Source organism: Centroberyx affinis, unplaced genomic scaffold (genome assembly GCF_046629955.1).
Source record: "Centroberyx affinis isolate AG114_WGS23_722 - 3 ecotype Tasmania unplaced genomic scaffold, CSIRO-AGI_Caff_v1 ptg001024l_1, whole genome shotgun sequence".
In the NCBI taxonomy this organism is placed as follows: Eukaryota; Metazoa; Chordata; class Actinopteri; order Beryciformes; family Berycidae; genus Centroberyx; species Centroberyx affinis.
Window position 1 is genome coordinate 1,941 of NW_027279584.1, and position 72,089 is coordinate 74,029.

At 41.8% G+C, this 72,089-nt stretch overlaps 1 protein-coding gene across 1 annotated transcript; it reads right to left on the bottom strand.

The window, feature by feature from the left end:
- Positions 1-2,857: 2,857 nt before the first annotated feature.
- Positions 2,858-49,098, bottom strand: gsg1l (gsg1-like). Its single transcript, XM_071522726.1, has 5 exons — positions 48,810-49,098; positions 33,657-33,704; positions 17,473-17,625; positions 8,760-8,871; positions 2,858-3,251 (listed from the first exon to the last, which is right to left on the bottom strand). Exons 1-5 carry the CDS (start codon positions 49,096-49,098, stop codon positions 2,858-2,860), a joined length of 996 nt encoding a protein of 331 aa, XP_071378827.1.
- Between the last annotated feature and the right edge of the window lie 22,991 nt (positions 49,099-72,089).

The following is a 72,089-nucleotide window of genomic DNA, read 5'->3' on the forward strand; positions in this document are numbered from 1 at the left end:
GAACCTGTGACCTTTGGATAACGGAGCGGTTTCTCATATGGCAGCATGCACTGGTGGCCTATTAAGGGTAATTTATACTTCTGCGTAGTGTTGCCGTAGCTTCGCCGTAGGTGCTGCTGTAGCTTAGGTGCAACTCAAAGATTTAGCTGTGCTTAGGGCGATGCAAGACCGCAAGAATTGTGATTGGTCCGCTTTGTATTTCCTCCGACCTGAATCCGGTTGATTTCCGTTGATAGTGAAGACAACATGGAGCAGATCGAAGAGAGACGAGCTGAGGAGGTTCAGATGTGTTCATCAGCTCATCTCCCAATTATAAAGAATACCAGATGTCTCTGAATTCATAGTGAGAAATATCCAGAACATGAGTTTCAGAGAACGGAAACACTACTACTTCTGTTGTTATTACTTCTTTGTTAACAAAGCACCACACTGCCATCTAGTGTTTCGGTGGTCTACGCACAGAATCACCAACGCAGAACTATAACAGCTATAACAGCAAGAATTCAACGCAGAAGTATAATTTGGCCTTTCGTGAAAAAATTCCAGATTTCTGTTTTCGTTGTCATCTTTATACTGTACATATAAGTAGCAGAAAGCGTTGATGAAACAGCCCCTAGCAGTAGCTGTTGTTGGTTTCGAAGACGTTTCTGAGTATAGGATGCTTGTGGCTGCGTGAAAAAGATCTGAAAAACAAAAAGGACAGTAACACTTTACATGAAATCCATTTTACAGCACATTCATAACAGCCTGATGACAGCTACATGGCACATTCATGCATAACCCTAACCCTTCGATCCTTATACCAGCTTTGTCAATTGTACAATTACTGCACCATATTTGACAACATGAATGAATGTGACATATAGCTGTAAACAAGCTATTGTTTGTGCGGTGTTACAGAATTTCAAGTAAAGTGTCACTGAATTAGGCCTAGTTCCATAAACCAGTGATTCTCAACCCTTTTCATATCAAGGACCCCTAATTAGGCCACATTAGAGCCACGGACCCCCATTTAGATAGTCCCCCATTGAGATTTTGTCTCTCAGACCCAAATCTGAGAATATTTTTATTGTTAGATATGATTTTGTCCAGAATTACAAGACTATCTGTATTGTAGGCAGAGAAATAACAGAGAAACTATGATCAAAACAGTCATTCTTCTACATTCTCTAATTGTGTTAACTTCTTGTAAATGAAATAATGCTGAAGTTTAACAATTCATCAATTTGCTGGGGACCCCCTGCAACCCCCTCAAGGACCACTGGTGGTCCACGGACCCCATGTTGAGAACCACTGCCATAAACCATGTCAGTACTGGACAGAAACAGAAACCTAAACGTCCTCTGGATTCCTGGCACTGTGAATGAGGAAGACTGAGTTTATATTTAGCCAGAAGACAGAAGACGGGCAGTCAGGTTTACAACAGTTGTTATAACAACATTTGTAACCGTCTAACTACAACTGCACAGTGCAGCATCACTTTTAGGGGTTCAAGACATTAAATCAAATCTATATATATATATATTTATCAAGGCATATTCAATGAAAAGTCAAGCAGTTCCATCATGTACTTCCTGAACAACCACTGAACTATTTCATCCTCTACTCTACATTCATGTTTTAGACACAGATCTGTTGAATATTATTTTGGATCAGCTGTAATTTAATTGAATGCTTTAAAGCAGTTGGGACGTCACTGGCAGTGTTTAAAGCAGCAAACTGGGGTCGGTTTAACGGTGTCATGGCTGCCTCATCAACAGGATTAAAACGGGAATTACTGGCATTACAGTCATGTTGTGATTTTAAGTTTCTGTGGCAGGAACGGTGAAAAGCAACCACAAGGCTGCCAGGGAGAGAAACACCAATTGTCATTTGAAACCTTTGTCACTACGTATAGCCCAGTTTCACCAATTTGATGTTTTTAGTTATGCTAGACAAGATCAACACAATCAGAAATGAACAGACATGTACTTTTTTATAACTCCAAACACTTTTTTTTTTTTTCACATTCAGCGTCATAAATAAAGGGCATGGCCTGGACATGACCCATTTTCATTGGAGGACTCGGTACGGATATTAAAGGTGCTGCATGTAGTATTTTGTGTTTCTCAAAATTAAGACCACATTTCCCATAAACCCTGCTGCCAAGAGGATGTTGCTACCTGTCCTCCCTGGTGTGGTTTGTTTTAAAGCGGCAGAGGAGCCGATAACAGGCTTGATAACAACAAATGGAAGTGGAATAAAGCTGTGGATTACTTGCAAAGTAAAAATGATTCCTGTGCCATTAAACAATCTAGTAGATTTCCCGCCAAATCCGACCCGATGTCACACAGTGTAAAATACAGTGGAGGTGTGTATTACGCTGCTAATCTAATCCGTAATGGTGTCTTTTGCCTATAGTATTTATACTGATGTCTCAAAATATGATTGATTAAAATCCTACATGCAGCAGCTTCAACTCTGCTGGAGAACACTGTTCACTTCTCGTTAAATAATCTTCCGTCACAGTTCTGAAGGTCAAATATCTCATTCTCTCATTCAACTCTTATATATAGTTTTTCATACTTTATATATATTTTTTCTTTTACTTCTTCACAGATAGAGAACGTATGAATCGACCCTCATCAATTTTCGCCGAGGCTCGACGTTCCTCCACGACTCTTCTCGTCAGGTCCGTCGATATTCTCCTTCATGGTTGTTCAAACAGAAAATAAGGACTGCTGTGCTTTTGCGTTGTTTGGAGCGACAGAACCTGCGTGGAGCCGCGCCATCGCCCCGCCCACCTCAACCCCCCCGGCCACGCCCCCCCCTTCTCTCACATGCACCTCCCGCTCCCACGTGTGACTCCTCCCTCCTCTCAGCACTGCTCCTCCCCAAGAGAGTCTGTGTTCTCCCCCAGGTCTACGGAGGCCGCCGGAGCTCTCATCTTCCCCCGTCCCGGACCTCCCGGACCGGGACCCGGACCGGGCCCGGGGCCACCGACGATAAGCCCGGCTCCGGGGGGTCCGCCGACTCCCCCGGGCATGCCCCCGCCGCCGTGGCCGGGGTAGACCTCCACGGCGCTGGAGATGGACTGGAGGGAGCGGTCGCGGAAGTAGTGGAAGGCCTCCTGGTCCAGGTAGGTCTGCTCCTCGCGCAGGCCCTGCTCAAACAGCTTGCGCTTGTGCCGGAACTCGATCACCGTCTTGGTGTAGGAGTTGAGTGTGGTGACGGAGGCCGCCATGCAGCAGGTGAAGGAGCCCCAGGCCATGCTGGATCGAGAGAGAGAGAGAGACAGAGAAAGAGAGAGAGAAGCGATGATGAGGGTGAGTCATGGAGGATGGAAGGAAGTGAATCTCTCTCTCTCTCTCTCTCTCTCGGCTTTCCTGTCTTTCATGGCTTTCATCTATCCAATAAAGGCTAAAAAATGCCAAAGTAATAAATAAGTAGGTCATGTTGAGCCTAAGGTTTGACTGATGCTTTATGTTTTTTTTTTTTTTTAAAGCTGGTACTCATACTGCTATTTTTGGATTGAAGCTGCCAATAGCCAATATTCAGTGTCTTTAGATTTGATCATTCTATGCCAAAAAATTCAGAAGAATGACAAGTATTCAGTGTCCCCAGAATTTAATTGGTGGCATGGTGAAAAAGCTTCTGAAACAGCATTTAGACAGTGGGACACTACTACTACTACTATTAATAATAATAAAACAAATCAAAATCAAAAGATAAAAATGTCTCATTAGAGTTAATTCAGGTTAAAGTGGTAATCCGTCAGTTCCTCATTTTTTTTTATTTAGTCTCTTTAGTCTGTGGTGTTTCTGCTCTGCACTTCCCACAGATCACCTGTCAATCACACAGTGTGGGCGGAGCTTGGATTTTCTTTTGCTGCAGTTTGAGTTTCTCTTCTCTCTGTCTGTTCAGCCATGGTGGCTATCGCTGCTCATGCTAACTACCCAGTTCTTCTTCTTCTGTTTATCCCAAACAAACCGGAAATGTAAAACGCATCACTTCCTGTGCAGCAGAGGATCTTTCCCAGGAAAAGCTTTATGAACTGGATATAGTTTGGATCACAGTTTTGTTATAGCAGTCAGTGATAGAGAGGAGCAAAACAGACGATGATGAACAGACAGATGAAAATTATTATAGACAACCAGTGTAGTATTGATCAATTCTACAGTAAATATGCAATCAAACAAACTGCATCATATTCATCATATCAGAGGTGGGCGATACCAACCTGACAATTTTTAATAAAAGCTCAGTATTGGCCCAAAATATCGGTCTAACCCTGAGCCATTTAAATGTAATTTAAATTAAAACAAATAAGGAAGTCTTTTTTACCAAATGTGCATAATTCATCAAATCATTTCCTATCAGGCTCTCTAGAAACTCGTGGATTTGGAAAAACACTGGGCTGTAGTCAAAGGGGGAGGAGTAATTGGCCAGATGGCGAAGAACAAATGAGACAATTTCCTCCGGGACTAATAGCACTCAGAGAAGCATCTGGGGTGATTCAGCCAATATTCAGAGCTCTTTAGCCTCTCTCCTCCAAGAAACCGAGCCCGACTCGCTCCCAGACAGGTCTGCTTAATGTTACTGGGCATATAACTGATGTGCTGCTAATTGAGAAAGTGGCGGGGCTCCGGGGAAATGGGTCTGTTATTAGGTTCTTAATAGGGAAGCTAACAGTCCCTCTGTGCAGAGACGTCCTGTACGCCAAGAAAATACCAAGCAAGCATCGTTTCAGATGCTAAGCACAGAGTATTTGAAAAGTCATGAAGATAAAATACGTTCAAATGCTTGCTTCAAATCCATTATGGAACAAATTCATCATTCATTCTCTCTAAAACAAAGTATCAGAAAGTATCTTATCTATAGTCTAATTTGGTGTTGTGCTGTTTTTTTGTTAACTGAGGACAACAGCTAACTACTATCTTTTAAAAAAAACACCAAAATCTGGTTTTATGTTTGTTATCAATCACTTTGTAATAGTAGGTTTCCCTTTTTTCACATGGTGGATATTTTATTTTTTTGGAATAAAACTCTTCCCTTTGTGTTCTAAATTCAGTTTACTTTATTGTCCCATAAAGTAAACTCAGAGTTTACAATAAAACACATTAAAAACAGAATAAAACATCAATAAAAGTACAAAACATAAAAGCAAAGTAAAACACATAACAAATCACCACAACATATAGTAAAAACATCAGTTGATTAGACCAGACAGAGAGTCAGTAACTCTATTGTTACTGCTACTTGGTCTATTACATTATTTTTATTACATTTCTAGGCCTTTTTTTGGGGGGAAACTATGTTTAGACCAAAATATCATGTCAATATCACCAATTTATCAAAAATCAAATATCAGCCAGTCAGTGTCGTCGTCCTCTGATATGATGGACATGATGCAGTTTGATTGATTACAAATTTATTGTAGAATTGATCACTATTACACTGGCTGTCTATGCGTTGCCTCATGCTGTTTCAGAGGCTTGGCATGGAAATGGACAAGTTCAAAGATATTGATACCGACACTGGCAAAAATATCAGCTATTGGCGGCTTCAGTGCCAAAAATATCACCCTGAAAAAAACTCACACTGGTGGAACCATATGGGAAACTAACTGATTGGCTAATTGATTATGGGCTGCGGTTTAGAGGTTTGGATGTCAGAGGTAGGGAGGAAGGAAGCGCTGCCAGACGGGACAGAACAGACGGCTTCCCTCCTTCATGGAGCCGTCATGGAAAAGAGTGCAGCATGTACCGTGGAAATGTCTGATTCATGACTGATTCTCACACCGCCTAAATGAGTGCAAATTACACCGTGGATTGATCAATTAGAGGCAGCTGCGGAATGACTGTGGCTGTGTGGAATCAATTGGCCATTTACATGCGACAAACCCCAAAATTAAGCATGTTTGGTGACTCTTCAGCCTGTGAAAAGGAAGACTTGGCGCAGCATCGTTTGCACACAGAGACGGGAATATCCGAGAGGCAGAGATTTACCGAAGCAGGAGTTGATGTTTTGGTTGCAGAGGAGTGTTTTATTAGGCGGCCGGTCTTAAAAGTGGGATTAAAGGCTGTCGTAAAAAACACAAAACTTGGCAAGAAATTGTCATCTGTCAGCAGTGTTTCAGCGGGAAAAAAAAGGACTCTTCAGGAGGTTTGTCTCTAAAAATAAAAAATGCATGATTCTACAAAGGAACACATTTCCTATATCCTAACCATGCCATATCAGTTCTCAGGTCAGAAAGACCAAAAAAAGCTGTGGAAAATATATACTTTGAAATGAGCGTACACGTCTTCCGAGCAGATGTGAGATTTAGGACTACGACAAAGATGCACTTGATAAACACCGACGTCTGCAGTGAAATAATATCACACTTTAATATCAGATTTGATCGTATGTTATGTGTTATGTGATCATATGTAATGAGGGCCAAATCCCAACTGGGCGTTTTCTTTCCCTGGCTAAAAAAATATTTCAACTACTATTTTCACTGTCCCTTTTTTTCCACATTTCCCAAGCTGAAATGAAACCAAGGTTATCAGTTTCAAGAGTGCATTATAAAGCGCAGGTGGGAGGAAACATCACACCCCCCCCACCCCCCCATCGGCCTCACAATGCAGCACATTCACACTTTTTTTTTTTAGTTGTTCTGAAGGGGCTCTTTGGCCTTCCACGCCGGTGGAGGTTAATTACTCCTACAGACTTTATTCCGCTTTAACGATCCTGCTCGACTCCCACCCGGTGCTAAATGAGCGGCCTTCGTCTGAATGACTGCCAGAGGAAAGCTCCTGTTAGCAGGCGTGAGGGCAGAGTCCTCATCAACAGGAGGATTTCACGAAACAAAAGGTATTCTAGTGAGTGTCAGGTAGGTTTGTGTGGGGGCGTTTGCAAGTGTGAATTATTAATCGACTCCACACACACACACACACCAACGTGAACGTGCAGAAGCTGGTCTTTTCCCTCCCTCCCCTCCCCTCCCCTCCCCTCCCCTCCCTCGCTCATTCATCCCTCCCCGTTCTTCGCACTCGTTTTCGTCCTTGGCGTTGCCTTCTGCCGACGCGCAAATGAGCTGAGCGAAGGCAGACAACAGCTGCCGCCCGGCTTTACCTTCGAGAAGACAGAAGCGAAGGTCAAGGCCAGTCTTGTCTGGCTAATTATCCCCGAGACAACAGCCACTGTCACTCCCTGTGTACCTGGACGCTGCCTGTTGGCACGCTCCGCCTCGACGGACAGCCATCGACGGACGTCCTAAAGGGGTTTTTTTTTTTTTTTTTTTTTTTTTTGTGTGGTTCGGTGGATGAAAGGACTATGGATCGGTCTCCGTCCGTCTGTTCGCTCAATCGTTTGTTTGTCAGACACCGTTTGCTGAAACGTGGGGGGGTGAAGTCAAACATTTGTCCCCCCCCCCGTGAATGATGGAGTCACCCCTTATGCCTATCAGCGCCAAAATGCATCATCCCTCCAAGTTTTGTCAAAATCACAGCGGTGGTGTCTGAGATCTCACCTGAGACAGACAGATCTTCTCCGCCCCACATTAGTGGTGAATGACATACATTCACACTTTGTGTTTTTACCATCTTTAGGCTGTCCAACACAAAATATTCTGCCATGATGCCACGATGATTGGCAGTTCCGGGTCGTTCATTCATTTAGTGCCTCTGCATCGAGTCTGAGCTTCCGGAAGTTTCCAAAAGGTCGAGGTGTATTCACGCACTGACTGTTGCTGTGAGGTGCTACGATGGAATAAGTCGTTTTTCCCTCCGCGACCGTTTTGAACCTGCAGGTGGGCTTGCTGTTGTCTTTCAACCAGTCGCACAGTGACAGAAGGACGGCTTCAATCAAGATTCTGGCCTTTATTCACAAAACTCAACAGGAAATCTTTTGCTTGGTGATTTGAACTTATTTATAGCGTTATCAGGGGGCTGTGATTGCTGTGATGGAGCCCCATTACTGCTGCCTTATACTCAGCGATAGCCCAAGTGACAGCCAAGGAAAATCAACATTTTAATTAGTTACATATTTAACAGACACTCTGATTATCCAATGGACCATTTGTAAGAAGAGATGAAACAAAATCCTACTGCAGCAATCACAATGTCAGGCAGGAACCCAATCAAATGAGATTGCTTTTAAAATTGCAATCAGGACATTAATGATTGTAAATTCAGTGTGTAAATGTATTAAACACTTTCAATTTTTTCCAAAAACATTGATGACGACCTATGAGTGTTTTTTGTAACATTTTTCATATTTAAACTTAATTTCACAAATAAGATTTATTCCAAAAACGTATACCATCTGATTAGAGCAGGTGGTATTTTTTTTTCCTTTTATGAATTTCTTATGGAGCATGCATGTGATCAAAAACAGGGTGCTGGTGCTGCATGAGCACAAGCGGTGAAACAGACCCAGTAGTTTCCTGTTCAGGAACGCTGCTGTTTTATGAATTCTGATCACAGTCAGAAATGCAGAAGACGGATGAAACTGTACGTTCTGCGCAGGACTTTCATCCTCTGGATTTACTGCTATTCTTGTTTTTGCATCTTTTGTGAGATTATTTAATCAATGTTTATAATGTTTACAATGTCTATAAAACTCTACAAACCCACACTGGAAATCACCCCAAACCCCCACACACACCCTTCAGAACTAGTGTGTGTGTGTCTGACTGTGATTGTATTGTAGACTAGTAGGCATTGTGTTCAATGTGATGTAATGTGTGTGTGTGTGTGTGTGTGTGTGTGTGTGTGTGTGTGTGTTAGACTGACCAGAAGGACCAGCCGTAGTCCCAGCTGTGGGGCCTCCAGTCTTCAGGACCCAGGCTCACCGTGATCTGGAACACCTGAGTGTACATCATATGGGCCACCATACCCAGAAGACCTGTAGACAACACACACACACACACACACACACACACACACACACACACACACACACACTTGCTGTTACACAAATACAAATAATGCATCAAACACAATCCCTATCAAGGATGATTTATGCTTCTGTGTCAAACCTATGCTGGTGCCGTTTTCTCTTTTTCCACCTGATGAACTTGATTGTTTTAAGCAACTGCAGCATTTGGGTCGCCCCAAGACCGCAGAACCGGTAGAAACAACTGCAGTGTTGAGGAAACTTGGGAAATTTTGGGAATGTCTCACATTCACAACACTTACCTCCATCTCTTTTGCAGTTGTCTCTCTCCTTAATAGCCAAACTGTGTGTGAACTTTACAGGATTAAGCTCCAGTGAGGACTGACAACCGTATTTAGCTGCAGTGTGAATGTAGCCAATGAAGATCAGGATGTTTTGGGGCGTAAACACCGTTGGTAACACTTTACAATAAGGGTCACTAAGTTAAGGGTTAGTTAATGCTTGATAAGCATTAACTAACCCTTAATTAACAGTTAACTAATGTGTCTGGTAATCATTTACTAATGGTGTTCATGTTAACTAAGGTATTAATTTATACATTATTTAAGTCATCTTTATAAACTATTAAATAATGTATAAATTAATACCTTAGTTAACATGAACACCATTAGTAAATTACACATTAGTTAAATGTTAATTAAGGGTTAGTTAATGCTTATTAAGTATTAATTAACCCTTATTAAGCATTAACTAACCTTTAACTTAGTGACCCTTATTGTAAAGTGTCACCACACCATTTGCTGTGGGTGTGACTAGCAGAAGTCACAGCAACAACAACAATGGAGGAAAGCAGTAAATAAAGAAAAAAGCTAAATGTCGTCTTTGCTGTCTGCTTCTTCAAAGCCTGTGGTGGTTTTATGGGTGTGGGCAACCTGTGCTGAGGTTTCCCTCCACTGTCCATACAGACACCAGAGTTTAATTTGGGCAAACAGGGTGAATTTACAGCATCTCAGTTAGTGGGGGTGGGATGCTCTTCTTCTTCTGTTGCAACCACACTTTGTGATTTAGGATGACAGGCAAGATCCGTACATAAAAATCTGGCCTAATGCAGCTTTAACCTCAGCACAAGCTAATTTGCCGTGCTAATTAGCATAAACATAAAGATACAAAGTCATTACACAATCCGAGTTCCAGCCAAGCTTATCGTCAATAATAAATCAGAACACATATAATTATCATAATTAGTCATTATACAGTATCAATTGATTTAAGATGCCGTTGTTAGACATACAATCAATTAGAGATAGGGACATAATCACTCATAAACATACAGTAAATCAAATGGCCACAATACAAATAAGTCAATGTGAGGGGAATGGCATTAATGCAGAGGTTGTACATCATATCCACACATTCAACACACGACATGGCTTGTTTTCTTCTGTGTCTGTGCGTGTGTGTGTGTCTGTGCGTGTGTGTGTGCGTGTGTGTGTGTGTGTGAGATTGTGTATATGTGTCACGTGGATGTGAAGGATGGATGAGAGCCATGTCTCTGTTTGCTTGCAATCACTCTCGCTGTGTGTGTCTCTGTATGTGTGTGTGTGTGTGTGTGTGTTTCTGTGTGTGTGTGTGTGTGTGTGTATCTCTGTATGTGAGTGTGTGTGTGCAGCGTCATGCCATAGTAAATAAAGGATGTCTGCTCCAGATTTACAGTTTGCTATAAAGGGACCATCATTTCTCCCCGGCCTTCAAACCATGACAACAGAGATTTCTAGGAAAAGTCTGTGCATGCGTGTGTGTGTGTGTGTGTGTGTGTGTGTGTGTGTGTGTGTGTGTGTGTGTGTGTGTTTGTGGGCTTGCGTGCACGTGTCACATGCCGGTAAGTGTGTGAGATCCTTGTTCTACTGTATGTTTGCGAGTTTACCTACATGTTAACAGCTGCACGCATACAAATTTGTGCCCATTTTCTGTGTGTGTGTGTGTGTGTGTGTGTGTAGGTGTGTGTGTGTGTGTGTGTGTGTGTAGGTGTGTGTGTGTGTGTGTGTGTGTCCAGAGTCAGGAAAAAACATGAATCTCCTGCAGAAAGGGTTTCTGAGGTACTGATTGGGAGGGTTTCCCAGTTATGAGGAGTATAACAAATTACTGAGTCATCGCCCGCTCATACTGGACTCAATTCCCACTAAAAATAGTAAATCTTGAAATAAACAAAGATAGCCCACACTCTGTTTCTTCTTATTTGATTTCTCTTTCTTTTTTGGCACGGATGTCTCAAGATTATCCATATTAGCCGACACACCAAAAATAAATTCTGTGAATCAATGAATTCTGTTTTTTGCCCAAGGACTCCATGTTTGTTCCACTAAAAATGGTATAAAAGTGGATTTACTGTGGATGGAAGCATTCCCACTACGTTGATTTGATCCAGTAAAAGGACGACGAGAACATGGGACATCATCGCTGTTTGGTTTCCTGAGTTTTTTTTTTTAGGAAAGAGAGGGTGCAATCGCTAATGTCGGGGGTGGAACAGAAAAGCAATATAACGAGTCGTGAAACGAATTACTGCTCCCAGGAAGTAGCAGTTAAGAAAATGGCATTATCTTTGAAATAAGCGAAAAGTAATGCATTACTATTTTACGGTTTCTTTTTTTTAAGGTGACTCTTACAACATGATTCCTGGCAAAGTAAACCGTGTGACCACATTTCCCACCAAATCTGACCCGGTGGCACAACGCGTGCACGTTTACATTGACTGAAATATTCGGATATTAACCCGATTAAGACAACACTCTGAATAAGAAACTGCCATGTAAGCAGCATTTTCCGATTACCTTAACCCGAATAAGGTCATAGTCGGAGTAAGCGATAGTCGAATTAAGACATGTGGAGTATTCCGAGTATTCCGATTTTAGTCGGATTATTAAAGTGCGTTGTAGACATGTAAACACCTTAATCGCACTATGACGTCCTATCAGAGTTTTCGCAGCATTTTGCGACACATATGGCAATCCAACTGCTTGATGACGCATCCAAAAAGTAACGGCTCGAAGCACAGTGTTTTTCAAAATTAGCAAGAAAATACTAAGGGTATAAACCACGGTAGCAACATGACAGAAAGGGTTTCAGGTTCAATCATTAATCGGACTCTGCTCTGTAGCATGTAAACGGGAATATGAATGGAATATTCTATAAGCAACTCATGTAAACACCTTCATCAAAATATTGTCTTATTTAGAATAAGGTTAATAGTCGGATTCTTGCAGTCCATGTAAACATAGTCAGTGAGAAATGCAGTGTAGAGGTCTGGTCTGGTCTGTTTACGGTAATTAGAATTCAGCAAATGCATGTGGTAATGCTAAACATGTCACTTTTAAGTCATTTGATTATCAAATTGTACCAGTTAATTTGAAATATTGAAATACCCATGAATGAATTTCCAGGTCGCAATTTCTCTATGCCTTTCCTTTTAGAAAGCAATCCTCCTGTTCACTAATAAAGGCTGGAGTCACCCACACTGATATTGATTTTCACCACGTAGATTAACATTTCTCTGGTGAAGGATATTCACCCCTCCACCCACCCACCCACGCACACACACACACACACACACACACACACACACACACACACACACACACCCTCCCATGTCATTGGGGAACGTGACTCAGCAGGTGACACTGGGTTTCTCTCAAACTCTACACTGATAGAACAAGGTGCTGACAAAAAATACAACTCTTCAAAACAGCAAAAAGGCTAAAAGGCAACTATTAGCCAGTAACATACTGTAGTGTGTGTGTGTGTGTGTGTAATGTAAAATTGTGTGTCAGAATATCATAGTTGTTGTCATGGGAAATTTAATTTAATAAGGGTTCATTTTAAAGTGTGTCTTTAATATGAATCAAAGGCTGTAGGAGGAGGCACTCAAACAGTGTGTGTGTGTGTGTGTGTGTGTCTGTGTGTGTGTCTGCTTGGCTACCAGCCTGTCTTTGTGTGTAAACATCTGTGTGTGTGTGTGTGTGTGTGTGTGTGTACAATGTGCTTGTGTGTGTCTGTGGGTGTGTGTGTGTGTGTGTGTGTGCGTGTGTGTGTGTGTGGGTGTGTGTGTGTGTGTGTGTGTGTGAAGTGAACAGTGGGCTGGGCCAGCAGACATCTCCAATCATCCCTGACTGGGAGAGCAACAGCTGGCATCCACTCATATTGTGTGTGTGTGTGTGTGTGTGTGTGTGTGTCTGTGTGTCTGTCTGTCTGCGTGTGTGTGTGTGTGTGTCTGTGTGTGTGTGTGTGTGTGTGTGTGTGTGTATTATTATACTTGTGAGGACCTTCCACTGACTAAAGTCGTTCCCTAACCCAGTGGTTCTCAGCCTTTTTCCAGTCAAACCCTCCTTTGAAACCCCCATCCATTTATTGTAGTTTGTTTGTGTGTTCAATTCAATGCACTGCGACATGGTTAAATTATTTCACTATTGTTACTAAAATACCACATGGTAACGTTAAAGTCACCAACCGATAAAGTCTGTATGGCAGTGAAGACGAGTTACTGTCTGCAAATCCCCGTTACTGACTGTGGAATGTTAAATTTCACTTTTGTTTTCACACCTGGAGACTCTGTGGATTGAGTTCAGTCTGCTGGTCTGCTGCCAACTTTTGATTTTGTGCCTCTGTATGGGAAACACTGCATCTCACAGTCAAAAACGCCCTCTAGAGGCCATCTGACGAAGTGCATCATCTCACTAAGTGTCACCTGACTGACTGACTGACTGTGGCGTGGGAAAAAGCAGAAGAAAGGATGCAACGTACATTCAAACTGACTCATCTGTTTTAACTTGTGCATGTTTCACCTGCTGTTATTTATGTCGACAGTGACAACTGAGGAACTGGAATTGGAATTTGAAAAAAACCTACAGGAAACAGAACTGGAATTGAATTGGAATTTCAGTGAAATTCTGTGAAATTCCATGTTTTTTTTTTGTTGTTTTTTTACCACAGCAGATTGCATATTGTGTTATATATTATCAATACTGAATATCATAAAATGTTAAAGGAACCTTTCAGCTGGTATTTGCTGCAGAACATGTAATCATAATCCGTACATTATGATTGAATGTATTTTATTTGTTCAGCTGTCTTTTATTTATTTGATTCATAATGTTTTGATTTATAATGTTAAGCGAGTCGAGACAAACTCTCTTACAAGTGGAATTTCATGGAATTTCATGGAATTTAATTCTGTTTCCTGTCATTCCAATTCAATCCCAGTTCTGTTTCCTTACAGCTGGGTGACATTCACATTCACACTCCCCGACCCGACCCGGTCGTAATCCTCATTCTAATCCTAACCCCAAACCAAAGTCCTAACCCTAAACGAGCTGCTGGAAAAATAATGTCCTCACTTTGAAGGTTTTTCATCGTCTTTGTACAAGTTTCTAGGAGTATGCAAACACACAAACACACACTCACACACACACTCACACACACACACACACACACACACACGCGCTCCCCTTCTCCCAGCAGTCCACGCCTATGTTTTGTAAATGGCAGACGGAGCTGGTAGCCATTACTCACTGCTGTGTGTGAGGGAGCAGACCTACAGCAGGTAGCTTCAGGCAAAACAACAGGAACAACAGAGAGAGAGAGATGGAGGGATGGAGGGGAAAAGAAAGAGTAAAGAAAGAGAGAGGTGGAGAAGGTTGGAGCAAAGCAAGGGTATACAAAGATTGGGCTAGGAAAGGAAGGAACAAATTAATGAAGGAAGGGATGGAGGGAGGGGAGGGACGGCTGAAAGCATGGAGGAAGGAATTAAGGAACAACGGGCAAAGGAATGAACGAAGGAAGAAATTAGGAAGGAACATAGGGAAGGAAAGGGAGGCTGGATGGAAGAAAGGAAGTTAAGAGTAAAGGAAGGAGGGAAGAGATGGCTGGATGGAAAAAGAGAGAAAGAAGGAAGCTAGGAAAAGAAGGGTGGAAGGAAGGGAGGATTTTAAGAAAGGAGGGAAGCGATGGCGGGATAGAAGGAGTGAAAAGGAAGGAGGGAATGAACGAAGGAAGTGAGGGATGAATGGAGGGAGGGGGGGAAATGGAAAGAAGGAAGGAGGGAAGGAGGGGCTGAAAGTAAGGAGGGAGAAAAAAGAAAGGAAGGAGGGAGAAGGAAGGAAGGAAGTAGTGAGGGCTAAATTAAAGGAGGAAGAAAGAGTGATGGAAGGAAGGAAAGAAGGAACAAATGAAGGAAGGAAAGAAAGAACTAATGACTGAACGCAGGAAGGAGGGAAGAAACAGAAATGGAAACATATTTTAATAATTACTGAGGTAGTGATGTTTGGAGCCATATGTTGTTTGTAAAATAACAACCTGACCGATACTAATCCATTCTTAAAAGGTGCCACATGTATCATTTTAACATCAATAAATCATTCCGGCATTCATTTGGAGACATTAGTATAATTACTGTAAACAAATAAAACCATAACAAGATTAACAGCCTCCACTCTGCATCCTCCATTGTTTCTCCACCTGGTGGATCTGGAGGGAAATCTGTGGGATTCTTGATTCTGGTTCTGTTCTTCCAGAGCAAACGGAGCTAAAGCTTTCAGAGTTTCTGGCAGCAGATGGTGGAAGGAGGGAAAGGAAGACGGAGAAATCAACTCCAACATGTTTTATCCTCTTCAGGGAGGGGGGGGGGGGGGGGGGGGAGCAACAGGGCTTATGGGAAATGTAGTCTTAATGTGGAGAAACACTAGAACACTATCAACTATCAACACCACTGCTGTGAGATCGAGGCGACCAATCGACTCCAACATGCTCTCATTGGTTTACAGTAATCATAGCAACGTATCGCAATTAATTTGACAGTGATATACAGTATTTAAAATGCTGCACATAGCACCTTTAAAATCATCTGTATGAACATGTAACAGGTATTATTATCTTCATCATTATTTAATTTCTGTTATTTCTTTTATTTAAATTTTACCTATTTTATCTCTTTCTTTCTTTCTTCATGTCATTTTAAATAGCTGTGGTGTATGGCCCTGGGCAAGTGGGCTTAGGAGGGTTTTTATGTGTTTTTTCTGTTTTATGTGCCGCACATCGGATTTGCCTCGTGTCTGAAATGTGCTATATAAATAAAGTTTCCCTTGCCTTGCCTGAAAGACTCATTCCATTTTTCTACGGGTGTATTTTCTGATGTCGTTGCGATCTGATGTTCAGGAAAACTGTTTATTCGCTTTTCATTTTTTGCGACATTTAAAAAAAAAAAAAGTGCTAAAAAAGAAGTGAGTTGGCAGTTGGGATGGAGCGGCAGCCAGAGCGTCCCGAGGCTGCCAGCAGCGCCCGGCGTGGAGCAGCCAGAGCCAGCGCCTTGTGTAAGAGGTTTACAGCTGCTGGGAGGAAAAAAAAAAATCCCTGGAACCAAACACAGCGCCGGCTTCCAGGAGATAACCTCTGACCTCAGATGGCCTCTGACAAATCTGTGTGTGTGTGTGTGTGTGTGTGTGTGTGTGTGTGTGTTTTTCTCTCTCCCTGTCTTCCTGTTCCCTCATAACTCTCCTACTGTTTAAGTGTGAAAGTAAGTAGGTTGGTGCTCTTACTCTGCATGCATACGAGTGTGTGTGTGTGTGTGTGTGTGTGTGTGTGTGTGTGTGTGTGTGTGTTACACATGTGCAAGAGCATTTGAGTGTGCCTGATGTGTGTGTTATGCATCTTAAAGAAAGTCAAAATCAAAAGACAGAGAGGTGCTGGATCAAAGAAAACAACAAGTGAAATACAACAGAAGATCCGCACACAAAAATCCACAGCTGGATGAAAAATATGAAAGAATATGTATGAATGTATATTCCCCCAAAAGCTCTATTTTTAATGGTTAATATTATATTATGCTGATTTATTTTTCCTCACAAACACCAGTTACATAAACACAGAAACACTGATAGTGGACAGCGGAGGGTCTGAATACACAGCAACACACACACACACACACACACACACACACACACACACACACACTGATACATAGGAAGGGATGGGATTCATTTTCTGAAATGTTGGTTAATTGATGATTAATTTCTTTTTCCATGCTTTGGGGGAATTTGTCATGCCAATAAACCACACTGAATTGAATTTAAATTAAACTGAATACTCCCATATGAATAATTTAATAAACAAGTAACGTTTCAAGCAAAGCGCTCTTCCTCTAAATTACACTACCAGTCAACAGTTTGGACACACAGTTTTCTTTATTTTATCTATTTTCCAAGACATCCAAACTATGAAATAACACAAATGGAATTATGCAGTTACCAAAAAAGTGTTAAAAAAAAATCCAAACTATCTTATATTTTAGATTCTTTGAAGTAGCTGCCCTTTGCCTTGATGGAAAGGCAAATGCTTTGGAAAGAAATTCATACATAGGATCAACTTCACTATTTATATTTGTCTAAGAAACACATTTCAAGTATTTAAGCAGAAGCCTTTAGATCAAAATGGCTTGAAGAGAATGAAAAACAGAGAACATTCAATCAGGTGGGTCCAGACTTTTAACGGGTAGTGTACAACAAGTGTTTTCTGCGCCTGTGTGTGTGTGGTCTGCTGTGTGTCGCCTGCTCTGCCTCCACCCACCTGACAGCACGGTGAAGACGGCGGCGAAGGCGTTGAGTTTGAGTCCGTCGATGACGTTGCTGGAGTGGAAGAGCTCCAGACACATCAGGCTGAAGCCGACCACCAGCAGCAGGATGTACAGCACCTCCGACACCACCGACAGCCACAGCACGCCTGGAAACACACACACACACACACACAACTCAGATAATCACACATATATACAACACACACACACGCATCAAAGCAATACATGCAGTTGAGGAATCATTGGCTTTCAGTGGAGAGTTTTAGTGTCCCATGATGGTCTAAATGCTGTTTCAAAGGCATTTTCACCCTGAGAGGAATACAATTTGAGGGGAAATGTAGGATACTTTCAATTTTTGGGGCATGAAAATGGTCAGTGATATTGAATATCAGCAGAAAATATCGGCTATCAGCAGCTTCAGTCTGAAAAATATCAGTATCAGCCTTCAAACCCATGTCGGTCAAACCCTACAGACAGTGAGGAAAACCATGAGGAACTTGGGACAGCGGCACTCCGAAAGTCCAGAAAACAGCAAAAAAAAAAACCCCCAAAAAAAGCTGAGACCAAGTGTTGCTGTTTTCTGGACTTTCAAGCTGAATCCAAATGTCCAGACTTCACTGCACTTGCAAATCCAAATCCACAATTCATCCAGTCCACAAGGGGCCTCAAGCGGACTTTCTGCAGACTTCCAGAGAGTCCGCTTGGGGTGCAGACTTCACCAGACTTCACTGATTTAATTACCCACAATTCATTGCAATACGGACGTGACGTTGTAGTTTTTCCAATTGCCGAACAAAAAAACAAAAAGAACTTATTATGAATGTGTAAAACAATGACTTTATTTAAACGTTACTTGAATCATGTAGACCAGAAGTAATATTCAACCACATCATGACACAGAAATATGTAGAAGTATAGGCTATAGAGGTAATCAAAATGCATTTTATTATTGTAGTATTGTACTTTATTAAGTGATGGTAGCCTATAAAAGCTGTGCAGTGTAATGCCAAATATCCAGGCTATGAAAAATGAACGAAAAACCACAAAAGAAGGTCAATGTAAGAAATACCCAATTTATTTAGCCATAGTCCGGTCCATATTAACAAACATTTCTGTATTTGAATGTGTGTAGCCTAGGCCTATATGTTGTATAGAAATGTATGAGTATCATTTTGTTCACTCACAAAACAAGCCTAGAACAATTACATACGCTAAGTGCTGCAGTGATCACCGTGTGCATGACTGTAGTTGTCGCTAGACTGTTGCTTCGAACGTTTCCACGGCAACGAGTGAAACAGACTTGAGGCCTGTCTATCAGCCTTGCAGTCTCACGCCCTCGCAGACTTGACGTGATGAACACATTGAACACGTCACGGTACGTACGACCGAAGTCCGCGAGGGCTCAGTCCACAAGTCCGGAGGGTGGACATTTGGATTCAGCGTCAGAGGGCCGCTATCCAATGTTTCTCATGGTTTTTCTCATGTGTTTTCCTCATGGTTTTCCTCATGTGTTTTCCTCATGGTTTCCCTCATGTGTTTTCCTCATGGTTTTCCTCATGTGTTTCCCTCATGTGTTTTCCTCATGGTTTCCCTCATGTGTTTTCCTCATGGTTTTCCTCATGTGTTTTCCTCATGGTTTCCCTCATGGTTTTCCTCATGGTTTTCCTCATGTGTTTTCCTCATGTGTTTTCCTCATGGTTTCCCTCATGTGTTTTCCTCATGGTTTCCCTCATGTGTTTTCCTCATGGTTTTCCTCATGTGTTTTCCTCATGGTTTCCCTCATGTGTTTTCCTCATGTGTTTTCCTCATGGTTTCCCTCATGTGTTTTCCTCATGGTTTTTCTCATGTGTTTTCCTCATGGTTTCCCTCATGTGTTTTCCTCATGGTTTTCCTCATGTGTTTTCCTCATGGTTTCCCGCATGTGTTTTCCTCATGGTTTCCCTCATGGTTTCCCTCATGTGTTTTCCTCATGGTTTCCCTCATGTGTTTTCCTCATGGTTTTCCTCATGTGTTTTCCTCATGTGTTTTCCTCATGGTTTCCCTCATGTGTTTCCCTCATGGTTTCCCTCATGTGTTTTTCTCATGGTTTTCCTCATGGTTTTCCTCATGGTTTTCCTCATGTGTTTTCCTCATGGTGTTTTCCTCATGGTTTTCCTCATGGTTTCCCACATGTGTTTTCCTCATGGTTTTTCTCATGTGTTTTCCTCATGTGTTTTCCTCATGTGTTTTCCTCATGGTTTCCCTCATGTGTTTTTCTCATGGTTTCCCTCATGTGTTTTCCTCATGGTTTTCCTCATGTGTTTTCCTCATGGTTTCCCGCATGTGTTTTCCTCATGGTTTCCCGCATGTGTTTTCCTCATGGTTTTTCTCATGTGTTTTCCTCATGTGTTTTCCTCATGTGTTTTCCTCATGGTTTCCCTCATGTGTTTTTCTCATGGTTTCCCTCATGTGTTTTCCTCATGGTTTTCCTCATGTGTTTTCCTCATGGTTTCCCGCATGTGTTTTTCTCATGGTTTCCCTCATGTGTTTTTCTCATGGTTTTCCTCATGTGTTTTCCTCATGGTTTTCCTCATGTGTTTTCCTCATGGTTTCCCTCATGTGTTTTCCCCATGGTTTTCCTCATGTGTTTTCCTCATGGTTTTCCTCATGTTTTAGTGATAGCCGAGCACCTAAAGGACCACCAGAGGAAGCACACCGGCTCTTCATGTCCTACAGACAGTGTGACACATGCTGAGCAGGATCCACGCTCACAGCGCTGTCCTGGCCTGCAGAGACGGCAGTGAACCACTTAGACTCTGTCAGCCGACAGAGGCAGAGTGTATTTATGTGTATTTCATTTCTGAGCTAGAGAGAGAGAGAGAGAGATGGAAAGTGAAAGAGAGGCGGCTCAGATGACCAACCGAACGTTTATTCTAAGCTCCGTTACATTTTAAAAGCTCGTAAAACCTCAGTGGGAGACTGGAAATCGTAATGTTGTTACAATAACACCACTAACCACTCTGGAGGGAAACACAGTGATTTGTCAAAGGTCCAACAGACACGCACCTCGCTGCTGCTCACAAGGATCATTAAGTTTAGTAGAGCAGCATGTGGACTTGACCTTTTTACTCACACTGCAATAAAACTTATTCTTTCAAACAGGATGTGTCAATTTCAGTGTCGTCCATCGCTGATATGATGGATATAATGCAGTTTGATTGATTACATATTTACTGTAGAATTGATCAATACCTGAATTGATTCCACACGGGTATGAATGACTATGTTTTATTATTATTATCATTAGTAGTAGTAGGAGTAGTGTTAGTAGTAGTAGTAGTTGTAGTACTTAATAGTAGTAATAGTTGTATTAGTAATAGTAGTAGTAGTAATAGTTGTTCTAGTAGTAGTAGTTGTAGTAGTAGTAGTATAGCAGTAGTAGTAGTAGTAGTAGTAGTAGTAGTAGTCGTAGCAGTAGTAGTTGTAGTAATTGTAGTAGTAGTAGTTGTAGAAGAAGTTGCAGTAGTAGTAATAGCAGTAGTAGTAGTAGTCGTAGCAATAGTAGTTGTAGTAGTAGTAGTAGAAGTCGTAGTAGTAGAAGTTGCAGTAGTAGTAGTAATAGTAGTAGTAGTAGTAGTAGTAGTAGAAGTCGTAGTAGTAGTAGTAGTAGTAGTTGTAGTAGAAGTCATAGTAGTAGCAGTAATAGCAGTAGTAGTAATAATAGTAGTAGTAGTAGTAGTAGCAGTAGTTGCATCCTGGGTTTCAAAGGAGACTTCTAGTGTCCCATGGTCTAAATGCTGTTTCCACCCTGATAAGAATAAACATTCTGTGAGAAACACTGAATATACAGTATGTCATTTTGGGGATTTTTTTAGCATGAAAATGGTCAAATTTAACAATATTGAATATTTGCACAAAATATCGGTTATCAGCAGCTTCAATTCAAAAACGTCGGTATCGGAAGTGGCCTTGAAGAACCCACACCTGTCAGTCAAACTGCAGTATCAGTGTGTGTATCTTTTTGAGTGTGCAGTTTAATTCCCCAGCAGGTTCCTGACACACGGTTTAGTCACAGTGAAGCCTCCGCCTGGATTCTTTAACTCCAAAACCAACAGCGCCGCAGATGAAGCTGAGGCATGTGGACAAATCACAAACAACAGGATACAAGAACCATCAGGTACACCTTACTGAGGGTTTATCTTCCTGTTATCTTGTGTTTTTATTTGTTCAGAGACAGGGAAGACATAGAACAGCCATTACATAGTCACACTGCTTGGGTCTGTGACGCTGTCTACTAGACACCTGAGTGACCGGGCCTTCTCACAACGCTCTGATCTTATGAATGGGTTTTTGTATTGTTGTTTACATTTTGAATAAAGGGCCCATTCAGAACTGAACCAACCCTTTTGACAAAACAAGTTATATTCTTCTATATAGCAGAGATTTAATGCAAATCTAGTCTGCACGAGCTGTATGGAGAACATTTACGGATATTTTTTCCCTTTTTGAATTCCCATTTACTGCAATTATTTGTAAGAAAGCTTCTCCGGTAGTGAGCCTGGAGAACTGCTGGTAAGTTGTTTGAGGAAAAACACTCATCTGAGTTTGTACTGGCATGAGGATGAGTAAATAATGATGTGAGTTTTGGGTGAACTATTCCTTTAATGGCATAAACTTATACATGATGGTAAGTATTATCAAATTACTGTAAGTTATATGAAGATCAGGTCTTTTAAAGCTGCACTAGGCAAGAGATGTAAAAATCTGTCTGTTTTGAATAATAAAGTGTGGTTGCAACAGAGAAGAGCGCCCCACTCACTAATTGAGACGCACACTGTAGATTCATCCTATTTACCCAAATTAAATTCTGGTGTCGCTATGGCAACTGGTGGGAAATCTTCTCCACACAGGAAGCGACCAATCCAAACTTAAGAGTGAAATCCAAAACTGTCTCCTAAACAGCAGCAGAGAAAGCTGGACTCTAGTTTACTGACATCACCACACGGGATTTCTGGGTAGTGAAGTCCTCAAAATTCAAACAGTTGCCTCCTGCTGCCATTTGGGGCCAACGAGCGATGTCACCTAGTGCGGCTTCAAGCAAAATAAATAAATTTGTGTTTTTCTGAAAATATTATTGATTTTTGTTTATATTCGTGGTTACAATGCCTTATGATGATCGCCGACTGGAGGTCAGAGTTCACCCTCCACTGCTCCACATGTGGCCACTGTAGAAGTCCCGCTGCTTTACTCTCTTTTTACTCTCTTTTCAGCTGTTGGAAGTTATAAGGAATGGTCTGATCACTAGTTTATGGAGACACATTGGAATTTTGAGTTAATGTACATGTTTTATTCTCTAGCAATCTGCAGCTGTACTGTAGGATAGATGGAAAATTAAAATAAGATGAAACTTAAATGATTCCTGTGGGAAAATTGGGTCACTGCAGCAGCAAAATAGAAATAATACGATACAGGACCTAAAAATAGCATATTAATAAGAATTTAACAAATGGGGGTTATAAACATAACCGCCCAGCAAACATTTCACTGCTGAATAGATGTTGATGTCCTGCACCAAAGTTGAAATCCTGTGTAAACGAAGCACCGGAATGAAAGTTGAAACGATGTCTGAAATCGGGACCGAAATGTAGATGAAACATGAAAAAAGTGGACGACAGCATCATGACAGAGTGGAAAACAGCACTAGAACTTTCTGAGACAAAGAAAAAAGAACGCTACAAAAATAATATGAAATGTATGCAGTTTGAAATGAGTGAGGCATTAAGTAACAAATAAAACACCATGGATGACTGGAGACTTACACAGCACATTAACAAAACTGTGTTTAAAGGAAACAGGTTCCCAAATGAAAGCGTCTGTTTGGTCCAGGTGGCGTCATTCAGACAGCAGATAAAGCGGCGCTGGGATTGGGACCAGAAGAGAGAAGACATCAAACCGAATACTGCAATGACTTGTGGGATATGGCACCCCTTATACGTTCTCTCTCTCTCTCTCTCTCTGTCTCTTTCCCTTTAAACTCTATGTCTCTCTCACTCACACATGCGCTCACATACTGTAAAGAAATTCACAGAAAACGCCGAGACAAAGTGTTGTTGAAAGAGCGGCTGGACTCTGCAGGTCGGGCTGTGGAGGCTTGTCAGACATCTGAAGGTTTTTCCACACGGCGCTCAGGGAAAACACCATGGGGGATCGCTGCAATACCATGAGCTGAACCCTATGATGTATAGTGTGCAGGGCTCGACTTATATGGGGCCTCGAAGGCCGATACTGGTACTTTTGGATTGAAGCTGCTGATAGCTGATAATTTATGCCGACGTCAATACCTTTAAATTTGACCATTTGTATGCCAGTTGCAAAAATCTGCAAGTATTCAGTGTTTCCACCTAGAATTTTCTTCTTGTCAGGGTGGAAAAGCCTCTGAAACAGCATTTAGACCATCATGGGACACTAAAACTCTCCATTGAAAGCCAGACTAATGCAATTATTTTAGGTGGGTCAGCAGCTCTTTAAAGATCCCATATTCTCTCTTCCCAGTGTTTTATTTTGTGTCTTGAGGTCCATTCAAAGCTGTGTGTGTGGTGTCATGTACCAAAAACACTCTCAATCCATTTTTACACATTCATTTTCCAGCATCTCTCTGAGCCTTACCAAGAACAGGCTGTTTCTGTCGCTGTGTCTTTAAGGCTCATTAATATTAACGACCCCTCTGTTCTGATTGGCTAACCGTTTTGATTGGCTAACCGTTTCAATTACTCTTTATTACTCTCCGGTAATAAACAATGACAACCGCTCAACCGCTTTGAAAAAAACACTTTGTTAGTATATTATTTCTTACAAAAATGATAATGAGCGAACCTTTGTGACGCCACAAAGTTACGGAAGTCCAAACAGCTCGTTTAGAGGCTCGCTTTTCTAATATGGATTGTGTGGATTTAGTTGGCGACTGTGTGTTTTGATACTTTCACCATGTTTAGATAGACCATCCAACTCCTTTATAATCACAGAGGCAAGGGGAATCCTGTTTTACACCAAATGGGACCTTTAAGGCAGAGTGAGGCGAGTGTATGGGTTAGCAGCTCACTTTCTGTATTGAACGTTGTTTCAGACCGATAGCCCAAAGCCCAAAGTGCTGTTGGCAACTTAACAGGTGTCACAGGTGAGGTGACGGGTACAAGGGTGAATGAAATGCACCAGTCCTGAACTGATTCACTACTGTTGGACAGCCACAAAATATCAAATTAGCTAAAAGAATCAGTCTTCCTACCACTAGTACTGAGTGAGAGACACATGTGAGTTCATGTTTTACAGCGAAACAAACATTGCAATGTCAGCCACAAACCAAAAGCCAGTAGCCAGTAGCCAGTAGCCAGTAGCCAGTAGGCGTGTCCTGCCATGGCATTTTAAGAGTTGTGCTCCCAAAATGACTTACGCACTGAAAATTATTCATTTTGTTGGTTTTATTTGACATTCCCTACACTTGACTGCAGGTATTTCCTTGTTGGTGACGTCAGAATTCATGGAAGTCTGAGAAATCGGGGTCCATCACCACCGAGTTCCCAAGTAGTATTTACCAGCTGAAAACTGAGGTGAACCGTATTTTCGAGTATGTATTTCGTATCTACCATCTTTCCCATGGGATGTGAATGCAGCATGAGCACAGACACCACCGATGTAAAGGGAGATGCAGACAGACAGTACACAGAGGAAGCAGTAGCAAATTTGAAACAGGCAGACTGAATATAATTCGCCAAATCAAGTCCAAGTGAAAGACAAAATCAGAAAAGGAACCTATGCTGGGTTTTCACTGTTAGAAAGTATGTGGTGTGAAACAACAAAGCGGGGGGGGGGAGCAGAAGTGTGAGACGGGGGTGGAGGAAAAAAGACAAAAAGGAAAAAAACATAAGAGAACAGAGGAGCGAGAGGAAGTGGATGAGGATGAGAAACCTTTGGAGGCATCAGTGATGAAAGCAGCGCTAACCACATCATGACGTCAAGGTGCAATATTAATGTGACGGCTGTTCATAGAGCCTGTCTGAAGAGAGAGAGAGAGAGAGAGAGAGAGAGAGAGAGAGAGAGAGAGAGAGAGAGAGAGAGAGAGAGAGAGAGAGAGAGAGAGAGAGAGACAGCCACTGAAACCACAAGTCAATCTGAAGTGTTCAGATGAGCAGAGTTTTCTCATTATCTGGTTTTCTCATTACTAAATGGAAGCTGGAGTGTAAACACATATCTAAAGACAGTAGAGGTTGGCGATGTTTGACATTCACGTTCCAAAGATCTGAGCCATGCAGCTGCACTTCACGAGTTTAGTTTCAAAATGAGATATCTGCCATTTTAATGCTGCAATGTGCAACTTTTTCCCATTAAAATATCAATAATTATTCTACATTATCAGTCTGGGTCTGTCTGTGGTCCTGTGTGTTCACTCCTGAATCCCCTCATTTACCTGAAATTGGCTTCTTAATGATGTTGGGATGTTTTGGGGCGTATACCATTTTCTTTGGGCGTGTCTTATGGGCGTGGCCAGCGGTGAGCTGGCTGTGGCTATCAAGGTGAGGCTAGTGGCCACAATGGAGGAAAGCAGGAGGAAAAGAAACAGTGAAGCTAAACATTCAGAAATAAGATGAACGTCAGCGTTAGCCTGTGGAGGCTTTATGCTGCAGGTTTCCTCAACCTCAGGAGAGATGACATCATCAAGATGACTGACAGGTGTCGGGGTGGGAACTCGACCAGCTGATGGGGAGGAGGGCGGGACTAACAATACACTTCCTGCCTCAAGGTGAAAAGTTGTAGTTTGCAGCTTGTATATTGTAGCTTTAAAGTGGTAATTCTCAAACTCCTCCACTCTAATTTAATTTATTTCATAAAATGATGCATAACAAATTTCAGAGAAATCTGACAATAAAGTTCTATTCTATCATATCGTATCGTATAGTATTTTACTTTTGTTATACTTGCAAAAGTTACACTTGAGAATAGGATACTTTGATTTGTACTTTTAATGCTACTTAGACTTGTTGAATACTTTTTTATACTTTTGCATAAGGGACTGAGAATAATATCGTGAGGCTTACTTGTACTTTAATACACTTCATAAACTTAAAAGTGGTCCAATTAAATCACAAATACACCTTAGTACACTTTTAGTATTTGTGTGCGTCAACCTCAAATATACTAAAAGCATGAAGATATAAACTTAAAGTTAACTTAAAGTATACAAGTACTCTTTTATAAACTAATAAGTGGGCCAATTTAGACACAACAAGTACCAAAGCAGTACACTTAACAGTAAACTAATAGTTTACCAAAGTTAGTACACTTGTTATACTTAAGTATACTTTCAAAAATCTACTTTAAGTGTACTACTTATTTGTAAGGGACAGGTTGAATCAGTATTGTGTTATATCATATGGAGATAGAGAGTAGAAACATGGACATTTATTTATATGAAAATGTTATTACTTTAAAGAAGCGACACCAACTCTGACATGATATGAAAATATTGTGTCGTATCATCAAAGTTACTAGATATTTTAAGTCTTCCACCTATAAAATAGTGACATTTTTGGAGACAGGACTAAAACACCTTACAGACGGTGGATCACAGGCCAAATGTGTCTGAAAAGCACAAAGGCTGCCGCAGAAAACAAACACACACACACACACACACCCACAGTTGTATTCCTCACATATTTACTCTGTTGTGATCTTGCCTGGATATCACAGAGTTCTCTGCTCACCGTTTGCATCCACAGGGGGAAGAACAAGACAAACAGAAACAAATGGAGACGATACAAACGCACAACTATCTACCGAGATGCGGTCCCGCTACACAGAGTTTCTGTCGCCCCTCAGATCTACAGTGAGTGATTTCTCTCAGGGAAACATGGAGGGGGAGAGAGAGAGAGAGAGAGAGAGAGAGAAAGAGAGAGAGAGAGAGAGAGGAGGCAACACAGAGAGGAAGAGAGAGGTAGAAATTAATTGTAATTGAGTTTTCATTTGTTATGTCATTGCAGATGGTTCTTGATTTTTGTTTAATTACTACTAATCGTCCGTTAATGTCTGTAATATGACTTCAGTTGACACTGTATTGCTTTGGCACCATACTGCAGGTTTCACTCCTGTCATGCAAATAAAGCTTAATTTAACTGATTGAATGGAGGAGTACAGACAGATGGAGAGACAAGGAGAGATGAGAGAATAAGAGATAGAGATGGCAATAGAGAGAAATGGAGAGACAGACAGCGAGAAAAGAGAGAAAGAAAGAGAGGACTAAAGGTGTCACTAGCTCATATTTTGTGCCGATATCCAATGCTTTTAAATTTGAACATTTTCATGCCAAATTTATTACAAGTATTCAGTGTTTCCCCCAGAATTGTATTCTCATCAGGGTGGAAAAGCCTCTGAAACAGCATTTAGACCATCATGGGACACTAAAACTCTCCGCTGAAACACAGGATGCCATTACTACTACAACTAATAATAATAATAAAACATATTCATCCAGAGGTGGGGACTCGCGTCACATGACTTAGTGCTTGAGACTTGACTTGGGTTCTGGTGACTTGGGACTTGACTTTGACTTGCACTTAAGGTTTCTAAAGTCTTGACAAAAGATCTTGTGTTTGTGTAAATGACTCAGATTGAAAGTGATGAGATTTGAAATTCTGTTTTCTGAATTTGTATGGAATGATTGAATTTATTGAAGTTGAAACTGATTATAGAAATCAAACTCATGATGCTCTGACCAAGTTTTTATCCTATTAAAACCATATTGCATTGAAAAGTCCAAGATATTTAGTTTTCTTTCAGATATTAAATTGATACTGGACTCTTGATTTGTTCTGACTTGACTTGCTGTTCTACATTTAAACTTGAGACTTGACATTAATGACATGGACTTGACTTGGTAATCTACATTTAGACTTGAGACTTGACTTGAGACTTGAGACTGACTTGGGACTGGAGCAAAGTTGACTTGGTCCCACCTCTGCTTGTAGGGAATCTGATAATGTCACAACAGAATCAGTTCAGGTTAAGGTCTTCCCATAGACAGTTTAGTATTGATCAATTCTACAATAAATATGTAATCCATCAAACTGCATCATATCCATCATATCAGAGGTGGACGACACTGACTGGACCAGATCTGATATTTAATAAAAGGCCTGAATATCGGCCTGATATCAGTCTAACTCTCTCTCTCTGCTGCCTGTGTTGTTTCTTGTTAGCTGCTAATTTCCAGCCATTCGATGGAAACAAACTCCAGGGTATGAAATGCCTGTAAGGGAAACTCCAAATGCAAAATATTGACAAAAATATATTTTTTTTCTCCCCTGAATTCTGAATATGTATCAGTGGATCGAGCGAACTGAAGTTTCATTCATTTGGAGGCGGTGAATAAAACATGACTCGACTGACTTGGCCAGGAGCCAGGAGAGCAGCGATAACAGGAAGCCAGGAGCTCATCAGACCGAGCCGCGACTTGTGCTGAGTGCCTCGTTTCAAATGGATATAATTACATCTTTAATTACTGCGTGTGTGTGTGTGTGTGTGTGTGTGCATGTGCAAGTGTGTCAATTGGTGTGTAACGTAGGCTCTTTCTGTGTGTAATACATTTTTGCAATTTTCTGTAATCTTTGACACCACGGTTCGGGGGTTCTCAAGCGTTGTCATCATGCCACTGTGTGTGAAGAGATGATAGCAGTGAGAGTGAAATTAGGATTAGAATAGACACTTTTATACATTCTCTAATTGGGATCACTTCTATTGAATATAGGGAAATTAAACTACTCCTCATTTTTCTGGAGGGACCCCAGGAACCCCCCTCAATTTTTGGCAAATCCCTTCAATCACTTTACTGTTGTCATAAGTCACATGACTTATTTCCATTGCGGTCCTGAGGTCTAGGCTAGGAGGCAGGCAGGAAAAGGGAGTGACATGTATATGCTACTAATATCCCATTTTTACTCTAAAACACCTAATAGAAACATCAATATTATACAATCATGAAAATAATAAAAAAAAACACACAAGTTCAGAAACCAGTCCAAACTGCCCTAGAAAAGATGTTTCATTAACTTACTCAGCATCCATTTTTTCAGTTGTTTTTTAAAACTATTCAGAGAATGGGCAGATTTAATTTCGTTTGGGATTTTATTCCACTCTTCCCCCGTGTACTTTTCCCTACTTTGCTTTTTAGATTGGGTTGTTTCAGGTTAGATACACTAGCCCTCGTATTCAGGCCAAGAGAGTCCCGAACATACTGAAAATACCCGGTAAAATAATTTGGACATAGACCTTGTAAAATCTTATAGACCATAATAAGTTTTAACTGTTGAATTCTACCTTCAGCAGGGAGCCAATTCAACTCTTTAAAATGGTTTGGGCTGATGTGCGTCTCTATTGTTGAAAGAGACTGAGGATCTAAGCCAGCACAGGAGAGATGTGTGGATAGTTAGGAGAAACAGGCAAAACTTTCTGCCAGCTCCTCACAGCAAAGTCTGTTCACCTCAGGTTTTTTTTGTTTACCACAGGTAGGCATTAACGTTAGCTAAGGGAAGAAGAGTTTGTAAATTGATTGGTCATGATTGATCCAACGGCAATAATGTTAGCTATTAAGTTAACAGTGAACAGTTGTGTGGTGTACCTGTTTGCGATCCGCCATGAGGCATAAAAGTCAGAGGAGGAGGAAGAAGAGGAGAAGCTGGAGAAGCAGACCACACCACACACCTGTTCACTGTTACCTGTGGTAAAATGAGGTGAACAGCTGGCTGAAGGTTTCGCCTGTTTCTCCTAACTATCCATACATCTCTCTCATCCTCTCTTTCCCTTCACATCTGCGGACAGTAGGGAGGCATACAAACAAACCCCGGGGGTTTTATTGCTGTCGTTACTACAGCCGTGTATAACGCAGGCCACCATCGCTATTTTATAATAGATCCTAACGCAACAGAAACGGTAATAGACAATAGAGATAACGCTAACGCCGGCTAGCTTCCTATTAGCGCTGCTGTCACCTAGGCTGTCACTAGTTGACAGCTGCAGCGCTATGTCAACGAATACTATCTATTGAATTCCATGTGATGCATTTTAAAGGGTGACAGCACCCCCAGATTCAGTCACTCTCCACCTCCTTCACTAGTTTGAAAGATGTGATGAAATGGGTGTGGAGAGGGAGGAGGGGGAGGGGGGGGGCGTGAGGCAGGGAGGGCGGCTATCAAGACAATCTGATTATAGAGTTGAACTGAAGTAAGACCCAACGAAACATCCAACGCACTACTCACACTGTAGAGACAGACACAACATATGTGTTGTCATTGTTGCTGCTGTCACTGTTGTTTATGCAACACCAAGACAAACTCCTAGCAACCATCTGTCGCATGGCAATAAAAGTTTCTGATTCTGATGATTACAAGAGAATTATATATGTGGAGGTAATGCCTGGTATTATTGTCTTCTATCTCAAACAACAACTCAACTCAACTTCAACTTTATTGTCCCCGAGAGGAAATTTGTCTTGCAGCCAGGTAAAACAACACAGAGACATAGGCACATGGACTCAGGGACAAAAAACATGATAAAATACATGAATACGTGAATACATCAAGTGACAGCAGGAAACCTAGAGTATGTTTAGCCATCGCTAAAACCATCATCAGCCCCCAGTATTTAAATGGGAAACTAATCATCAGCTGGGTCATCATGAGCATTTAACAGAGAAATAAAAGAATTATTCAACCTGTTAGACCTGGCCTTTGGTATTCTAAATCTCCTACCTACAGTATGTATATGTTTTAGTGTTTCTGACCACTTTAATATCACTCTATCTATGTTTAGTGGATGGTACGAGCAGAGGAGCATCATGTGGAAAACACCGTTCCACATTAAATACTGAGCACATACTGAAAAAAAGTGTTGTGTTCCTGTGTATAAAAACACAGCAGGCCTGGTGTGCACGTTCGCCTCAAAGGAAGGCAGATTAACATACTGTATCCTTGTGTCTTAAGCAAGGTCGCCCCGCTCATTTCCACAATACATCACACTGTCCACCAGCACCCTCCACACACCAGACACTGCTCCTGCACTTCTTCCAGATGGCATTTACAGATGAAACCACCAGAGAACTTCCATTATTAACTCCCTGCTCTGCATGCAACAGTGAATCCGCGGCTGCGTTTACATGCAGAATTATATTCCCTTTATTCAGGATGCTCAAATATTCTGTTTATGAGCTGGAGCTCGTAAAAAACAATATATCCTGTTGATAATAACAAGGATAAACCCTTATTCCCGGCTGTGAGAGACCTGGATGAGGTGCCTGCATGGGATATTCCCATATTATCCAGGATACTGATGCATGTAAACATGTTCTGCCGTCTGTTTTGCATAGTGTCACGGTTATTCCGGGATCATGCATAATATCATGGAAGTTATTTGGTCAAAACATGGCGATGAGCGTTGGTAACTCCGGTTCCTCTCACATCTGGAGAGAAGGTGAAGCGGTCTTGTGTCTTTCTGTCATGAAAGTTGTCAGTACTGATGGTTGTTTGGAAGGCAGAAGGCATCAGAAGGGTCACTCCTATCCAGAGCCTTTTCTGCCAATAGGAAACACTGTATCTCAGTCAGTTAGTGGTGGATCTATATCCAGGTGTACTTACTGTATATCCTATATCCATTCACTGAGCCCTGAGATAAGATAATTTGTCACCAAACTTCCTAACCTACAGTATATCAGCTAAATTTCCTGGAAAGAGTGGAGCAACGACTGATGACTGACTGACAAGATGTTAGTATTTGGTCAGTGTGATAAATTGTTAGACCCAAGTCAGCAAACTATCAGCTTAGAGGACATTAGTCTTAAATGATTCCCTGATGTGATTTCTGTCAGTAGTTATGGCTTCCAAATCGATTTCTGGCAATTTTGCTTCATCTTTGCTCGCCATTAAAATGATGAAAAATACAAGATCAAATTTGGATTAGGCCGGCGTTACACGGTGAAACTATTCGTGCATCTTGGTTGCGTTGGTGAGTTGTAAGTTGCATGAGGTTCCTGCAACTTACATGATAAGTTACATGATGCATTTCAAATGCAATCAAACCTACACAGCAAAACATTCTACAATAGTTTAAACAGTTGAAAGGGGGTGAAAGCCATCTTTTACAACGTAAGCTATGTCCACAGTTAGCGGCTAAGCTAACACCAGCTAACGTCCACCGCCAAGTTAACTTTCTATACAGGAAATACTTAAACTACCTGGAATACGATGTAAAGTTAATCCACAAACCCTCAAAATACTGGATGACAGTGATTTATTTGTCTTGGATGTATGACACAAGCTGTTTGCCGTCCATTGTTTTTGTCAACAGCTGGCCGTATTAGTACTGGTCCAACTGAAAGTCACGTGACATGATCTCAGTATTTTGATTGGCTGTTGCATTACCCTAGTTGCAAAAAGTTCAGTTTCAACTTGATGCAACCAGGTTACACGCAACTTTTCCGTTAAGGAGGTGATTTCAGCAGGTGGTGACACAGTGCAGCTCCTATGAAACTCAGTTGCATACAGCTGAGTTATATGAAAAGGTTTTGCTGCGTAACACCGGCCTGAGGCCACACCTCACCATACCTGACACACATGTCTATACAGTACTGTGCAAAAGTCTTAGGCACCCTAGATTTTTTATATAAATTTCTTAGAAGTCTTAGATGTTTATTTGTTTTCTGCATTAGTGTGTCAGTAGACTGCTATCAAATTTTTGATATTTTTGATATGAAACTTTTCATTTAATTAGTTTTGAAAGCCTCTTCGCTTTATGGATATCTTTGACATATGCCTACGACTTTTGCACAGTACTGTATGTCATATTAACTAACCCTAACCCTAAGACCGACCATCACATAAAACCTACACACCTATAAAAGACTGAGCTTGTGCAATCAGTTAATGTGCGGCGAGTTTCCTTCTACTCCCATATAATCACAATGAGGCCAACTGCAGCTCCAGTCTCTCTGCAGAACTGAACTCTAACTGAAATAGTCTAGAAAAGAGATAGGTAATGGATAGAGATGCCTCGTGGATTATTTGCAGGGGATTTTTTTTTGCGCGGTTTTCCCTCGGCATGGCAGGAACAGGTGGGGAGCGGCGGGGAGCGGCGGTGAAGCCTAATGACGGTCATTACTCACCTCTCTCCGACGCAGGGGCCAGATCAATGAAGCTCCGACACTTCTCACCTGAGAGAGGAGAAGGTGAGAGAGGGGGGGGGAGGGAAAAGAGGGAGAGAAAGGTAAGAGAGAGACGGAAAGAGGAAGAGAGGCGGGATAGGGGAAGAACGAGGGGTGAAATGAGGTGGGAATGAAGCGGAGAGGGATGAATGAGGGAGGGATGGAGGGAGGGAAGGAGGGAGGGAGGAAGGGAGGGAGGAATGTGGCAAAGCAAGGTAAAGCAGAGGGGAATGTAAAGATGGAGAGAGGTACAGTAGATGAGGTGATTAGTGAGAAGGAGAAAGGGTTGTAAGGATGAAAATTAATGTAAGGATGGAAACAGGGAGGAAAAGTGCCAAGAAAGAGAAAAGCACAAAATGAGCGTTAGTTTCAGTGTTTCAGACTGATGAAATAATACAAGGAAAAAGGATCGAAACCAGAAAATCAAGTGAATTAAATGTAGATTACCAAGTCTCAAATCAAATCTCAAGTCTAAATGTAGAGCAGCAAGTCGAGTCAGAACAAATCAAGAGTCCAGTATCAATTTAATATCTTAAAGAAAACTAAATATCTAGGACTTTTCAATGCAATATGGTTTTAATAGGATAAAAACTTAAGAGCATCATGAGTTTGATTTCTATAATCAGTTTCAACTTCAATAAATTCAATCATTCCATACAAATTCAGAAAACAGAATCTAAATTCAGTCGTCTGCTGGAACAAATCTCATCACTTTCAATCTAAGTCATTTACACAAACACAAGATCTCAAGTCAAGACTTTAGAAACCTTTTCAACTCACCAAAGTACAAGTCAGAGTCGAGTCCCAAGTCACCTGAACCCAAGTCAAGTCGAGTTTCAAGTCTTCTCTTCTTGCATCAAGTCAAGTCTCAAGCAATTAAAACAGTGACTTGAGTCCAAGTCATGTGACTCGAGTCCCCACCTCTGACGTCTAATATCTCTGAATTTCTCATGTTATTCCTATGGCCACAGTTCATTTTGTACGCGTGAATTCTTGCACAGTCACTCACAGCCAGAAAAGAGTGATGGCACACTGATGTTCAGCCAGGAGACCAGGAGGATGTCAAGTCTTATTCTTTTGGCCCCTAGTTTTATTTCTTTCAGTCCATAAGTTCTGCCCTTTCTTCTGTTTTTATGTGAAGCCTTTTGTGAGCTCTGTATTTAGAAAGTGCTAAGCTATATACTGTAAATAAAGTTTATTATTACGATTTGAAGGCAAGCCTCGCTGTGGCTTATTAATCACGATTATTTGTCAAAGCTTTAGAAAACAAAATTATTTTATTTAATTTTTTTACCTTAACATACACGTATTTTCACTTTTTTTTTTTAGATCTAAATAGCAGCAGCCAGAAAGTCTTGTTTTCACTCTTACTGTCTTACTCTCATAGTCGTCCTTCTTTACAAAATTCACATCATAAATAATTACTACTTTTATTCCTTTGGGGTGCAGCTACAGCCCTTAGGCAAAATTTTGCACAGAATCTGTACTAGTTTGTCATCTGGTTTAAAACCAAAGTGTCAAATGACAGACGATGACCCACTTTCAGCAACTAAAACGTTTTCAGGATTTTTTTTCCTCTAATGTCGGGCCGATCCGTTCTTTTCCACTTTGCTCGTCTCTGTTTTTAAAAAGATTCTCTATGTGAGGTTTCTCTGCTGCTCCTCCATCTCACCTCTCATTTTGGTCACATGGTTCACGTAGCGCATTCAAAGGTTGTGATTGGTCAGGAGTAACGGAAGCGGTTGAGATACCACACCAGGACTTTAAGGGGAATTAAAACACTTAAATTTCGCAGAATTACACAGTTATTAATCATGATGGGAAACATAAAATCGCGATATACGATTATCTCTGATTATTTGTGCAGCCCTATACTGAATAATGAATTTCAGGCAACAATTTTCTTTCAAAATGGGTCCATAACATTTTGGAATGAAAACCTTCACATATAAATTATTGAACTGAATGCTCTTCCCCATGAAGCCAAAAGGGGCGTTGTAATGTAAAGACTATAAACAGATGAAGTCAGACCAATTCCATTCACCAACAGTGAATGTGGACATCAGCCTTTTTGAATACTTTCAAAAGCATCTGTGGAAGAGTTACTTAGATATAAATCATATATAGATATAACTTTAGAAAGAAAATGTACCCAAAGTTAATTTGATATGCCTAAAATATCCAGTCTGTTGAACCATGCTTTAACTTTGTGCAGTGAATCATTTTTTAATGTTGCAAAAAAAGTAGTTTAAGAACATGAAAAGAACTTCTTGTACAGCACACCTACATCATGTCATCCTAACATTTTCAATTTCTAATGAATTCTTTAATTAAGTCGACGGAGCCCAAGCTGTGTTTAGCTAATGAGTTGGTCTTTGATGTCCTGACTCCACAGCCACAGTGATTCAGGCTATAATCTGACAACCGGTGATCAAATGTGGTTTTCACCGTGAGGGAGGGGAGGGGAGGGAAAGGGTTAAGGAAGATGAAAACCTTGTAGCTCGAAGCCTTTCAGGAAAGGCAATCTTACTTTCAGAGTCATAACCGTGCTTTTTAAAGGAGTCCTATGTGAGACTGGCCCCCTGCAGGCACAGAGTTGAACAAGAGTGAAAAGAGAACATTTTGGGATTAGAGATAATTTTGTGTAACGTAATACAACCACACTACTGCCAAAGCACTAGTTTACAGTCAGTGATGGACGTTGTCAACCCTCTAGACCCCAGTAGAATCCTAGAATGTTGCTGCAGTTCACTGAGAATTCTCACTTAAATCAGCATTTTCTTGCTCATTCGAAACAAACAGCTATATCTCAGAAATAAAAAGAAATTGACAATCACAAGTCTTTCCATTTAAAAAAACACAACTTTCCCTTTAATTTGGTACCAAATACATGGCAAGGCGATGCAGGGCGTCTCCTATACTTCAGTGTCAACATTCACAGTATGACAACAAAACAGATCCTTCCTATCTTGGCTAACGATAAGCTTTCAAAATCCATACAAATCCTCCAGTGCTTCAACCCACACAGTAATAAGAACAGACAATAATAGTCGGCAAACAAATATGGAAAAAGTCGGCAAGCTTATATGGATAAAAGTCGCTGCAACCCGGCTAGTCCTCCTACCGACTCTTTGGCGCACTGCCTCCCGGAAAACAGCGTCCGTCTGCGGCGGTGAGAGCCAGGTAGGTCCCGCTGTTTAGTGAAGCTGATCTTGTGTCTTGTTTTATCGAGTAAGAACAAGCGATTTCGATCAAAAGACTTCAACTCACAATGTCTTTGTAACTTTCCACTACACACGGCGGGTCAGGTTCTGTCTCACAGCTCAATCTGACAGCTTCTAGAAGGTTTTAAAAGCGTGATGCTTAGCCGGTGAAGCCATTTTTAGATCTACCGGTGGAGGACGACTAAACCCGGGGAAAATCAAACATCTCAGGGTCACCAGATACATTTTCCGGTTCCGGTTCATCGATGACAACTTAAAGTATGTATAAAACAAAGCTGATAACTTGATTTTCAGTTTTTGGTACATTTTAAACGATTTAAAAATGACGGGCGCTCTCGGGTGCTATGGGGTGTAGAGGGTTTGTGGAGTGAGGAGGAGGAATATCTAGATAGCAGACAGTGACTACTGTGACTGTTCAAAAGTTAAACAGAAATATCTTTCTCCAAGAAGGTGGCAGCCTATAGAAAACTGAGACACTAAGACTGAAAACCTCCAGTGAGAAAAAAGTAAAGTCTGCATACACAAAGTCGCAGACTCTAAATCCAGTAAGGAGGGAAGAGACTTGAAATTGAAAAAGCCTTCATTGTCATGGATCAGAGCCAACGCGCTTCAACCAAAAATGTCTTCATCAGGGCAAGAAATGGCTCCACAATGAACAAGTTACAATTTAAAAGTACTACAGCCAATCAAGGCCAGCAATCAAGGCACATGTAAAAAGTCTGTGTAAACTAAAGACAGTAGAGGACCAAACCAAGGAAACAACCCCCCCCTCCCAAAAAAATACAGTACATTAACGCAGGGTGGGAGGGGCTCCAGCTATAAAGGAAGAGCTATTTTACGACCCAGAAAAAACACACATTGAGCTGAATACAGGGGACAACAACACACCAAATGGAAAATAAACAGATTAGAAGTTTATCCTTCCTCCACATCTTTACACCTACTGAGAAGACTATAGGCTAGAGTAAAGTGAAAATCTTACATACAGTAGGATGCCTTATGTTTTCTACCTGGGTGCAGGTGGAAGGGATCCAATTACTTCTTCACTTCATGCATGCTCATTCATCAAGCCACAAGACACAGGATGAAGCCATGTTAAAGCCAGAATAAAGTCCCGGGAGACTCCAACCACTGTGTCTGTGTGTGTGTGTGTATCTGTGTGTTTGCATACTTGTGTGTTAACGTTCACATTCACACATATACATAGTGTCCAAGTGCCACGTATGTATGAGAACACACGAGTTTGCACATATATACATATATATTGCACAGACTATATGTGTGTGTGTGTATACAGTACATACAGTACAGTATATCTGTGTGTGTGTGTGTGTATGTGTGTGTGTGTTTTTGGTGTCACCCTCAGCAGTTGGCTGTAGGGACTTGATCAAGCCTTGGTGGGACACTGCAGGTCACAGATCAGCGGCCACAACATGAGCCATAACTCAGCCTCTCCAGCGTCACAGCCAGCAGGCAGGCCCATCCATAACCAGCCTAAACCCCCCCCGTGCACACCCACACACACACACACACACACACGCACACACACACACCTCACAGAGCCCCTAACACCAGATAAAAAGATGCACTCTGTTTGTCTATCAGATACTGAATGAGAAACCACTGGTTCCGTCTGCGAATGGATTTGCACGTTTTGATACACAGGGTGAGATTAGATTATGACCAGACAATAGATTATATTAGATTAGATTAGAATAGAATACATCACATTACATTACATTACATTGCATTAGATTGATGAAACATCATTGATCCCTGAGGGGAAATGTGGCCGTTGCAGCAGCAAATAGTAAGAGAATATGAAATGAAAAACAAAACAAAAAAGTAGGATAGAAATATGATATATAGGCGACAGTGACTGGCTGAAATGTGTCTAACCCTAATAAGTACACTCACTTATTCAATGCTTGCTGAAATGTAATGATTCTATCTAATATCTGTTGAAGAGTGAATACAAAAACTGATTTTAGTTTTCAACAAATGATGAAGCAACAGGTGTCATGCAGTGTAGACTGAACTATGGTCTGCTTGGTTATTTTTTCCACTAACAGCTAAGATTAGGCTTGATGCTCCTTTACTGATCACAATGCATAGTGAGGAGGAAACTAATTAAAATCTGATAAGTTTAATATCTTGGTGTCCATAGTTTATGGTTGGTTCATGGTTTTCTTATTATGCATGCAACATGCTTTTTTGGCAAATAGTGCAGAAAAACTCAACTCAGGTAGGGTAACTCATCTCTTCCAAGGTTATATCTCCAGAGAAGTGGAGAGAGAGAGAGGGAGAGAGAGAGAGAGAGAGAGAGAGAAAAGGAAGAAGCAGACGAATGTGTTCATGACTTAGTGAGCCGCAGAGAAAATACGCCGAGCCAAAAGGTGAGCATAGCGGCTGATTAGACATGAATCTAAAATGTAATTAAAGAGTGACCGGGGCTGCCTGTGACCTGATGACAGGACTAACAGCACAATCAGTATTCCTGCTCCTTCCTCTCCGTCCCTCTAATATGTCACTTATCAAAAATCACAACATCTGCCAGGCTGTAGCGTGGAGACGTTCATCTAAAATAAAAAGGGGGTTTTAGGTGAGTTCAGGTGGTCTTTTCTGGTGTGTGTTTTTTTTTTTTTAGCTCACAGTCCCAGCTCACACTTACATTCTCACTAATCATCCCCCTCCCTCCGGCCCGGCGGCTCTGCAGTGTGTTTAATCACTGATCCGATGTCATTTGGGGCTAATAGCACCTGTAATGAATATGAATGGTTTTGCGTAACCACAGCTATTGTACCATCACTGTCGCAATTGTATCTGTGTCTGCATTATTCTGCTGTATCTGCAAGGCAACGACTCAACAGACAAAAAAACCTGAATGAGATGAAAAGGAGTCAGTATTACTTCTTCTATGCTTTAAAGGGGCACTAATATAAGAATTTGTCTCTACTTATATACATAAATTAACAGCAGTAGTTAAATTTAAAGTTATTGCATTTTTAAAAATCCACAGATTTTTTCAGGAAAGCGTCACAGCTGGACTCAGTCCTGATTGGCTCCCTCACTAAAGAGTCACTGAAATCCGTCCAATCAGGCCAGTTTGCAGCGTTTGAACTGGAAAGCCTTCACTCAGCAAGTTTACCTCATTTGAATGAGAGGAGCCACTGCTGCCGGCCAATCAGGGTCCAGTATTTTGACTGTTCAGCCTGCCAGGACTTAAAGTCTTCATGTTCATCCAATAGCATTTTAATTAAATTACATGAATTCACAAAACATCACAAAGAACATTATTCCTATCCTGAGACAAAAATCATGAAAGCTGAATAATATGGGACCTTTAAAAACGAACCGCTAAGCAATGGAACTGTCTGGTGAAATGCTGAATCTGCTAGTTAACAAACAGGTTAGGTTGAAGTCCTGTGAAGTTGTCAGTGTGAACTTTCTGTGAACTAAAGCCTCTTTTACTGCTTACTGCTCTTCAAGCCACTGCTCACAACACCAAGCTCAGCTGCTTACATGCTCACTTAGCCTGTCTGGCCAGAGTGTGGTGATGTAATGAAGTTAGTAAGCCTGACCAAAGTGGACAAATCCTGACAGCACTATCACTTTATTATCACTTTATTTTTTTTATTTATCCTTTATTTAACTAGGCGGCCTTGTCTGTTTCTCAATGCAGATTTGGCTGAGAAAGCAACAGGATAAACAAACACATAAAAGCACACAACATTCCAAAATATATGCAGATATAATATCGCAATCAAATCCCTAGAAATAAGCTTTTAATTAACCAGTGTCACTAAATGAAAGTCCATAAACAGTCAGGACAGAGATGGAAAAAACAAACCTCTCCAAATCCAGTCTGACTTGAGTTCATTAATAGTCATTTTAAATTCTCGGAGGAGGCCCAGCTCCTTCAATCCTTCAATGACACCATTTTTATAGTTTGCTCCATGCAGAACAGAACGGGGTGAATTGGACAGTAAAGAGCGAGAACAGTGAGACTGATGAATAAAAGCAGTAAATTAAAACGATATTCACCAGCCTGACCGGGCGTCAATAACACTCGGACACGTCTCAAACTGCCTAACTATGCAGCGACTGAGATCTGCTCCTGGATCAGCTGAGTGTCGTTAAGGCCTGAAAGCAACCGATCAAGTGCTTCTGTGAGGAGGAAAAAGTATTCAAGTATAAATCTGCCTGGGTCCAGACCTTTGACTCCGCCCACTCCACCGAGTTGACTGATTCTGGTCTGGCATCGTGACATGAAACAGCGGTTTCTCGGTTGAAAAATGAACGGTCCAATGAGCGGTGGGGGGGACTAACGATTAGCCAATCAGCGCCACGGGCGGGACTAACGCCGTTGTCAAGCTGTTGTCAAGCTGTGCGCCGGAACCAAGGAGGAGTAAGAACAACAATGGCGACCGCTGTAGACAAGATAGACGCTGCTATCGAGGCTGTTCTAAATCCATTAAAAGTACCAATTACTTTGAAATCCGAAATACTTTGTTTTTACTTCGCTCGGTGTTGTCAGAGATGCTCTATACTTTCTGAACCGTCTCTGGTGTTGTCATGGCTACGCATCAGTGTCGACTTAAAATGACGTTAGATTCAGGCGGATACGTCGGTCTCTAGTGATTGGTTAGGGGAAATCGAATCCCCCTCCCCCACGGAAATCGGTCAGACTGGAGGCAATGTCAGACTGAAGATGGAAATGGAGTGTAACGAGTTGACAGTTCTGTCTGATATCAGGTAAAGTATAAATTAATGCTGTCTTGAAAACTATGCGTTATGATGGAGGTTAGAGTCTACCCACCTTAATTTACTGATACAAATAGAAACCATGGAAAAAAGTCATTTACAATAGCTCAAGCGTTAGCAACATTAAAAGGTGATTTCACAACAATGTTTGGGCAGTATTGGAAATAAACTAAACTATATTCCATTTCCAAGTTCTAACTACTGTTGCCCTCAGGATGGATGATGTGACACCTAATGTTACATTGCAGTTAACTGATAAGCTTGAAACTGCTGACAAAAAAGTTCAAGATCAGTGTTGGGGTTGTTACTCAAAAAAGAAAAACATTAGTCATTACACCTTGCATCCTCCCTTATCTTAAAAAACCTGGATAACTCCATTACCAGTCCTTCTTTGTGAAGGATCAGAATAAACAAATAGCACTGCATACAGAGGCACAGTCGGAGGCAAGAATTTAAAATTCTGATTTTTACACATATCCGCATTCATTTGCACACTTGGGTAATTTCTCTCTGTAGCCTGGAACTGGAGCTGTCTGCTTTCTGCTCGTCCTTTTAAATACAATTTGAGGGTCTTTCACCATTTAGTTTGATGTTGTCGCGCTACTTAAAGCTGCGATATACAACGTTTTTTCATATTAAAATAATAATGAATGAATAGGATATATTATGCAGTATCAGTCTGTGTGCCTGTGACTCTGTGTGTTCAGGCGTTAATCTCCCTGTTAACATGAAAATGACTTTTCAACGATGTTTGGGGCGTTTTTGGGGCATATACCATTTCCTGTGGGCGTGGCCAGTGGTGAGCTGGGTCGTGGCTATGGAAGTATTATATTATCTCTAAGTATTAGCATGTAAGTATCTATACTATCACTCAGTAGTAACTCGTTTAATATGGGAATAAGTCAGGTTTTGCATAGAGTATCAGTTTACCTTCTTTTAAATCACTCTTTAAAACATACTTTTATCGACTTGCTTTTGATCTTGCCCACTTTTAATCTTGTGTTGTTTCTTTGTTTTTAATCTCATTTGATCGTCTTTCCTATTTTTGTCTCCCCATTACGTATTTTACTTCTCCTGTCTTTGTGCCTCGCTGCACTTTGCAAACTCTGCTTTTCAAACTCTCTGTTTACATGCATTGACCCAAAGCCAGGTTACTTGACTAAGTGGGTTAACAATTCTCCATGCATGTAAACATAGCCTGACACCCAATCAAAATCTCATAAAATCTGACTTCCTGTGTACGTATATTCCAAGCAGCCAGTAGCAGGTTTGGAAGTTAATGAATGTTCATTAGGGATGCTGGTGGTTTGGTGTCTCTATGATCTCCTCAGGATGTGGCGCTGCCGCTCTCTCGCTCTTACTTCTCCATCCTTATGGGGAACATGAGCGATGGTTCAAAGGATTTTTCTGCTCCACAAATACAAAGAGGAACATAGAGAGAGGCAGAGTAAGTCAGAGGAGAAGAAGAAGAAGAAGAAGAAGAAGAAGAAGAAGAAGAAGAAGAAGGAGAAGAATTAGAAGGATGAGTGAACAAGAGTGAGAGGAAGAGAGACAGGGAGTTACACTTTACCATGTTAATTAGCATGACTCTGTGTTCAGGGCGACATGTGATGTCAAAGCCCTCTTTTATCCTCCCATGCTAGAATTACCATAATAAAGATTTTTTTTAATGTACATTGAGGAACACACCACTACTTGTAAAGCTCTAAGGCGGAGACTGGAAACATCCTCAATGCAATCTCAGTGACAAAGTACTGAGAAATGTTCTGATCAGCACATCGCCTGTCACACAGATGAAACTCAGTCTGAACTAGAAAAGCTGCATTTTCTGAAGAAAATGTATGTCCTTGCTGAAGTAGTTCAAATGGAGTCATGTTGGGTTGAGTAGTTGAAGTAGTAGTAGTATTGGTAGTGGTAGTGAGAGTAGTACTAGTAGTAATAGTAGTACTATTAGTAGCATAATAATAATATTATACTAACTGAAAGCCACTCGGTAGAGCAATGTTCCCCCAACGCTGAACAATTCTCCAAACCTTTTGTTTGTTTATTGTTTGTCTAACAGATTTAATTTTCCAACAAAATTGCATGTGAATTTAGCCTGATATTCAGACTGAATGGCCATTTTGTTCCCACTCCATTATTCAGATTGATTTTCCCTGAACCAATCACTAGTCACTGACATATCCGGCCGCTCTGACGTTATTTTCACTGACACTGATGCTGGGTGTATTTACTAACTTCACCAAGAATGTCAGCCATTTTTGACAAGAATATTGCCTTTGCAAAAACATGAGGACATAAGGAATGATTTGAACAAATATTATTCTGCCAAAATGCCAAATAAAAACAGCTGCACGTACAGTTCAGACTTCAGTCCCGCACACAAAGGCTCTGATTGGCTTGATTGTTTCTCAGAGCGAGAACAAGCCTGTTGACTAGAGCAACACCAGACTCTCCGAATCGCTCGACCAAATCTGAAGAGCAGGCGGGACGCGATTCAGGAGTCTGGAAGCAGGCTAACGTGAATGCAGCAACCAACTTGGAAGTCCCAAATGTCGTTTTTTCCCACCAGCACATGAACACAGCATAATAGTTAAGGCTAAAAAACAAAAATTGTCTGACGGCGGAAATCCCAGATCAGGATCACCACCAAAATCTATTCAACTGACCCTTAGACCGAGGGTCTGTCAGCCAAATTTCAGACAAACAGACATGGTTGGAAACTTCAGCAGGCACACTAGTTAAAGAAGATATAAGATAAAAAACTTTGCTGACTGTGCAGGGAAATTAGTCTTGGACATGATGGCAGAAGCGAAAAAAAAAAAAAAAAAAAAACAAACAGCAGATTGACATTTCTGCAAACATTTCTGGAGGGCAGAGCTGCTCTGGAGGCAGAAATAATCTGACTGGTTGAGTTAAACCTCGGTGGAAGCTCAAACACTTCGGGCTGCATAAAGGATCCAGAGCCGCAGCTTTTCCTTGACAGTGAAACCTGCATGTTGGGACATCTGAGTCCCACCGTTACACATCTTAAATTAGTTCTATCTTATCTAAATAAACAAAAACTAGGCTAATAACTGAATAATACCTTAAATACGGCAAGAAATCACCCATATTTTTCTAGTGGGGGTTTCCTGTGTACTTCCCTCCTGTATCCCTCCTGACTAATAAATGTCAGCAACTGAACCAAATACCAGGGGGAGAGAGAACGCACACCGATATCATGATGTATAATTATTCTCATTATTCCAGCCCTTCAAGGCAGATGCTGCTGAGAGAAACCAGTGAGCCGTGAGCATTATCTGGTCTCTGCAGTCACAACAGGTTTCAGTCAAGGATCCACATAAATGCAGTGTGTCCCATCAACATTTTTTACAAGCCTCTATACATTGTAATGTGAAATGTAGAGCCTGATATGTCAGTGCGTTGAATATGCCTTTCACACATCACTACTGGCCTATTTTAACAAAAAAAAAGTGAAATATTTCAGCTGTGTCACACTGGATCCTTGAAAATACAGGCTATGACCATAATGATTTGATTTACATAAGACCTGGTAAAAGCCAGGCAACAATTCAGATTTATATTAGACAACAATTTAATTTCGGTTACTTTTTATTTTGACAGTCAATTCCAGCGGTCAGTACAGCCCGTCTCAATTACTCTGGATTTAACAGATATACTCCAAAGAGATGCCTGGATTTCATGGTACTCGCCCCAAAAATATTACTGGCAGATATATTTCATATGATTAACTTTTCCTCCCCAATTATCAATATCAGCACTGACCCCAAAGTCTTGTATTTGTCAGCCCCTAGTGGAGAGTGAGGCATAATGTAGCTGTATACTGTACACCAGCCATTCTTTCATATAGGAAAATATTCAAACAGAACAGTGTGCTTGTACGTCTGCTGGAGGTTTACCACGGATCAACTTGTACTAAAGACACTCTCAGAAAGACAGGCACACGTTGGGACTGGACCGATGTATATCAGTTTGCCAATATTGGGCTTTTATTAAAAATCTTATTTAGGCCAGTCAAGTGTCCACGGATGTGATAGAGGTTGCTGCTTCAGAGGCTGTAAAACCTGTGGTGAAACCTGCCTCTCTCTGCCTTAAAGAGCTGATAACACACCTGAAAGGCTTTCAGTGGAGAGTTTTAGTGTCCCATGATGGTCTAAATGCTGTGTCAGAGGCTTTTCCACCCTCACAAGCATTGATTTCTGGGGGAATCACTGAATACTTGTCATGTTTTGTTGTTGTTTGTGGCATATTTGAAGATATTAAAGTACAAAAATATCAGTTTATGTCAGCTTCGATCCAAAAGTAGCGGTATCGGCATTCAATATCGCATATCGGTCAAGCTGTGACACACACAGCCTCTCACTATCTATCTTTCTCTCACAAAGCAACTCTCTCACTCTCTCTCTGACACACACACACACACACACACACACACAGTCACTTGCTTTCTCATACTCTTTATCTCTCTCTGTCTCCTTAAGCCGTTTATTTACTCACACACATAAACATGCACACACACGTGGTTTCTCGCTCTGTTTTTGCTAACCCATTCCTTCACTGTCACCCTCTCTCTCTCTCTCTCTCCCTCTTTCTCACACACATCACACACACACACACACACACACACACAGCTATCCCATCTCTCCATCTCGGAGCAGGGTTGCTGGACAGAAGATGTCTCACACTGGTGTCCTCTCTGCCGCCGGCCTGGCAGCGACCGGCCGACAGCTGGGCCGAGGGGTCGAGGATCCAGATACTGTCTGCCAGCAGGAAGAGCTGGAAGCTAGACGAAGGAGGATTGGCTTGGGGATTGGGGGGGGGGGGGGGGGGGACAAAATACCAGAACCACCTAACAGTATACAGTCCTCCTTATCCTGAAGTGTTCCTACTGTGGCTGTAGTTTAGTGGTGTTTAGCAACTATCCTGTTAAAGGAATACAAGTTTTTGGGAGGTTGGCCTTTGGTCAACTTAAGGGCATTTTATACTTTAATGAAAATAGCGTAAACTGGTGTTATTTGATGTGTATTTTGGGTTGAAAAGAGTCTCTGTAGGTGTTGTGTCCACCTGCTTCAAAAGCTACTCCACGAGCTGCATAGTCACGTCCATGTTTGTTTTTTTTACCAGTGATTGTCGTCACGTCTGCTAAAAAAACCTGCTGTATTCCTTTAAAGCTACACTAAGCGATTTTGTTCTGACCACTAGAGGGTGACAGAAACCGCAAAAATGCCGCGAAACCGCTGCTGTGTGGCTGTTTGTTTATATCATTACGTCTCACAGAAATCTCCACATAGCACACGTTAGTTTCAGGATTGGTTACAGGGTCTGAAATCACTTATTGCAGGTTTAAGTATCTGTAAGTAGCTTCGACTTGCCACGTTGATGTGATTTCCCAGACTGTTCTCCTTGACACATTAAATAATGCTCCTACAATTCAGGCACCAAATATTTGGTCTCTTTGGAGCTGTTAGTTGCCTCACGCTGCTTTCAAAACTTACAAAAGCGGTGACTGTCAGACCTCTGTTACAGATGATACATACTGCTAATGGCTGCTAACTGCTAATATAACTCACCTGTGTAGCTGCCTTTTAAGAGTCAGTTACATGAAAGTAAGTAATTTGCTGTTTTTATTACTTTGTCCACCTCTTGTAGTTTCTCCTTTATAGCTCTAGGTTTTAGGGGAAATGAGGGCAGCAGCAGTTTACCTCCTGACAATCCTCCTGTTAACCTGCAGTCAGGATGACTGAGTGGTTAGAGCGAATGGAAAGATCACAGGTTCAATCACTGCAACAGCCATGTTGAAGTGTCCTTGAACAAGACAAACGAACACAAAAAACAACAACAATAAACCCTCTAGCTGCTCACACATTTCCAATGAGTGAGCGGTTGATGCTCTTATCAACTTAATGCTGTAGACACACAGGAATAACTGAAAGACTAACTGACAGATCGACTGGCTTTTTTAGGTTACTGGAAATCAGAAATCAACCACAGACAGTACACTAGACATAAAATAATCAGGGATGAAAAAGAGGGAATGATTTCAATGGACCCCAAGCTGGATGGGGCCGTTCAGAGAGACAAGGTGATGCTGTACTAAGTTAGACGCATCATGCATCACAACATTCAGCCGCAACCCTGGGAATGATATCAACTTCTTGAGAAAAACTGGACAATGAGATGCACTGGGATATACGATAGGAAGTGAGTGAAATAAAGTTAAGAGCTTGGAAATATTTCATCAGACTACTGTCGCTATACAAGCCGATAGCACGTCAGGTAAAGCGACAAGCCAAACTGCTGAAATGCCAGCAGTGTGCCTTCTTTCATCAGAGACAGGATGAGGTTTCCAGCTCTCTGCAGCGGACCTCAAGATGATGAGGAATTTACTGCAAGAATGCCGCTCAGTAAGAGTCGCGGCTATAGGCTGCAGTGTACAGCGCGCTCTATGCGCCGTGCGCCTTCAACGCGCAGCAGCTGCCTTTCACAGCATAAAGCCGCATGGATATCAAGAAGAACACATGACCGCTGTGTTAACCACAGACAGGCTGCGCAAAAACAAAGCAAGCAACAACGCATCGTACTGTAATAAATACGAAACCGCAACTAAGAGGGTGTCACTTTTACGCACGGACGCTTTTCTTTGTGCGCGCCGCTTTAACCGACACAGGAGCGTTAACTTTGTTTCCATTCTCACCTGTTTGACCAGATGGGACAATTCTCTGAAGCATAAACTGTGGCAAAGTCCCGCTGCATCTAATAAAATATAATTTACCACCAAAACCTCCAAAAAATGAAGACTGAATTTGCGGGGACAAAGTGGAGCAATGGTCATCAGTCACTGCTGATGGAATGACAAGATATTATTTGTGATATATTACATACATTTTAGAGGGAACATTGGTAGTGAATGCTCCCCTGATACGATTTTTTTTTATTAGTTATGGCTTGCAAATAGATTTATGACAACTGTTGCCTGATCTTCGCTCTCCATTATGACAATAACAACTGCGAGATCAATCCTCGACTCGCTGGTTTAAAGTAGCCTATAGCAGGTGCGCACACCTTGCCTCACACACCCAGTTGCCCTCCATGCGTTACCCACCTGCCTCGTGGATGTTCTCCTCGCAGGAGTACCAGATGCCAGTGTGGAAGCGGCGGAAGAGGAAGCGGTCGTCCCCGGTCTCCCAGCTGTAGTGCACCTTGTTCTGGTCCGTTTCGTTCACGCCGTAGTCGATGCAGTTGTGGCGCCGCTGCTTGCTGCAGTTGGGCTTGGGGACGCGCTGGGTTCCCTCGCACCAGTACGTGGTGATGAAGGCGGTGGTGGAGAAGAACAGGGCCACCAGGTTCAGCCCCACCGACAGCAGCGCGCGGCATTTCCGCGTCGTCTTCATGATCTTGCGAGCGGTCGCGTCCCCGCAGGCCGCAAAAAAGTTCATCCAAGGCGGGAGGCAGGAGGCGGCGGCGCCCGGTCAGAGGAGGAGAGGCATGGTGGAGAGAACCGGCGAAGACGCACAGGGAAATTACGCGCGTCCGCCTCGTTTCTCCCGGTGTGTCCTCAGTGCAGAATGAAGTGACAGCAGCTCGGCCGGGCGCTCCGAGGGAAGAGTGACAGCGGCGAATTGGAAGTATCGTCTTCCATCTACTTCAGCATCACATCTGACAGTCCAGCCGCACAACGGAGGAGCGACAATCCAGAGAGAAACCAGCCGACAGGAAGCTCAGAGGAAAACTGCAGCTCGGCGCTGCGTGCATTCCTTTAGCCTCTCTCTCTCTCTCTCTCTCTCTCTCTCTCTCTCTCTCTCTCTCTGTCCCCCTCTCCCTCTCTCTCTGCCTCTCTCTCTGTGTCTGTCTGTCTCTCTCTCTCTCTCTCTCTCTCTCTCTCTCTGTCACTGTCTCTCTCTCACTCTGTCTGTCTCTGTCACTATGTCTCACTGTCTCTTTGTCACTGTCTCATCTCTGTCCTTTCTCTCTCTCCTTCTCTCTCTCTCTCTCTCTCGCTCTCTGTCTGTCATGCCTCACTGTCTCTCTATCTGTCTCTCTAATGTTTATACTATTTCCTCAGTTGATCCTACATCGCTTTGCACTGTTAAACTGGATGTGTGATTTTTCACACATCTGTGTCTTCTTTGGGACAAGGCATATTTGTGTGTAGGTAATAAACAGCTGTTGTGTTGAAAAGTAACACAAATGTCTGTTGTCGATATGTGATAATAATAATAAATGATACACGTTTATAAATAGTTCATATATATAATACATTATAAATATTGAATACATTAAATATTGAACAGTTGTTTGGCTATGCTTGGAGAAATTTGATTGACATTTTATGCATTTTCTTTGGAGCTTTCCATGTCTTCACTATTGAGAATTGAAATTGAGAGTGATCAGATTTCTACAGGGTTTGTAAACCCACTGAAAGGAGGAATGTGTTTTCTAGCAAACTAACTAGAGAAGTGAAACATCCTGGAGTCCCAATGCACCAAAAGCACAAGTGGTGAGTGGGTAAAAGACCTAAAACTTTAAAGTGGTAATCTGTGAGATCCTCATTTTATTTATTTAGTCTCCATCTTTGTTGCTCAGCCTCACTGTGGTGTTTCTTCACTGCACTTCCCAGAGATCACCTGTCAATCAAACAGTGTGGGCGGAGCTTGGATTTTCTGTAACAAACTGGAAATGTAAAACGCATCAATTCCTGTGCGGCAGAGGATTTTTCCCAGGAAAGAGCTACCAGACACCGGCTGTTTAGAACAACTTTTGTTAACGTTATTTGCGTACCTTCACAGGAGCAGTTGACGAGAGCATCTGGTTAATTCCAATCACATTCCAAAAATAAGTTTAAGAGTTGACACATTTATCAGTCAAGATTTACTAAGAAAACTAAATAACAAATCACCATCCATGTCACTGTCATTGGTGTCACTGCCTAGAGAAAGAGTTTGAAAGCCAGGCTTCAGAAAGACTTCTCATCCCCTACAATACAAATTGTGCAGTAGGATTTAAAGTTTGTCTGCAGTTAACGCTCACAGGCAAATCTGACTTTTCCTTCTTTATAGAGTCCTTGGTGTTTCCCTCAGAAGTTTTGCCTTTGTCTGGAAAAGCCTTTGAGAAACAGCATTAACACTAACTTGCTGATATCTGTTTTTCCCACGGTGTGCTGAGGGCATCAGGAGCCAAGTTCAGGTCAGGCAGTCAGTCAGTCAGTCAGTCAGTCAGTCAGTCAGTCAGTCAGGCAGTCAGTCAGTCAGTCAGTCAGTCAGGCAGTCAGTCAGTCAGTCAGGCAGTCAGTCAGGCAGTCAGTCAGGCAGTCAGGCAGGCAGTCAGTCAGTCAGTCAGGCAGGCAGTCAGTCAGTCAGTCAGTCAGTCAGTCAGTCAGGCAGGCAGTCAGTCAGTCAGGCAGGCAGGCAGTCAGTCAGTCAGTCAGGCAGTCAGTCAGTCAGTCAGTCAGGCAGTCAGGCAGTCAGGCAGTCAGACATCTGTCGCTTTGTGAGATGATGCACTTCATCAGATGGCCTCTAGAGGGCCTCTCACAGTCTTTGACTGTTTCCCATACAGTCAAAAGCTAATCAGTGTAAAGAAATGGATCTCTAATGCACCTGATGTCACATCATGTCATGTCTGTAATGTGAAGATGTACAGACAGCAGACCAGCAGCACTGAACTCAATCCACAGAGCCTCCAGGTGTGAAAACAAAAGTGAAACTTAACATTCCACAATCTGCTCCAAACTCACCTGGGATTTGCAGACAGGAACTCGTCTTCGCTGCCATACAAACTTTTCTGTGTTTAAAAAGTAGCATCATGAAATGATATAATGCTTGGCCGGGTGTTATTTGAGCTGGTCTGTAGCTCAAGCCTAATGTTTGAGTAAAAAGCATTATAGCTGGGTCACCATGCTGCCTAACTCTTCACTCTGTCTCATGGTTGGCACATTTAGGACGTTCTGATTGAAGCACTTATGAACTACTGCACTTGGCTCCTCAGCAGCCAGGCTCAGAGAGTGCTTTTTGTGTAAACTGTGGCGCAACATGAAAAATTAGTCCAAGCAAAGTGGGACACACACAGCTAGAGCCTCTTGTTTCATAAAAGGCCGATATCGGCCTTTATGTATCGGTGTGACCCTGCAGGGAGATAATTGAAATGCCAGGTTTGGGCCCAAATATCTATCAATCAGATTATGACAAATCTCTCACAGGATAATGATGAAAGCTGGAGTTTTCCTGTTTATAGCAGGTGTATTGATCACATGGCCTTCTGATCAGCTGACAGAAAACCAGAAAACCCCTCCTCCTCATCTCTGACCACCGCACGCTTCTCACTGTTGTTTGTTTTTCCAGGTGTGATGTCCTCGATGGATACGTAGAAACCGGCCGGCCTTCTTATCGATCAGCCAGCAGAGCGTTCATACTGCCAGGCATGAAAATCACCTCTGACAAGGCTGCACCGCCCACCGCAAGAATCCATCACCTCCCATTTTATGGCTCCCACCCTCAAATCAATACAGCCTGTGTCGGCTGTGTGGGGAGTGTGCACGTACGTGTGTGTGTGTGTGTATATGTGAGTGTGTGTGTTAGAGCTCTATGCTGTATGCGTGACGTATGGCCGTCCGGTCTGATTCAGTGTGACAAAGCGCCTTGGGAAAGTCAATAAACAGAGCAGAAAATGGTGAGCGGATAAATCTGTGATAACGCTGCTGAATTTCTCCGCAGTCAAACTCTGAAACTGGACAGAATTGTTAAAACATGAACGCTGAGGAAACTGAGATGGGTTCAGTCCTCTTCAGTTCAGTTTGGATGCAGAGTAAATACAGCGATGAAGACACTAGGAAAGGTACAGCCAGTGTTGACTGCCATCTAACACACAGAATCAGTTGAGATGAGAGTATTGGTAATGCATGGGCTAGTCATTAAACTGAACAGTGGGTGTTTTCTTTGGTCTGAACCGGAGTGGAAAAGCGTTCTTTGTTGCTTTTTTGAATTTGGTTTGTTTAGTTTGTTCGTTCAGCTTGTAAACAAAAGTCACATGACTCACAAGTAGCTTGTTTATTGGACAGAGATTTGGTGACCTGTCATCTTGCCAGGTTAGAGGTTGTGGTGTTGGAATAAAGCAAATCTGACTCCAGTTTCTGTAACTTTATCTCAGCATGATGGACTTTTCTGCACTCTTCTTCTGTGGTGTTCATACCAGTTAAGAACAAATTAAGAAACAGCTGAATATGAGCATCAGTCCAGACTTTGTTTTGTTCTGCTAGGCTTTCCAAGCATGAGGAGCTGCTGGCTATGAGAAGTCAACATCTGTCTCCTTCCACCCATAATTCCTTGTGTTTTGGGTTTGTTTAATGTAGTTGGTTTGGAATATGTTCTCAATGCTAACAAACTGCACTGCGTTACAGCAAATATCATGTGAACAGCTTAGTTTGATTATCAAATACATCCAAGTACACGCCGAGTTAAAGGGGGAAATCTTCGCAATTAGAACCACGTGAACGCTTAAATCAAACTATCTCTTTAACACTAACTTGAATATTGTATTTCTTTTAATGCAGCCAGTGAGAATGACGTATTTTAGTCGGTTTCTCCTTTAGTCTCAGCATCAAAATTGGTGGCTTTTAAGCTCCTAAAATAGAGCTATGAATCACCTTGTCTGTTGGACGATTGGATCCCGTTTCTGCCTTGAAAACACACACACGCACACACACACACACACACACACACACATATATTTTGCTGTGTTGTTGGATAGATGCCCCTGACAAGATTTCCCATTGGATATATGGTACCATCTGTGGGTCCGCCCCAGCTTTGTTTGCCGTCTGAATTAAATCCCGGCAGCAGCCAGTAGATCACGACGGCCACGTTAACACAGCGCTTTGCCCACACAGCTCCCTGCAGCAGCCTGAAACACTATATACCCCCGACACACACACACACACACTCCCTCTAACACACCGACTCTGCTTCAAGTGCGCACAATGGTTTTCAGACTTCAAGTTAGGACTTAACGTTTTTCAAGCACCTTGATTTCACGCTTTTCTTTCAGATTTAGAGTTATTATGTTCCGCCACATTTTTCAGGAAACTTTCACTGTTGAAGGCAAGAAGATTTAGCTGAAGGTTGCCCAGATAATTGTCTTCTTTCCTGTCCATTGCTTCCTATTTGTGGAGATTTCTCTGCCTTCTGCAGGCTGCAGGATAGTCATAAATGATGGCTATGAAAAGGATAGATACACCCAGAAAAAAACAGGGGTCCTCAATGGTTCTTCGGTTAAGGATAGTGGTTTTATATGAAGCCGTAATCACTCAGTGAACCCTCTGATTTGTGAAATTTTACAGAAATGGAAAATTAGAATCAAAACCCAGTGCCGTTATTAAAAGATTATTTCGCTGCTGCTGTTTTGGGACATTTCATGCATTCTTAAATGTTTCTCTAGCACAATAATAATTAGAGAACCATTTCAGCATGGTGCTATGAGAAGCTTTCTAAAAGGGTTCATATTAGTCCAAAAAAGAGTTCCACTGATACTATATATAACCCTCTTTGTGTGTGTGATAAAGAAGGAAGAAAAGAAGACAGAAAGGATATCATAGGTACAAAACTTAAAGTTGGAACTTACCCAAGGTGCTAGTTAAGCTGCTCAGGTGATGTGTGTGTGTGTGTGTGTGTGTGTGTGTGTGTGTGTATGTGAGTAGAGAAATCCCTCCAGCTGTTCCTCAGTGTGTACTGTGGGCTGGTTATCGCCCCCTCCTGATCCTATTAAGGCTCAGTTTATACACACACTCTCATTAGAGGGGAAAATGACTCCACTCTCAGCTTAAGCACACACCACACACACACACACACACACACACACACACACACACTATATGGTCTCTGAGCCACATTCATTTTCACTTATTTATTGAGCACAATTGCACTTTTTGGTGCGGGAGATGACTCATTATTAATTTTATATATTTTATTTATAATTTTGACCTGTTATTGTAGCACCCCCCTTTAGCCCAATTAGTGTAATTTGGAAAATGCTATAGCACATTGATGTGATCCATCATTTCCCCAAGTTTCATCCAAATCCAATCAGTGATGTCTGAGATATCATGCAGCGGATGGACAAATATAACAACTTTTTTAAAAACAGAGTTTACAAAGTGCTTTACAGAGAGCCTGAGAAACAAAACACAAAACTAACAAAAACAAAAAGGGCAACAACACAAGATTACAGGACAAGAGACACAATTACATAAAGGCCAGTGTGTAGAACTGTGTCTTGAGAAGTGACTTAAAGAAGACACTGACTTTGCGAGTCTAATTTCCTCTGGCAGGCCGCTCCACAGTGTCGGGGGTCAAGCGGCCGATCTCCTTTAGTTTTCCGTCCAGACTGAGGAGCGGCCAGAAGAGCATCGCCCGAGGATCTCATATGGGGTTAAAAGGTCTGAGATGCTCCTTCCCCTCAGTTGGTCCCATCCCAACACCTGTCATTCTTCCGGATGAGCTGTCCACCTTGAAACAGCCTCTGTCCTGAGGCCGAGGCACCTGCCACCCGTAAAAAGCCCCTGCAGGTGCTGAGGAAGCAGACGGTGAACACAGACAAGCTGCAATAAAAACAAGATTAAGAGTCTAACAGCCCCGCGATGTTTAATTTTGACTTCCCTGCTCTGATAGCCACAACCAGCTCACTGCTGGTCCACACCCACAGGACATGCCCACAGCAAATGGTTTATACCCCAAAATGTCCCAACATCATTGAAAAGCCAGTTTCAGGCAAACAGAGGGACTTGGCACAGACACACAGACTGATCATGTTCAATATATCCTGTTTAGTTATTGTTATTTTAATGTGGCAAAAGTTGCATATTGTAGCTTTAATTTACCACTCCATCACTTTATCTGTCCACCAGTCCAGAGACAACAGACAGACAGAGGGACAGAGAGACAGACAGACAGACAACAGACAGACAGACACACACACACACACACACACACAGACAGACAACCAGACAGACAGACAGACAACAGAGAGACAGAGAGACAGACAGACAGACAGACAGACAGACAGATAGACAACAGACACACAGACAGACAGAAAGAGAGATAGCAGACAGACAGACAGACAGACAGCAGACAGACAACAGACAACAGACAGACAGAAAGAGAGATAGCAGACAGACAGACAGCAGACAGACAACAGACAGACAGACAGACAGAAAGAGAGATAGCAGACAGACAGACAGAGAGACAGCAGACAGACAGACAAACAGACAGACAGACACACAGACAGAAAGAGAGACAGAAAGAGAGATAGCAGACAGACAGACAAACAGACAGACAGACACACAGACAGAAAGAGAGACAGAAAGAGAGATAGCAGACAGACAGACAGACAGCAGACAGACAACAGACAGACAGAAAGAGAGATAGCAGACAGACAGACAGAGACAGCAGACAGACAAACAGACAGACAGACAGAAAGAGAGACAGACAGAAAGAGAGACAGCAGACAGACAGCAGACAGACAGAAGGCCAGGCAGCAGGTGAAGCTTTGTGGGGTTTCTTCTGGGAGGGAGCGGCGCTCGGTGGGGAGCTGCGTTGCGGCCCGGCGTGCGAGCGGCGTCCTCACTGATGGACGCCCCAACAGAGAGAGAGAGAGAGAGAGAGAGAGAGAGAGAGAGAGAGAGAGAGAGAGAGAGAGAGCGAGAGAGAGAGAGAGAGAGATCCACATCTGGACTCCCTGCTGCAGCTGTCAGACAGGTGGAAGCAGCTCCTCGCCCGGTAGAGTCACCGCTTTTGACTCTCAGGCGCTCAGGTGCAATGTCACCGTTCTGGCTGTCACTTTGAGTGAAACCCCACTCTGTCTCGCCCGATGCTGTATCTCTCTCTCTCACACACACAAACACACACACACACACATACACACACACACACATACACACACACACGACAGAGGAGGGATGGCCATGTCGGCGGGGAAACACAACGGCCGTTAACTACGGGCTGACAGTGGAGCGCTGTCAGCTGACGGCTGCCGCTGTGAGCGACCTTGGCTGAAATTGACTTCCGGCTTGAGGACCAAAGTGGATCTTGTGTTTAATCAAAGTCACCGGTCCGGCTTTCCGATTCCGTATGCCGGGCGTTTAGTTTTATTCCAAGATGAGGTTTCACGGCTCGGCTCCGGGGCGCGGCAAGCACAGTACAAGCTTTCACTTCAGTCCCGTCCCTCGGATGAAAAGATCATCAGTATGGACTAGAGTTAGACTGATATACAGTATATGTTTGCCGATATATGGCGATTGGCCTTTTAGTTCAAATCAAAGTTCAAATCAGTGTCGTCCATCCTTTTCGAACGTGTAATTATTATTACTATTATAAATTTACAGTCCTGTACATTTCATTTTACATGCAATTTTTTGTTGTATATTTGTTTGTTATTTGTTTATCTGTACATGTTCAAAATAAATCAACTGACCTGAACTGAACTGAATATGTGTACTTTTGGGATTTTTTTTCAATTCACAAATATTAGTATTGGCATTGGCCCTCAAAGTCACCTGTTGGTTGAACCCTAGCATGTACCAGAATCCCAGGTAAGTACAGGTAATAGCATAGAGCAGCAAAAAAAAAGCTAGACTGTTACTAGAACGTATTTTAAAGATGCATTAGAAAGTCAGTCACCAATTCAAAGACTTGCAAGAGATTATCACCAGATGAAAAAAAAAGTAAATTAAAGAAGATATCTACATAGTTGTGTTCCATTAAAAAAAACAAAAAACCTCTCATACAGTTTATAAATAGTCAATAAGTGCTGAGATACAGTGAGTAAACAACAGTAATTGTCTGTCAAGAAGAACGACTCTCCCTCTGGAAACCAGAGCCAAGACCAAGACTCTGGTCTAGTCCAGTTATGATAGTTTCTATGGAGTATTTATCTGAGCTCTTGTGCCCAAATGAGTTTTATTACAGTATTGCTGCCAGTTCTTAACAGCAGAATGTAAACATATTCTGGAGAGATCCATATGCCTGGGTGCTGCCACTGTGCCACAAACTCAATAAAACAGCACAGACGGAGTCTCTTCATCACATTAGACCAGAGTCTTGGCTTCTTCTTCAAGTTAATATAGATACAGTTAATATAGATTGATCCGTCTAAGAGCAGAACAACATGCTGCATGTGAAGTCTGTTTTAGGCAGTGGTGGAAGAAGTACTGAGATCTTTTACTTAAGTAAAAGTAGCAATACAACAATGTAAAGATACTCCATTACAAGTAAAAGTCCTGCATTCAAAATCTTACTTAAGTAAAAGTACATTGTCTCAAGTATTGGCAGCAAAATGTACTTAGAGTATCAAAGTAAACGTACTCATTATGCAAACTGTCCCCATTTAGAGAGTTATATTTTTCATAACTTATTGGAATATTAATACTGATTTATTGACATACATGTACATGTAAGCAGCATTTTAAAGTTGTCAACGTGAAGCTAATTTAACAATTTAGCTATACTTTTGGGCAGTCTAATCTATAACAATGCTATTTTATAGTTATTTTATAAAGATGATCAAATGTTTTAAATATAAAATATTGATCTGAAAAGTAACTAGTAACTATAGCTGTGAAATAAATGTAATGGAGTAAAAAGTACAATATTTCCCTCTAAAATGTAGTGCAGTATAAGTACAAAGTAGCATAAAATAATTTCTTACTTACTACTACTTACGGTACTTGAGTAAATGTACTTAAAACCACTGGTTTTAAGCCTGCTTTAATACAATCCAGGCACAAGTAAGACTGCCATAACACCTTGCATGTGAGGTAGATACTTGTTGAAATTTCCTTTACCTGGACCATATGTTAAAACTGATCACAGGTACCACATGTTGCATTGCTTATGTTACTGTAAACAACATCCAGTGTGTGTGCTCCTCATCGCAGGACACGGCTCAAGAGGCATTGCTGAATACTTTGGCTACATTGCTAATAACTAATATGTGCAGGTTGTCGGTCCGGAGCCCTGGGTCGCCTTGTTACGCACGATGCCACTACTCACTCTCCATCAGCCGGCACCAACACACTCACAGCAACCCCCAAAAAAATCAACAGCAGTTTCCAGCGAAAATAACCTGCGAATCAATTCCACGGTCAGCAGATTCCTCCTGGTTGTGTTTTTCCAATTAAGCGGCTAGATGGGTGGGAGGAGGGCGGTCTGGAGGAGGGGGGGAGGAGGTGGGGAGGAGGGGGTAAGTTGTTTATTTTGGCCAGTAAATGACATTTATGCAAATTCCCGCAGGATGGATTGCTGACAGTGGTGTGTGGCATGCTATGCCGGCATTTTAACAATCAGCTTGCTTCACTGTATCGCGCTCAGTTATCAGCGTTAAAGTTAAGGAACGGCTGCAATCTGGACTGCGGTTGTCAATTAGGCTCGATGACACTAGGTGACACTGGATGGTGAATGGACCTTAATGGGAAGTTAGAAGCTTGGGATGAGGGAACAACTCTCATCAGAAAACAGGATGTATCTTTCATAAGCCCTTGAAGGTCCAGTCTGTGTTTACCTGGACAGCAATAGTCCGATATAAACTCGATTAAGCCAACAGTCAGAATAAGAAACTGTAAACAGCATTTTCTGATTACCTTAACCAAGGTCATAGTCGGAGTGAGCAGAATCGCATTAAGACATGTGCTGTATTCAGATTTTAGTGTCATTATTGAAGGGCATTTTAGACTCTAAACACCTTAATCCAACTATACTCTATTGGAGGATTTGCAGCTTATACTATATTGTAGATTCTTTAAAGTAGCCTCCCTTTGCCTTGATGGAAAGGCAAAGGCTTTGAAAAGAAATTCATACGTAGGATCAACTTCACTATTTTTTTTTTCTAAGGAACAAATGTCAAGCGTTTAAGCAGAAGCCTTTAGATCAAAATGGCTTTAAGAGAATGAAAAACATAGTACATTCGATCAGGTGGGTCCAAAGTATTGACTGGTAGTGTTCGAAAGCCACGCCCACCGTGGGGGAAAACAATATCGCTAACAAACCGGCAAAAGCGGCGATCGGGAGGAAATCTTAACAGATATGGACAGCCTGAGAAGGTTTTTCCTGTTTTCAAGTAGACAAGTCTGTCTGAGAATTATTTCAGCACACTGCCTCCAACAGAGAGGAGAAGGTACACTGAAAAAATTAACTTAATTGGCCTCCATCAATGTCCTTTTTCATTAATCCAATAAAGCTGGATAAATGATCCCACACAGTGACCTGAAGTAAGGAGTGAGATTTACCACTACTTAATTTAATCACCAGGTAAGATAATAAATTGACCTTGAATAATTTCACTTAATATTTAAAAATCTGAAATACAGCTATGCTTTTCAGACTATAAGTTTGAGCGACACTGATGTGACATTGGTTGTTAAAGTGGATTGTTGAGTTAACTGTCTTACGTTAGCTAACAAGTCAGTGAGACTTCTCATTACTTTTGCACCCTGGACTGAATAATCAATACAGCTCAATACAGAGCAAATTATCCTGAGACCCACACATGAACACAACTCATCTGTTTCATAGAGAGGAATTGGCTCAGTAATGTTAGCTAATGTTAGGACAGCATGGTAGCTTTTAAACACATTTTAACATACAGGTTATCTTACAAGAATATAACTAGATAATTACTGGTAACTTACTTACCAGTGACAAAATACTGGCCACATTATAAGTGTATTTACTCTCGGGGTCCCAAAGATTCCCCCCTCTTCTACCATGAGCCACTGTCAGCTCCTCTCTCCTTACAGCCTGGATCCACATTTTTCTTCTTAACGGCTCCTTGTTTTGCTCGGGAACACAAAAAAACTGTAATTCGTGGCCGTGAATCCCACCACACAACAGCTTTTAGGTATGTTTAATTTGAGGCAATAATGACAATGATGGGCATTCAGTCACACAAATGTGAATGGAGAGCGGTGCAGTGATTTCCCCCATGATGGGCGTGGCCTATTTTATGCGCTGTCTCTATGATTCAAACCCACCCACCAACCCCACTCCAGCCCCTGTATTAAGTCTGTTTGTAGCTGCAGCTGAAGCTGGCTGGTCTGGGAACACGTCCGCTAGATTTGTGGCTTAACTCGGGTTTTAAGACCCAGTTAGGAGCAGAGTGGAGTGGAGGCTGAGGAGGGCCTGGAGCTCGGCGCTAATGTGACGCTGTGCAAGGAACAGTGTGCTGGGAGAGTGTCTGGTACTGTGTTTCTTGGAGGGAATTCAAAGAGTGGATGGCTCAGACTCAAGAGGGGAGGACAGGAGGTAGACTGTGTGTGTGTGTGTGTGTGTGTGTGTGTGTGTGTGTGTGTGTGTGTGTGTGTGGAGGGGGGGGGGGGGTTGTTTGTGCTTTTAAGGGTAAGGGTCATGAAGTTGTGTTTACTCACTGAGATGGAGAACCTGATCGCTGAATGAAATGAGGGAGGTTAAGAAAGTTAGGAAGAGAAAGAGAGAGAGAGAGAGGAAGAGAGAGAGTGAGAGAGAGAGAGAGAGAGAAAGAGAGAGAGGGAGAGAGGGAGGTGGCAGTTTGCCGGCTTCTTAATCCTCTCTGTGAACAGCTGTTGACTTCTCTCCTCCCATAAGCTCAGCAGAGGAACAGCTAAAAGGTAGTGTAGACAGCTGTGTGTGTGTGTGTGTGTGCGTGTGTGTGTGTGCGTGTGTGTGTGTGTGTGTGTGTGTGTGTGTGTGTATACGTGTGTGTGTGCGGGGGGGAGCGGCGCGTGTCAGTCCATCTGTCTGTCTTTTGGCATGTTGGCACGCATAACTGTATTCAACTCTGTGTAATGCTTGTGTGTGTGTGTGTGTGTGTGTGTGTGTGTATGTGTGTGTGTGTGTGTGAGACTTTCCAATGAGCGGCCCCTGCTCATCCCCATATTTGCTGATTTCCCAGGGTGCAGCAGGGCCGTCTTGCCCTCTCCCTGGCTGTGTGGTGACCTGCAGCTCATTACACCCGCTGCTCAACCTCCTTTTGATGCTCCCCTCTCCTAATCTAATGGGACTTTCTGTCTGTCTATCTGTCTCCAGCAGCCAGCCGTATCACCGCTTCCACCAAAATGAGTTTCTGAAGGCCGGTGGCAATATTTTATTTCCATTATCTTTAAATTTGACAATTTTCATGGCAAAAAAAAAAAAAAAAAATGCCCCAAATTACAAGTATTCAATGTTTGTCCCAGAGTTTTTATTCTTGTCAGCCTCTGAAACAGCATTTGGACACTAAAACTCTCCATTAAAACACATTCCTCCTGCCTGCTCCACACTGACTGGATCAGATCTGATTTTTAATAAAAGGTCAACATCGGCAAACCCATGTATCAGTCTAACCCTAATCCACATCCATCTAATCATCCATCCATCTGATGAGTACTGACTTGTTGATATTTGATGACATGTGAAATACTCGGGGCTTAGAGGAGAAGTCAGATTGCTTTCATTTCATTGAACTGGTGTGGCATAAACAAACGTGACAGACTGATACAGGAGGGCTTGTAGCACCCAATAATGTAATAATTTACTGAAAATGTAATAAAATTTGCACTTAACTTGGTCAAAAATGTAATAAAACAAATTAATGTAATAACTTGACCAATAATGTAATAAAATGTCCTGACTGATAATGTAATAACATTTTACCGATAATGTAATACCTTTCAATGTAATAAAACCCAATAATGTAATAACTTGACCAATAATGTAATAAAATGTCCTGACTGATATTGTAATAACATTTTTACCAATAATGTAATACTTTTCAGGTGAGTAATTTTTTTTTTCAAAACTGATGATGTTCATTTTCAGTCCAGAGTTCGACATTTTGTGTTTTAAGAATTTAAGAATGTTATATACATTGGATTTCAAATGAAAGAATGACTATTAGGTTAAAGTGCAGACTTTGAGCTCCATACAGCCATATGCACATGGGCAGGACATTTTATTACATTATTGGTCAAGTTATTACATTATTGGGTACATTTTCGATCAAGTTAAGTGCAAATTTTATTACATTTTCAGGAACTTATTACATTATTGGGTGCTACACAAGGCTTAAAACTTAGTTCATCAAACCCATGTACTGTAGTAATGTAGTTGGGGGACTCTTCCTTCCTTCTGTTCAGCCAGTGGGTCGATATAAAACATTAGAGACATACGGTGCGTTTGGCTTTTATTGGGTCAACATAACGTTTACTAGCTTCAAAGACGCTGATGGGAGTGACACACATGGGGTAAAGGGGTTCTAAACATTTGATGGTATAATCGTATAGCCTAATTAGCATAACCGGCCTAACTCAGTTATAAAGTTATAACATGGTCTGCACATAACTGCACATGTGGCTGTTAATATGACTTTTGTTTGCTGCTAATGAAGAGTGACTGGTCATTGGCCATTTTGGTTCTTCAATATCTGTACAGTGTGGAGGATTTAGCATGTAAACTGAGCACCAACGCCTTAAGTTACACACTATCTTTTAAACTTTTACTGTCCCGCAGCACAAAATGACTGTAATATATCTGCAGGGGTTGATAGGGCTGATGATAAATACAAATGACTCAACTGTTACTCGATGCTGAGATTTCTGGCTCTCACAAACTCTCTTTCTGGCCCGTGCTCTGCTCTGTTTTTCAGCCTCCTTCCCCCCCGACCTGCTGGCATTTTCAGCTGCTCAGTGATGAAGGACCGAGCAACACACTTCAGCTATGAAGGCTAAGAAGCCAAAAAACCAAGTATTATTATTCCAGTACTCAGCGTGGGGATGTATCACCTCTTCACTAGATGTTTCTGAGTTGGGCTCTAATTAGCTCGCTTACTTCTCTATATTGGGAGAATGTGACTTCACTGTTTGTGTCGTCAGCCCGCTGTAAACTGAGCCGGACCTGACGATGTTGTTGCAGTACCTTCTGGTCTCCAGTAGAGGCCGATAGAAGTCATAGATTACTTAAAGCCCCTTTAAAAGTACAATTATTTGTCTCAATTGTATTCTATTAATCATTTTGTGAGAGTAATAATAATAATACTAATGAATTTTATTTATATAGCACACTTTAAAATACAACAAAATCTCAAGGTGCTTCACAGAAAGAGTAAAACAATCATAGTACAACGTTAAAACTGGTCAATTTACGCAAAAAAAAATCATGCGATTATAGGCGTAAACCAAAATAAGGGTTAAAATAAGATGAATAAATTTAGAGACAAAAATTTAGAGAGCCAACTTTAAAGGGAAGTTTAAGTGTCACTTTTTGTTCAGCTGGTGCATATCTCACTTTGGAGCTGAACACCTCATTTGCAGAGTTGCACAACAGTCCTGACTTGATGCTGAAGGCGCGTCGCAGCAGGTTTGACAGCTTCATGTCTCTTCACAAAGCGCAGCGTGCCACATAATGAGCCGCTTGTGTACCGACGCGGGCGCCGTGGCGTCGGTGTGACTCCGGCGATTATCCCGAGCCACGTAGCCCGCCTCCAGAGAGCGGCACAACAGGCCCGCGCTTGTACATCAAATCACTGAAGTCATAATTTAATTTCACACCTGCTCCAGTTTCATGGGATACAGATGAGCTATTTCTCAGGTGGAATGGGACTTGAATGGCTTCAGCACCTGCTGCCCCGTCTCGTCTCGACTCGTCTCGACTCAACTCATCTATTCAGCTCCTTCAGAGGGGAACTTGTGATTGAGAGGGGAGGCTCTCTGAAGGCCCGGCCTCAGACGGGTTACACCGATATACCACTTTGAAAATATATTGGCCCGATATTCGCCTTGTGTTGAAAACTGAATATCAGACACCCTTAGAAAAAAGAAGCTTACTTTCTGCACTTTTAGTAGACTTATTTTAAACTTAAAAAGGAGCAAGTATACTTTTATTTTACTTTTGATGTACTTGCAAAAGATACACTTGAGAATAGTATACTAAGTTATACTTGTACTTTTAAGCTTATTGAATTTTCACCATTTACACCAACATTTAATACACCACTGGATGAACCCGAGTCTCATTCTAGTCCATCCTCTCAACCCCTGTCTCTTCTTCTTTTCTCTTGTTCTTACTGCTTGTTTCCCCTCTCCTCTCCACTCTTCTTCTCTTTCCATCATCTCTACTCCATCCTCTCTTCATCTTCCCCTCCTCCCTCCATTCTTCTTCATTCATTTCACCTCATCTTTCCTTCTCTGTCCTTTTCCTCCTTTGGCCTCCTCCTCCCCTCCCTTCCCCTCCTCCTCCCCTCCCTTCCCCTCCTCCCCTCCCTTCCCCTCCCCTCCTCTTCCCCTCCCCTCCCCTCCTCCTCTCCTCCTCTCTACGGATAGAAGAGAGAGAAGAGCGAGAGAGGATGAAAGAGAGGATAGAGAGAGAGAGTGAAGGAGTGATAGAGAGAGACCTGAGAAGGTGCAGTGTTTATGAATATTCATGCGTCAGCGTTATTATAGCTCTCCACTGCAATAACTTTAATTTGATTTTCATTTTCATGGTCGAATTCCATTTCAAGTTTAGATCCAGTTAAGGTTTTAGTCAGTATTTAATAATTTAGTTCGTTTTGCTTATTTTTCAAAATGAATGCCCAGCGTTAGATTGGTTTCTGTTTAGTTGTATTTACAGTGTTAGTATTGCAGCTGTGATAACCTGCAGTGTGCTGCTTAGTGTTTGACCGATATGGCTTTTTGAAGGCCGATAGTGAAACCAGGATTTTTGGGTTGAAGCTGATGAAAGCCATTAGTTTGAGAAGGCAGCCAAGTTTTTTTTTTTTTTTTGGAAGGGAAGGAAATAGAGCAAATCGTGAAGAGAAAGGGGGTAAAAATGACAAGTGACAGGAATGATACATCAGTCAGCGGTATGGATGGCTGCCCAGGTGGGGGGGTGGTGTGTGTGTGTGTGTATGTGTGTGTGTGTGTGTGTGTGTGTGTGTGTGTGTGTGTGTGTGAGGGGGTGGTAGACAGCTAGATTACACTAAAATAGAGAGGGTGTGTGAAGTACTTAGAGGCAGTGGACAAAATAAGAAAACACCACAGGAAAAAGGACTGTAAATTTGAAGTAACTGCATCACATTACAAAGGCAAGTACAAGCATATGGAGCTGAATGACAATTAGCAACACAGGGGGAGGACAAAATAATGGAAACAGCTAACAATATTCCATCTTAAGGCAAACTTTATTTCATACACAAGGCAAATTCAATGTGATTCATATAAAACACAAAAAATACATAATTTGTCTAGTTAAAGGAACATCAGTCCAGGTGACTTTTCTCCAGGTTTTGTGCTCCACAGAGGTGGGACCGAGTCAACTTTGCTCGAGTCCCAAGTCAGTATCAAGTCTTGAGGCTCAAGTCTCAGGTCAAATCCCAAGTCTAAATGTAAATTAGCAAGTCAAGTCCATATCATTAATGTCAAGTCTCAAGTAAATGTAGAACAGCAAGTCAAGTCAGAACAAATCAAGAGTCCAGTATCAGTTTAATATCTTAAAGAAAACTAAATATCTAGGACTTTTCAATGCAATATGGTTTTAATAGGATAAAAACTTGGTAAGAGCATCATGAGTTTGATTTCTATAATCAATTTCAACTTCAATAAATTCAATCCTTCCATATAAATTCAGAAAACAGAATTTAAATTCAGTCGTCTGCTGGAACAAATCTCAGCCATAAACACCAGCTTTGTGAACTCATGACATCCAGTTTTTGTTTTACTTTGTCACAGAAGTGTTGATTCAACTCTGTGGTCATTTCTGAGTCTGTAGTTTTGTGGTTTTCAGCCTCTCTGTCTGTCCCTGTCTGTCTGTGAGCTCCCAGTTGAGTCACCACTGTTCCTATTTGCCGATGCAGTTTATCTGTGTTTGACATATTGTTGGCATGATTTTCCACACTGTTTCCCTTGACACAATAAATAATTTTGCAGCATTTGTGACCAGTGCTCCCACAATTCAGCCGTCCACCATTTGGGCCTCTTTAGACCTCTGTTAGTTTCATCATGCTGCTTTGAAAACTATAAATATAAAAGTGGTGATTGTAAGAACTCTTTTAAAGTTGACACATACTGTATGTATGTATGTGTGTGTTTGAGAGAGAGAGAGAGAGAGAGAGAGAGAGAGAGTCTGTCTGAACCTTGGACAGCAAGGCCGAGGCTGTAAATCTGCAGTCTCCACTCTGTGCACATGGAAAGTTGGACATTACAGTACAGCCAGGAGTGATTGATGCCCACACCGCTGGGATTTCACAGAGAGAGAGAGAGAAAGAGAGAGAGAGAGAGAGAGGGAGAGAGGGAGAGGGAGAGAGGGAGAGGGAGAGGGAAAGTGATAGACAAGGAGACGGACAGCAGGAACGAGTTGGCAGATAGATTGTCCGACTGCACTCCCTTTCAATCTCCTTTCATTCCCGGCTCAGCAGTGAGGCTAAACTAATAGGACAGGATGGATCTGTCTTGGAGAAAGTCTGGGAGTTCCACCTTCAGCGCCCACTGACATTTTTTGTGTGTGTGCAACAAAAACACCAAACACACACAGAACATTTTGGATAAATTACTTATGAACTGATCACTGACCGTGGCGATTCTAGGACTTTTTTAAATTGGGGGCATTGGCGTGGGGATACGATATGATTGTTTTTTTACTCAAGATTCAGCAAATAAGTTTAAATAGGCTCAGAGGCAAATTATTATGTGCAGGACAAAGTTTCTATTGCTGCAAGAACTCAGTTGACTGATTTGACTATTGTCCAATTATTATTGAGGAGAAAAACAGACTCTGGACTGTGAAATATCTGGAAAAAACGAAACATAATATCAACGTTAATTTTTGCAGCTGAATTCACTAATATTAATTCTCTGCTCTCTTGTTGCTTCTCTCTTCTTCGTGTTGCTTCTCTCTCTGTGCCTTTCCCTCCTTTTTGGTGTCACTTTCCTGAACAAACAGCCAATCACATTTGGCGCTTGATCAGCTGCTTCCGGGATGGAAGCTGTCTGATGCTAGCCTGGTCGCGTCCTGCCCACTTTTCAGATTTGGTCGAGGGATTCAGAGAGACTGGTGTGGCTCTATTCAAGGGCGATTTCTCGATCGAAAAATCGATCCGGCCAATCAGCACCTTAGTGGGCGGGACTAAAGTTTGAACCGTTTGTGCAACAATGTTTCAGCATAATAATATTTATTGAAATCATTCCTTAACCAAACATATTGTCTTTGCAAAGATTATATTTTTGTCAAAAACAACCAACATTCTTGGTAAAGTTAGTAAATATGCCCAGCATCAGTATAACTGAAAATACATCAGAGCGACCGGAAACGTCAGTCACTAGTGATTGGTTCAGGGACGACTAACGAGGAGGCAGTGTCAGACTGAATAATGCAATGGCCAGTCAGTCTGAATATCAGGCTAGTCTGATGCGAAAAAAAAAAAAAAATCAGTTGATGATTTCCTGAGAGGCTGTTTTGAAACTGTAGTGAGTAGAAAGTATATTTTTTTCTTTTGAAATGTAGTTTGTAAAAGTAAATAGTTTGTAAAAGTAAAAAGTCTTAAGTGAAATAAAAAACTCAAGTAAAGTACAGAAATCTTACTTAAGTACAATAACAAAGTATTTTTACTTCATTACTTCCAACCTCTGCACTCGTCAGCACTTCTTTCTGTCAAAAAGGAAGCCTCGGTCACTTAGAACAACACAATCTTACATCTCAGGCAGTTTCAATGTGTCAGTACAGACAGACACGATCATTAATTGTTCGGTTTGATCAGCTGTGTGTCAGATGCAAAGTCCCAGACCCACTGATCAGATTTTGGACCCACTGATCAGATTTTGGCGATGCTTTGGGGAAAGATGCATCATTGCAGCATTTTCAAAATGACACTGATAAACCCAAGGGGGGCGCTCAACAATCACCAGGTCAAAATTACATACTGCATGTTAATAACCAATCATGTCTCCCACACCTCAGGCTGGAATTACATGAAATTTGTTGTCCAGCTATCCTCTCATCAGTTTACACCATATTAGATTTTCCTACTTTTTTTCATTTATTTATTGATTGTTCGAAGGTGTGACTGCATGAATAATACAATCAACCCATATGGAGGGCCACACATGCCAAAAACAAAAGACTAACAGACAGTGCAAATGTATTTGCATCGTTATAACAGATTGAAACTTGTTACTGATTAGACCCAAGGAGAACTGCAGTATCTGGCTAACATTTTATTATTTCCTACTTTAATATAATCTCTTTTAAAACTTGCAAATCTTGAATAGGGATCAAGGATAATATATTCTGATGTATTCTACAACATTCTTAAGTAAGAACGGAAGAGTAACCAGGGAGCTAGTTAGAGATGTTTCGTCCTGTTGCTTTGTCCTGTTTCTTTTTTATTTTAATTTATGTACACAAAACTTTTCAGACAATATCCATTGGTAACCGCTGTGTAAAAGCCATAACACCCATTGTTATTATTTCATTCCAGTGCTAGGGTGATATATGGGGCCGATATTGGCCTTTTATTTAAAAAACAAAATCAGATATCAGCCAGTCAGTGTGGTCCACCTCTGATATGATACAATTTGATTGATTTCATATTCATTGTAGAATTGATCAATACTACACTGGTTTTCTATGGGAAGACCTTAACCTGAACTGATTCTAATGAGACATTTTAGTCAGATTCCATACAAATATGAATATATTTATTATTAAATGCTGTTTCAGAGGCTTTTCCCCACTGCCATGAATACAATTCTGGGAGAAACCCTAAATCCTTCTCTTTTTTTTTCTTGAAAATGGAAAATTTTAAAGATATTGAATATCGGTGGCTTCCATCCAAAAGTCCCAATATCGGTTTTGGCCTTGAAAAGCCCATATCTGTGGAACCCTAGTAGTTAGTGCGTCTCTCTGCATGCGCACCATGCATTATAAACTCACTCAGGAAAGACTCAGCTCACTCCTAATCCTTTGAGCTTCGATTGAAATTCACAGGACCCTTATTGCCGGCGGTCTTGTCCAATTCAAAACCCAAGTGCCCCGCTGGGGACCTCAGCGTGAAGCCGGGCCATCCTTCTTTTCTGAAGGCACCTCTGTCATATGTCAGGATTAGTCAGGCATTGAGGTGGACCTTGTTATTAAAAAGCTCGCCTGCCTCGGCTCCTCACTCACTCCTGCCATCTGACTACCTGATCTCAAAGAGAAGGAAACATCCAATTTCTGTGATATTTTACTTTGTAATGAAAGTGTCAAGGGGATGTGAAAAGGGAAAGATGCACTATAAATCCCCACCTTGGGAGAGCAGAGTGTGTGTGTGTGTGTGTGTGTGTGTGTGTGTGTGTGTGGTCTCTACAGTCCAGTGCTTGGTGGAGACAGCCGTAGAGCTTCAGCTTTGCTCAGGAGCCAATGTTTTATTCACAGCAGCCTCTCCCGCTGTCTGCTGCTGTGTTCTCCTCTCTTGGTTTTGATGCGGTTCAGTCCTGCAGCCTGAGACACTGCTGCTGTGGGAAAACCATACAACTGCAATTTCACGTTCTCTTTCCTACTTGAATTTCAATTTCGTAAATTCTACGTTGGTCATTTATGCGTTGAACGAGCCCCTCTCTCCGTTTCTCACTGCGTTGCCTCTGCCGTGGAGGTTTTGTTTTCGCCCTTGTTAGTTTGTCTGTCTGTCAGCAGGATATCACGAAAACTTATGAACGGATTTCCATAAAATTTGGTGGACAGGTCGGCTGTGGGCCAAAGAACAATTGATTCGATTTCAGTGGTGTTCCGCATTTGGGATTTCTGCCATTAGACGATTTTCGATGGAGACTTGATTCCAAATCTTGCGGGTGCATTTGCATGGTCAAGAAATCAATTTAACTTAAAATTCATGTGAACGGACTGAAGTGTTTGAGTGTAACAGCAAGTTGGAGAATTGTTCAGTGGTGGTGGAGGTTTGCGCTCCTCTAGTTTGAAGTAAGATATGTTTTTTCCAGCCTCTTTTGGAACCGTTCTGACCTCATGCCCCCTCGTACACACACACACTGGGCATTCAACCAAAAGTAACTTCTACAGCGTCATTTTTACAGCGAGTTTTCAGGCTTAAAGGCGTTTCAGAACCATGGAAAAAAAAAATTCTGAAAATGCTGCCCATTCCAGTGCCTCAGCTGCCTTCACACACAGTGGTTTTACATTTTTATATATATATTTTGATATATAGAGATATATTTCTTCAATACAATTTTATTATCATGTCTATTTTTTCAGATTTTTCTCTAATTTTCTGGTTTTCTGGTGAAATACTGAATAGATTTCAGCCTCTGGGCCGCTTCTGATAATCAAATGAAACAACCTGAAAAGGGAAAATCATTGTTTGGTTGAAGTGTCCACCAGTCTGCATGTGCAGCCTGTGATGGGGGTCACGATTAGGCGTCACTTCGATTTTGGTTCACAAACCAAAAAGGTTGAGAACCACTGGTCTAATGCATGCATGCAAGACTGTTTTCCACGGACAGATGATCTTACCACAGGATTCTCGACTCGCTGTGGTAACTTTTAAGTTCGGGATCCTTTCTAAATCAAGTTTGCTTGACCTGAGTGCATAAACTGGCAGCCAGATGAGCTGCGACTTTTGTTATCACGCCCTCAAATGTCAGGTTTAAGTGGAATTATTCCAGAGCTATAATTATCCTCATCCACCAATTGGGTTTTCGTCAGAATTAGTCATCATCCTCTCAGCTGACGAGGGCAGACACACAAGCTTAGATGACGAGTGGCAGAAAAGCTTAGACAACTTTCTCTGAGAGGAAGTATATTCTCACTGCTTTGATTCCATCAAGCAAAAGGATGATAAGAACATTGTCATTTTTGGGGGTGTAACAGAAAACTAGTGCAATGAATTACAGCTACTCGGATGTAATAAGCAAAGTAGAAGTATTACTTTTGAAATGAGTGACGAGTTTAAGTAATACAGGCCTATTTCGTATTTTAAGAAACAAGCCCAATATTGCTGCTATTAAGGCTATGTGCTCCATAAAATGTGCTCTAATGAAACAATGCTTTAAAACATGTCAGCAGTATGTAAAGCAGAGTTAAGTATATTACCTTTTTTTTAATGAGGCCCTGTTCTGCTCTATAATCACTCTGTCTGAGCCGTCCAAAAGTGTTTTAACCCCGCAGACGGCCGATTGGTCAATTCCAATTACAGCCTTCCCTCCTTATCAGCCTGTAAAGAGTAAGATCTTTGCTGGAGATTGGACAGCAGATGGCTTCATTAGCTGATGGAAACAGCAATGAGTTCTCACTTTTCCCCCTGTCAGTCTATTTGTTAGTCTTTCTCCCTCTTGTCTCTTTCCGTGACGTGTCGATGTGAAACCGGACCGGGAACAATGACGGACGAAGATGAAGCTAGAGAAAAGGAGAGTGTATTTGTTTGAAGGATC

Bases quoted from the DNA above. Each gene is read 5' to 3' on its own strand.
- gsg1l (XM_071522726.1), bottom strand. From the start codon at position 49,098: ATGAAGACGACGCGGAAATGCCGCGCGCTGCTGTCGGTGGGGCTGAAC. The intron at 33,705-48,809 runs GTGGGTAACGCA...CTCCTCTCTCAG, and splicing joins GGAGAACATCCACGAGGCAG to GTGAGAAGTGTCGGAGCTTC. The intron at 3,252-8,759 runs GTCAGTCTAACA...CTCTCGATCCAG, and splicing joins GACTACGGCTGGTCCTTCTG to CATGGCCTGGGGCTCCTTCA.